We start from the raw sequence: 70,722 nt of genomic DNA, 5'->3' as shown, positions 1-70,722 counted from the left end.
TATGTCTGTTCTACTTTAACTCCTGTCTAAACCCCAACACTTACAGAGCAAGATGTCCCATCCACTGCAAGTGCTGCATTAGCACTGGGAGTAGAGTATCAATAGACAAGGAGATGATTTTATCAGGGATTGCAGCCAAATTTAAATCAGTGTGGTTGTTGATGTTTATAGGTGGAATGCCTGAACATTTTTAATGCACCTCTCAATCCATATGTCAGAAAACTGCAGCATAACAGGAGCAGGTAACTCAGATTTGTGTGCAAGCAGACAGTTGCTGAATAAGAAGAATCATCATTTTTATTCAGCTCATCCATACTAAATGTACATGAGGCTTGATGGGAAAGTTCTCACACTGTTCTTAGTGCATGTGCACAGAACACGTCATGGTCACGCATGCACAACATGTGTGAACACTAACTGTCATGATTCAGGATGCTGCGTGACACTGTGTTACCATCAACAGGATGTTTGTTACTTGCATATTTCAGACTACTGGTAGGCGCAGAGAGCAAACATCACATTCTTTGCCTGTCACCGGCTGAGATGATCCAAACTTCATGTGGAGGATCATCATGGGGACCAGATGAGTGTCTGCAGCTACCATCAAGAGAAGAAACAGCAGCTAACAGTGGAAACGGCAGTCTCCAAGACTGGAGTACAAGCGTGTGGTCAGGAGCACACTTCCTGTTTTCTTTAACATCCATGTGGTTGTGTACCAAGAATTCATCGCCAATGGTTGGAATGTCAAAGCAGTTCAATTGTAACATTCTGAGGCATCAGACAGAAAACATTTGGGGGGAACAAACACTTCAACTGTGGTACAATAACATGTGGGTGTTTTGACACAGCGCAATAATGACAACCGGGTACGTTGCCTAAAAAAACAACTGTTGCTCTCCAGCCGCCCATCCTGCCACATGTGTCTTAATGTGGTTTCTGGCTTTTCCTCCTCAAAATGAAATTCAAGTTGAAGGGTTGTCATGTTGACAGTTGAGAAGATTCAGCTCCTGTCATGATGATGTTTCAAACATGTAAAGAATTAGAAATCCAGGGAGCATTGCAAGTGCTGCAGAAGCACTGGGAGCAGAGAATAAATGCACAAGGAGGTGATTTTAACATGGATGGGAGCCAAATTTAAATCAGTGCGGTTGTTGATGTTTACAGGTGAAATACCTGAACGTTTCTAATGCACCTCTCAATCCAAACATCAGAAATGTAATGTTCTTAGTGACCCTGTTGACTGGCAAGTCACTGACAAATTTGTTCTTGAGTGTTGTGTGACCGGCTGATTAGCCATCATGCCATACAGCTTTGGGGGAACTAATGATTGGTTTGGCCATTGCAGCAGGGGGTTCAAATCAATTGACGGACGTAGCTCCAGTATACTCCTGAACACTCCTGGACAGGTATGCGCGGTGCAGCACGCGAAACACTGGTAAGCTTTAGATTTTCTATTAATATTGTTTCTTCTTTTAAGACCAGTCTTTTGTGGGTGCAGTGCCGAGTCAGCTGACAGTGTCCCGGTTTATCGGCTGCGTCATGCACGTGTAGGGTCGGACAGCCGAGGTAACCAAAATGTTTGTCTATGCTTATCGTTATGTTGCTTGATTGTGGTTAAACATTTCTTTGATTCATTACAGTTTTGCCTCTGTTGCCTTGTCTTTTTGCTTGTTTATTTTGTTGTTTCTTTCTTTTAGTTTGTAGTCGTTTTGCCTAGTTTGGTATCAGTCTGCTTGGTTCGAGTTTAGTTTCGTGGCAAATATTGTGGTATGATGAAAGACATGGACATTAACAGAATTCTCCACAGGGAGGAAAAAAACAGTATCATAGGCGCGGAGGAAGAAACAGAAGATATAAATATGTTGTATGACCAAACCACCACCACATCTCAGCAGTTTCTCCTCCCGTCAGGGATGGAGGAACCTGAACTCTGCTTTCCACAGCTCTTCAACTCCTCCTGCAGGAGGATGAAGCGTTCTCACTTTGAAGCAATGCTGGTTCACATCCTGCTGTCCTGCATCTCTCTGCTCACTGTGATTCTCAACCTCGTGGTCATCATCTCCATCTCACACTTCAGGTAGAAAAATATTTATTCTACTTATGCCAGTAACTGATGTGTAGAAATGAATAATTCATGCAAAGAAAATGTTTTTGAAGAGACAATGTTGTGCTCTGTTTGCTTCTATCTGACTGATCATTTCCTGATAAATAATGATGAATCTTTTGCTGTTCTCCCTCCACAGGAAGCTCCACACTCCCACCAACCTCCTCCTCCTCTCTCTGGCTGTTTCTGATGTCTTCGTGGGTCTCCTCATGTTCTTTCAAATTGGGCTTATAGACGGCTGCTGGTTCCTCGGTGACTTCATGTGCACTCTGTGTCAGTATCTCGATTACATCATCACCTCAGCCTCAATAGGAACCATGGTGATGATATCGATTGACCGCTACGTGGCCGTTTGTTACCCTCTGCATTACTCTATTCAAATCACACAACAAAGAGTTCAAATCTGTGTGTGTCTGTGCTGGATCAGTTCTGCAATCTTTCAAGCGCTGGCTCTGAAGGACGCCCTGAAGCAGCCAGGCAGGTACAAGTCCTGTGTTGGAGAGTGTGCCATTGTCACTGACTACATTAGTGGACTTGCAGATGTTATTTTTTCCTTCATTGTTCCTATTACAATCATCATAGTTCTGTATGTGAGAGTGTTTGTGGTGGCTGTGTCTCAGGCTCATGCCATGCATTCTCAGCTTGTACCAACCAAGCACTCAGTTACAGCAACTGTTCAGAAATCTGAACTGAAAGCAGCCAGGACTCTTGGTGTTGTTGTAGTTGTGTTTATAATATGTATGTGCCCATATTACTGTGTTGCCATCACAGGCCAAGAAACCCTTCTCAATAGTACATCTATTGTCTTTGTGATATGTCTGTTCTACTTTAACTCCTGTCTGAACCCCATCATCTACACTTTCTTGTACCCCTGGTTCAGAAAATCAGTCAAGCTCATTGTTACACTTCAGATACTGCAGCCTGCCTCCCGTGAGGCCAAGATGCTGTAGAGACACTTTACCATGAACAGAAAAATGCACTCGGTGTGGTGACAAGTGAATAAAAAACAACTGTGTATTTCTGCCACATCAGAAAAAGAAAAATGGATCTGTATCACATCATAATGTGTTCATCAAGTTAGAATTTAATGTTATATGACCTACAAACTCAACAGGAAATCTTCTTTGTTATGTCAATATGTTATTTATCTAGTTACAACCTGAAACTCATGGTTAACTGAGGAAACAGTGTGCAGAGAAGAGATGAATAGAGGAACAGGGCTCATGTGCACAGTTTGATTAAGTTATACTTCATGCTTGGGCTGAGACACGGTGATTTTCTGCTGTTTTTAAACATGATGGATAAGTATGCTGGGAAAATTGAACCACTTAGCTCATGTACACTATTTGACAAAGTTCCATGTCATATTTGTGTTGAGACACGGTGACATTCTGCTGTTAATGATCATGGTGGACGATATTGTGATAAGTGCGTGAATACAAAGAAGGATTTTAAAAAGCATAGAGCTGTAAAGAAGGAACAATGAGTCTTAGTAACATCATTTCTCACTGATCAGCTGGAGGATCATAGAAGGATGCACTGATACATGATTTAACTTAACATCATCCTCAAGATCAGGAACAGCAAAATCTCACCATGTCTCAACCCAAACATGAAAGAAAACTTCATTAAATCCTATTAATGAGCCACATTCTTCAATTCATCTGATCTACGTTTTATTACGCTATAAATTATAACAAACAGTTCAAGTTAAACCACAACAATGTATTGCAATAACAAGAAAAGTGTCTCATAATGTGACAAATCTATATATTTGACTTTTATGTTATATATTAAAAATGTAAAAGACATCCTGGCACAACAATAAACGTTTCATGTTTTGAACTAAAATGAATCTGTTTTTTCTTTTTCTGCTGCTGTAGCAATAAAGAGGAAATATGTACTTGTGGTGTAAACACTTAAATAAAACATGTGTCCTTACATTGTGTATCTTACACAATAATATTCTCTAACAATGAAGTGAAGATACTGAGGGTGTGCATCACCTCTGGGAGGCTGATCACACTGTTATGATTGCTGTTTGTGTCCAACATCTAGCTGGAATTTGAAGGTGTTTATTAGTGCTGGACGATATGGAAAAAATCATATCACGATATGGATTATTTTATATCACGATAACGATATATATGACGATATACCACAACAAAGTATGTTTTCAGTTATTCTCTGAAAAGTTTGACAAAAATTTCATTTCTTACTTTTCTCCATGAAACTTTAACCTGTTGCCAGGGCTGGATCCGAATATCGGAATATTCGGTCCCCATGGTGGTATGCGGATATTTATTTTGAGATCCGAATATTCGCCCCCTCCTACCTCCACCCCCACCCCCCGTCGGGCGTTACGAACCGAGCCGAAAATTCGGCTCTTTCCTCCGTTAGCTCACCGCCTCTGACCTCACGGACCGAACCGAATATTCAAGTCATTCCTTCGTCCATCCGTCAAATTCCTCCCCACCCGGACGTTAAGGAGCGGACCGAATATCTGGAGCCCAGAAACTGCTATTCGGGCAGGTCCTACCTGTTGCGCTTCCATCGCTCAGCAGTCATGAGTTAAGCAACGTAAAGCATGTCACAAACCCGCGTGAGAATCAAAGAACGTAAAGCAGCGTCATGTCGCAAAAACCACAAGACGGAGTTTCTTTGAAAAATCTTTTTTATTCTTCTTTATTTTCACGTATATAAACTTAGAGTATGCATAGTGACAAGAAAACACTAATACAATCGTCGCAGGCTATTTAATGATAAATTTGCTGCAATAATTGATAAAATTAGGTTAGAAACGATAGAAACGACAGAAGAGAAATGGCACGATAGACACTTTTCTATCGTTCTCACGATACGTATCGTCATGTCACCCAGCACTAGTGTTTATAATTATGTTACAAAAACATCCATCCATCCATCCATTATCTATACACCACTTAATCCTCACTAGGGTCATGGGGGGGTGGAGTCTATCCCAGCTGACTCAGGTGAAGGCAGGGGACACCCTAGACAGGTCACCAGTCTGTCACAGGGCTACATACAGAGACAAACAATCACTCTCACATTCACACCTACGGGCAATTTAGAATGATCAATTAACCTCAGCATATTTTTGGACTGTGGGAGGAAGCCGGAGTACCTGGAGAAAACCCACGCATGCACAGGGAGAACATGCAAACTCCATGCAGAAAGATCCCGGGAAAGCCGGGACGCGAACCAGGGATCTTCTAGCTGCAAGGTGAAAGTGCTAACCACTACACCACTGTGCAGCCCCCTGTTACAAAAACAGAGCAGTAAAATAGAATTCTTTCAATAAATGACTGATGCCTGTGGCCACAGGTGGAGTGTAACTAAATGTATTAAAATCAGCGATAACAACTGTAATCTAATCATGTATCAGTCACAGAAATTTCTGATAAATGAGTGCAATATTACATTTCTCTTCAAATAAACTGCACTTTCATTTAGGTTTGGGAGAAAACATTATTTCTTCAGTTTTCAATTGTCCTCAATCCTCAGACTTTCTAATTGTTTCCTAAGAGCGTCAGTAAAACGTAGCAGAGCGTCTCGCACTTTACATTTGGTTTGTTAACATGTCGTCACTCTACCCTCAGAGTTAAACCAGATACATGAATGGAAACTATGTCAGAATAATCTTTAAGTGTCATTTATCAAAATATCTGACACAACTGCAGCATAACAGATGCTGTGAACAGGTAACTCAGACTTGTACGCAAGCAGAAGGTTGCTCAATGAGAAGGAGCAACACTTCTATTCAGCCCATCCATCCTTGATTAAAAAGTTCTTGCACTGTTTTTGGTGTGTGTGCACAGAACAAGTCATGGTCACAAAAATCAGATCAAATCATATCATATTGTACTTGTCACACACACAGCTGTACATAGTACAATGCATAGAGAAATGTTTTGTGCAACTGATAGACTAAACAATACGTACAAAAAATGTCCAACAACATATACAACTGAGTATAAAGATTACAATATAAGTGACTACAGTATACGGATTTAAATATAGACTGCAGTGTTATTGCTGTTTTGATGTGTGAGTATAGAGTGAGCATATGTAGTGTATGAAATGTGCAAAGTGTGCATGTGCAAAAGGCTTGCAGTCGTGTGTGTACAGGAAGTACAGCAGGGTGCTGAGCACAAAGCATTGGGGGGCTCCAGTGTTGAGGGTGAGGGCGGATGAGGTGTGGCTGCCCACTTGGACCACCTGTGGTCTGCTGGACAGGAAGCTGAGGACTCGTCTGTACAGGAAGGGGTCCAGACCAAGGTTTCTCAACTTGGTGACCAGCCTAGAGTAGACTATAGAAGTGAATGCCCATGAGTTTTCCACAGAGTATCCTAACATAGTTTCCCTTCCTGGTGTCCAGGTGGGTGAGGGCAGTGTGGAGCAGGTAAGCAATGGCATCATTTGTGGATCTGTTGGGGTAATAAGCAAACTGCAGGGACTCCAGGCTGTCAGGTAGGGAGGAGGTGATTAAATTTTAGATCAGCTGCTCGGAACACTACGTTACGACCGATGTCAGAGCTATTGGGATGGTAGTCATTCAGGGAGGTGGGCAGGGCTGTTGTTGGGACAGGAACTGCAACAGACTGTTCAAAGCAGGTAGGAATGATGAGAGAGAGAGAGGTTCAAGAAAACAGTAAACACAGGATCTAGGTGGTCAGCAAAGGCTTTCAAGACAGATCCAGCAATCCCATCTAGTCCGACAGCCTTCCTGGTGTTCACACTCCTGAACATCCTCCTCACATGGTGCTCCGTCACAGTGAACACCTCCTCCTCTCCGCCAGGGGGTGTGTCAGCTCATATGCTGTTCGCGTTGAAACGAGCATAGAAGATGTTCAGATCGTCGGTGAGAGTGGTGTTGATGTTCACCTGCGTGGGTGTCGTGTTGCAATTGGTTATGTTTCATAGTCCCTGCCTCAGTCCTCTGGAGTTGGTTGCTCCAATTGTGACTCCTGCTTCCTCCCATAATGGCATTGGCCTCTTTGACCGCTCTGCAGATGCCATATACGGCAGCCTTGTACTCATCCATGTTCACAGTGACAAGGTCAATGTTGGAGGCAGCGGTACAGGACTTGAGAGAATCGTAGGTAGAAAAGTTGGTAGGAAGGCACACTACCAGTCAAACTTTTGACTGGTAGTGCACTTTATTGATCCTGAGGGAAATTCAAACCAGCAGCATATTAACCCTTTGATGCATAATGTGGGTCAAAAGTGACCAAAATCCAATGGAAAAAGGGTATCTTCTGATGCAGCCTACGCATCGTGTTAAACATTCAGAATATACAGAACATAAAAGATAAGCGTAGAGCACACAGGAGAAAGAAGATCTAAAAATATAAAAGCATAATTACATACATAACGTACATACTAAAGCTTAAACCTGTGTAGATAGTGTTCAAGGAGACAACAAAACATGAAAAATGCCAAGGGAGGTGAATACTTTTGCAAGGTACTGTAGGTCATCTAGAAACAGCAGCTGACTGGTCTGTGTTTTGTTGCTCAATAGTACTGGTTCTGGGTCAACAGCTGATATATTTTAGAAATCACATGAACATGTGCAGCAGCTGCTCTGTTCTGACTCTGTTCTCTTCATATCAGTAGAAAAAAACAAGGTTACAATTTTTATTGTGCTGTCAATACCAGCTGTTTATGTCAGTTGAGAATCCTTTTAGGCTAACAAAGGTAGCAGGAAGCAACTGTGTCTCATTCAGTTCATCTACAGTACAGATGCTGTTTCCTGCAACCAACTGATTGGCTGAAGAGCCGGTAGGATTCTAGTCCACCGACATGTTCTTCGGTTGACCACAGACATAAATCTTTATGTGTGTAGATGTAAATAGGTCAAAGAAACTTAAAGATGGAAAGATTTATCCTCTAGGCCTTTTAAAGTGCCATCTTTGGAAGCTATGACAGCTTGTGATGATTGTTTTCCACTTAATTAAACATTGTGAAACTAAAACGGTGAAGACCGATTCAGCAAATCATCTGTTTGAAATTGGTAAACAAAAAAAAAAGAAGGGGTTTGGGTCATTATAATCAATCATTCCTCCTTCCTAACCTCCTCACAATCAGTTGGTTCTGTATCTACAGTAACTTTATTGATGATCAGAGTTCTACTTTCAAACTGTGAATATTTTCAGAATTCCAGGTCCTTGAAGTCCATAGAGGTGGGTCCATTATATTTTTGACATGTTTGTATAATTTTTATTGTCCTAGTTTTCACGGTGTCGGCAGACTGCAGGGAATAAAAGTCGAAAGAAATCCGTATGAAGCGTGGCCTTCGTTATGTCAGACTGGAGTAGCTACATGCTGGACCAGTTCAAAGTTGGGAAAACATGAGGGTGTCCACGGGTAGTTTGTTCTTCCCGCCATCACAAAATAATGGATTAAACCTGGAAGGCTGTTGATGGAGTGTGACACCAGAAATTCTTAGACTGATGAGAATTTGAATGAGAGCATTCTGAACGATCAATCAACCAGTCCACCTGGACACTGCAGTCCTAGAGTTGACCTCCAAATCACTCAGGTTCGCAGACTGTGGAATGCTAAAAGCCTATCCTGTAACCTACAGAATCCATGGTGTGTTTATTGCATGAAGTAATCTAGTGTGCACAGAACACGTCACGCATGCACAACATGTGTGAACAGTAACTGTCTGAGTCAGGATGCTGCGTGACACTGTGTTACCATCAACAGGATGTTTGTTACTTGCATATTTCAGACTACTGGTAGGCGCAGAGAGACTCTTCCTGCTGACGTCTGACGTTACAGTGAGCGTATTGCGTCACTTCCTGTTGTAGCGCTGTGTTGTGTTCTGTGACTGTTGTAGCTCATCCACTCCATCTAATTTGATATTCATTAAATCTGTGTGTAGCGGTAATATTTGAATCGTAACATATACTCGTTTTCTTCAAGCACCTTCTCGGTACTTAATTCTAAGTTCATCTGTTATCTCTGTCCGCTAGCCTAGCACTTAGCAGTTAGCATGGCTTCTCCCTCTTCCTCTCCTTCTCTTTCCTGCTCAGTGTGTCACATGTTTAGTTACTCCTCTGCCTCCTTTAGTGATAACGATACCTGTAATAAATGCAGTCTCTTTGTAGCTTTGGAGGCGAGGCTCTCTGAATTGGAAGCGTGGCTCTGCACCATGGAAAACACCCCGCTAGCTGTTAGCCAAGCCCCCTTAGCCGGTGCGGACCGCAATAGCATAGCTGCTAGTGTAGCTTCTGCTAGCCGTCCCCTAGCAGCTCCCGAGCAGCTGGGAAGTCAGGGTAGATGGGTGACAGTTCGTAGGAAACGTAGTCCTAAGCTCAAGCCCGCTGTCCCGGCACACCACAAACCGCTTCACGTTTCTAATCGTTTTTCCCCACTCAACGACACACCCGCTGAGAAACCAACTCTGATCATTGGCAGCTCCATAGTCAGAAACGTGAAGCTAGCGACACCAGCGCCCATAGTAAAATGCCTCCCAGGGGCCAGAGCGGGCGACATAGAAGCAAATTTGAAACTGCTGGCTAAAGATAATCGTAAATACAGTAAGATTGTTATTCATGTCGGCGGTAATGACACCCGGTTACGCCAATCGGAGGTCACCAAAATTAGTGTGGTATCAGTGTGTAACTTTGCCAAAACCATGTCGGACTCCGTAGTTTTCTCTGGACCCCTGCCGGATCTGACCAGCGATGATATGTTTAGCCGCTGGGTGTCTACGTGGTGTAATGCAAACGACGTTGGCTTTATAGACAATTGGAGCTCTTTCTGGGGAAAACCTGGTCTGATTAGGAGAGACGGCATCCATCCCACTTCGGCTGGAGCAGCTCTCATTTCTAGAAATATGGCTGATTTTATTAGAACTCCTAAAGCATGACAACCCAGAGTTCAGACCAGGATGCAGAGTTGTAGTCTTCCACACCTCTCTGCAGTTTCCTCTCAGCTGTCACCCTCCAGGAATTCAGTTAGCTTTAGTGAGACTGTGTCTGTCCCCCGACTAACAAAATTCAATAAATTAAACAATTCAAAAATAAACAAAAGACATAGCAACCATAAAAATCTAATTAAAATTAATACCACTATTTCAACTGAGCGAAGAAACAGGACAATTAAATGTGGTCTGTTAAATATTAGATCTCTCTCGTCTAAATCTCTGTTAGTACATGGTTTGATACCTGATAACCAGATTGATTTGTTCTGTTTGACTGAAACCTGGTTGCAGCAGGAAGAATATGTTAGTCTAAATGAACCAACTCCTCTGAGTCATACTAACTGTCATGTTCCTCCAATCACAGGCTGAGGAGGAGGAGTGGCAGCAATCTACCTCTCTAGCTTAAAAATGAACCAGAGACCTAAACCTAGTTACAGTTCATTTGAAAATCGTACTCTCAGTCTCTCTCATCCAGATTTAAAAGCCCAGAAACCAGTTTTATTTGTTGTTGTATATCGTCCTCCTGCTCCTTACTCTGAGTTTTTATCTCAATTCTCAGACTTTTTATCTGATTTAGTGCTCAGCTCAGATAAAGTCATTATTGTGGGTGACTTCAACATTCATGTTGACGTGGACAGTGACAGCCTTACGACTGCTTTTAATTCAATATTAGACTCAATTGGGTTTTCTCAACATGTAAATAAACCAACTCATAGTTTTAATCACACCCTTGACCTTGTTCTGACTTATGGCATAGAAATCAAACAGTTAACAGTATTTCCCCGGAACCCTCTTCTTTCTGACCATTTTATGGTAACATTTCAATTTACAACAATAGATTGTATAGGAGTTAAGAATAAATATCACTACAGTAGATGTCTGTCTGACAATTCGGTGACTAAATTTAAGAAAATAATACCCTCTCTATTTAGTTCAGCACCACTTACTGATATAATGGAAGGGAAATATTATAGTTTTACCCCCACAGAAGTGGATTATATTGTTAATAATGCTGCAGCCTCACTGCGTACAACACTTGACAGTGTAGCACCTGTAAAAAAGAAAGTTCTATCTCAGAGAGGACCTGCTCCTTGGTATAATTCCCAGCTGTGGACTTTAAAGCAGGCGTCCCGAAAGCTGGAAAGGAAGTGGTATTCCACTAATTTAGAGGAAGTTTATGTAGCTTGGAAAAATAGTTTAGTAATTTATAAAAAAAAAGCTCTTGGTAATGCCAGGACAACATATTATTCATCTTTAATAGAGGAAAACAAGAACAACCCCAGGTTTCTCTTCAGCACTGTAGCCAGGCTGTCAAAGAGTCAGAGCTCTGTTGAACCTTGTATTCCTTTAGCTTTGAGCAGTAACAATTTCATGAGCTTCTTTACAAATAAAATTATTACGATTAGAGAAAAAATTAATCTGGCCCTTCCTGCAAATGTCACAGATGTATCATCGAGTACAGATACTATAGAATTGGCTGTAAGACCTGATGGATATTTAGAATTTTTCACTCCTATACATCTCTCTGAACTAATTTCAATAGTTTCTACATCCAAACCATCGACATGTCTTTTAGATCCTATCCCAACTAGACTGTTCAAGGAGGCCTTTAACCTTTAATTAATTCCTCAATGTTAGATCTGATTAATTCTCTCTCTAGTAACAGGCTATGTACCACAGGCTTTTAAGGTTGCATGGAATCAAACCTTTACTTAAAAAGCCCACTCTAGATCCAGATGTTTTAGCCAACTACAGACCAATTTCCAACCTCCCATTTCTCTCCAAAATTCTGGAAAGAACAGTTGCTAATCAATTATGTGAACATTTACAAAGGAATAGCTTGTTTGAAGAGTTTCAGTCAGGCTTTCAGAGTGCATCATAGCACAGAAACAGCTCTGGTGAAAGTTACTAATGACCTTCTCATAGCATCAGATAATGGACTGGTCTCTATACTTATTTTATTGGACCTTAGTGCAGCATTCGATACAATCGACCACAAACTTTTTATTACAGCGACTAGAACATTGTATTGGCATTAAAGGGACAGCACTGGACTGGTTTAAATCCCTACTCTCATCAGACAGTTCCCAGTTTGAGTGCATCGGTCAATCAATGACTCTTCTGAGCATACTGGGGTTATTCCACGGAGTTCCTCCTCGGGTTCTGACTTAGGACCAATACTGTTCACATATAATACATGCTCTCCCTTAGCAATATTATTAGAGAAGCAACTGTCATTTATTTCCATTGTATGCTGACGAACACTCAATTGTATCATCTATGAAAGCCCAAATGAAACTAATCAGCTAGCTAGACTGCAAGATTGTCTTAAGGACTATAAAGACCTGGATGACCTACAATTTCTTACTTCTACAAATTCAGACAAGACTGAAGTCATTGTATTTGGCCCCAAACATCTTAGAGAATTGCTTTCAAAAGCATATAGCTATCTGGATGGCATTACATTGGCCTCCAGTACTACTGTGAGGAACCTCGGTGTTATCTTTGACCAGGACATGTCCTTTAACTCACACATAAAACAAATCTGTAGGACTTCCTTTTTCCCACCTGAGAAATAATGTGAAAATCAGGAACATCCCTTTCTCTGAGTGATGCAGAAAAACTAGTCCATGCATTTGTTACTCTCTAGGCTTGACTACTGTTAATTCCTTATTATCAGGTGTGTCCCAAAAGCTTCTGAAACATCTACAGCTGATCCACAATGCTGCAGCCAGAGTACTGACAGGAGTTAGCAAGAGAGATCATATTTTCCCTATACTGCGTTTCTCTTCATTGGATTCCTGTTAAATCTAGAACTAGAAATTCAAAATCCCTTCCTTCTGAACATATAAAGCTCTTAACAACAACCAATCTCCATCATATCTCAAAGACCTGATAGTACCATATTATCCTAGCAGAACTCTTCGCTCTCAGACTGCAGGCTTACTTGTTGTTCCTAGAAGCTCTAAAAGTAGAATGGGAGGCAGAGCCTTCAGTTATCAGGCGCCTCTCCTGTGGAACCAGCTCCCAGTTTGGGTTCTGGAGGTGGACACCCTCTCTACTTTTAAGACCAGGCTTAAAACCTTCCTTTTTGACAAAGCTTATAGTTAGGACTGATTAGGGGACCCTGACGGGGTGAGCTGGTGTTTTCATTTGCACAACTGACTTCCCCTCTTGACGTCCCTTTAGTTTTTCCCTAGTTCTGCTGCTATAGGCCTAGACTGCTGGAGGACCTCTCTTGATGCACTGAGCCCTTCTCTAACTACCTATGTATTTACTATATATATACCATTATTGCATTACATTCACTCTGTTTCTCCCTGTGTCCTTTCTCCGAGTGTCCCTGGTCCCAGAGCTGGATGCTTCAGATGTGTGGTTGTTCTGTGGTTGGAATGTCAAGGCAGTTCAATTGTAACACTCTGAGGCATCTGATGGAAAACATTCACGGGAAAAAACACAACTGTGGGACGATGACACGTGGGTGTTTTGACACAGAGCAATAATGACAACCGGGTACGTTGCCTAAAACAACTGTTGCTCTCCAGCCGCCCATCCTGCCAGACGTGTCTTAAATGTGGATTCCAGCTTTTCCTCCAAATAAAATTCAAGTTGAAGGGTTGTCATGTTGACAGGTGAGAAGATTCTGCTCCTATCATGATGATGGAGCATTGCAAGTGCTGCAGGAGCACTGGGAGCAGAAAATCAACGCACAAGGAGGTGATTTTATAGGTGATTTTCTGATATTTGGCAGAAAAAAAATCTGATAACCAATTAATCAGCCGATTTATTTTAAAAATATCTAATGAATAAAATAACTTCTTTTTTGGTCCCTCAACGTTACAACAACAAAGATATGAATTACAGGAAGAACATTTTCTGTTTTACAACACTTTGTCCTGTAGTATTAGTTTAACTTTACAACAGAAAGGAATTTTCAAGTACAAAAACATGCAACAAAGCATTAAACCTCTGGGAAATTATATAACTTTCAAAAAGAGTCAATCGATTAATGAGTTATGAAATACATCTGGTCTTGTACTATTTGTTGCTGCAGATTAGAGGCAGGTTATAGTACAGGTGAAGTTACTGTAAAACATTATTTCTGCAGCCCTCTGATGCCCTTCAACATTAAATCACATTTTCTCTACTACATTACTTTCTTTGCCATGAAGTCAGGACTCATATGAACCAAAATAAAAACCATGGACACCTTTTCTCAGGTGTAAAATATGTCATCTTTGACAGAGTTACAAACCCTGTCCACGTAATGGACAAACAGCGCAAGGACATCATTTTGCACAACTCCGACACTTAACAGCATTTACTGTTTTATGAGAAATAAAGAGTATATCGGCGTTTAATCGGCAAAACACCAGATGATGATGATTATTTAGAAAAGAGCTATAATCAGCCCATTCAATCGGGCGGCCAATAAATTGGTCAGTCTGGCCCTAGTTCTTAGTGACCCTGTTGACTGGCAAGTCACTGACAAATTTGTTCTTGAGCTTTCCAAATGAAATCATTGATTTGTAAACGTAAGGAGAAGGAAAGGCAAATGTTATGGTATGATGAAAGACATGGACATTAACAGAATTCTCCACAGGGAGGAAAAAAACAGTATCATAGGCGCGGAGGAAGAAACAGAAGTTATAAATATGTTGTATGACCAAACCACCACCACATCTCAGCAGCTTCTCTTCATGTCAGGGATGGAGGAACCTGAACTCTGCTTTCCACAGCTCTTCAACTCCTCCTGCAGGAGGATGAAGCGTTCTCACTTTGAAGCAATGCTGGTTCACATCCTGCTGTCCTGCATCTCTCTGCTCACTGTGATTCTCAACCTCCTGGTCATCATCTCCATCTCACACTTCAGGTAGAAAAACATTTATTCTACTTATGCCAGTAACTGATGTGTAGAAATGAATAATTCATGCAAAGAAAATGTTTTTGAAGAGACAATGTTGTGCTCTGTTTGCTTCTATCTGACTGATCATTTCCTGATAAATAATGATGAATCTTTTGCTGTTCTCCCTCCACAGGAAGCTCCACACTCCCACCAACCTCCTCCTCCTCTCACTGGCTGTTTCTGATGTCTTCGTGGGTCTCCTCATGTTCTTTCAAATTGGGCTTATAGACGGCTGCTGGTTCCTCGGTGACTTCATGTGCACTCTGTATCAGTATCTCGATTACATCATCACCTCAGCCTCAATAGGAACCATGGTGATGATATCGATTGACCGCTACGTGGCCGTTTGTTACCCTCTGCATTACTCTATTCAAATCACACAACAAAGAGTTCAAATCTGTGTGTGTCTGTGCTGGATCAGTTCTGCAATCTTTCAAGCTCTGGCTCTGAAGGACGCCCTGAAGCAGCCAGGCAGGTACAAGTCCTGTGTTGGAGAGTGTGTCTTTGTCGGTGACTACATTACTGGACTTGCAGATGTTATTTTTTCCTTCATTGTTCCTATTACAATCATCATAGTTCTGTATGTGAGAGTGTTTGTGGTGGCTGTGTCTCAGGCTCATGCCATGCATTCTCAGCTTGTACCAACCAAGCACTCAGTTACAGCAACTGTTCAGAAATCTGAACTGAAAGCAGCCAGGACTCTTGGTGTTGTTGTAGTTGTGTTTATAATATGTATGTGCCCATATTACTGTGTTGCCATCACAGGCCAAGAAACCCTTCTCAATAGTACATCTATTGTCTTTGTGATATGTCTGTTCTACTTTAACTCCTGTCTGAACCCCATCATCTACACTTTCTTGTACCCCTGGTTCAGAAAATCAGTCAAGCTCATTGTTACACTTCAGATACTGCAGCCTGCCTCCCGTGAGGCCAAGATGCTGTAGAGACACTTTACCATGAACAGAAAAATGCACTCTGTGTGGTGACAAGTGAATAAAAAACAACTGTGTATTTCTGCCACATCAGAAAAAGAAAAATGGATCTGTATCACATCATAATGTGTTCATCAAGTTAGAATTTAATGTTATATGTCCTACAAACTCAACAGGAAATCTTCTTTGTTATGTCAATATGTTATTTATCTAGTTACAACCTGAAACTCATGGTTAACTGAGGAAACAGTGTGCAGAGAAGAGATGAATAGAGGAACAGGGCTCATGTGCACAGTTTGATTAAGTTATACTTCATGCTTGGGCTGAGACACGGTGATTTTCTGCTGTTTTTAAACATGATGGATAAGTATGCTGGGAAAATTGAACCACTTAGCTCATGTACACTATTTGACAAAGTTCCATGTCATATTTGTGTTGAGACACGGTGACATTCTGCTGTTAATGATCATGGTGGACGATATTGTGATAAGTGCGTGAATACAAAGAAGGATTTTAAAAAGCATAGAGCTGTAAAGAAGGAACAATGAGTCTTAGTAACATCATTTCTCACTGATCAGCTGGAGGATCATAGAAGGATGCACTGATACATGATTTAACTTAACATCATCCATCAAGATCAGGAACAGCAAAATCTCACCATGTCTCAACCCAAACATGAAAGAAAACTTCATTAAATCCTAGTAATGAGCCACATTCTTCAATTCATCTGATCTACGTTTTATTACGCTATAAATTATAACAAACAGTTCAAGTTAAACCACAACAATGTATTGCAATAACAAGAAAAGTGTCTCATAATGTGACAAGTCTATATATTTGACTTTTATGTTATATATTAAAAATGTAAAAGACATCCTGGCACAACAATAAACGTTTCATGTTTTGAACTAAAATGAATCTGTTTTTTCTTTTTCTGCTGCTGTAGCAATAAAGAGGAAATATGTACTTGTGGTGTAAACACTTAAATAAAACATGTGTCCTTACATTGTGTATCTTACACAATAATATTCTCTAACAATGAAGTGAAGATACTGAGGGTGTGCATCACCTCTGGGAGGCTGATCACACTGTTATGATTGCTGTTTGTGTCCAACATCTAGCTGGAATTTGAAGGTGTTTATAGTTATGTTACAAAAACAGAGCAGCCAAATACAACTCTTTCAATAAATGACTGATGCCTGTGGCCACAGGTGGAGTGTAACTAAATGTATTTAAAAATGTACAATAACAACTGTAATCTAATCATGTATCAGTCACAGAAATTTCTGATAAATGAGTGCAAAATTACATTTCTCTTCAAATAAACTGCACTTTCATTTAGGTTTGGGAGAAAACATTATTTCTTCAGTTTTCAATTGTCCTCAATCCTCAGACTTTCTAATTGTTTCCTAAGAGCGTCAGTAAAACGCAGCAGAGCGTCCCGCACTTTACATTTGGTTTGTTGACATGTCGTCACTCTACCCTCAGAGTTAAACCAGATACATGAATGGAAACTATGTCAGAATAATCTTTAAGTGTCATTTATCAAAATGTCTGACACAACTGCAGCATAACAGATGCTGTGAACAGGTAACTCAGACTTGTACGCAAGCAGAAGGTTGCTCAATGAGAAGGAGCAACACTTCTATTCAGCCCATCCATCCTTGATTAAAAAGTTCTTGCACTGTTTTTGGTGTGTGTGCACAGAACGCATCATGGTCACACAAATCTAATCCAATTGTATTTGTCACATACACAGTTGTACATAGTAAAATTCATAATGAAATGTTTTGTGCAACTGATCCGGCTTATAGACACAGTGACAGCACAGACAGGAGGGAATGGTCAAAAAAGACAAAGGCACACAAAACTAAGAGCCTGTGTAGATATAGATTAAACAATATGTACAGAAAATGTCCCACAATATTTACAACTGAATATGAAGATTAAAATATAAGTGACTACAGTATGCAGATTTAAATATAGACCGCAGTGCTGTTGCTGTTTGACAAGATGGCGGCGCGCACAGACGGACTGGCTTGGCACTCTCCGTCTTTTTACCATGGACTGTGTCCCCACCCACTCCTCTAACACTCTGATAAAGTTTGTCAATGATACCACGGTGGTAGGCCTTATCAGGGACAACAACGAGACCTGTTACATGCAGGAGGTCCAACATCTGGTAGGGTGGTGTGCAGACAACGACCTGGTCCTCAACACCACCAAAACAAAGGAGGTCATCATAGACTTCAGGAGGACCAGGAGAATTGTACAGTCCCCACTCCATATGAGAGGAGTAGAGGTGGACAGGGTGGACTCAGTCAGATTCCTCGGCATGCACATTACCAAGGATCTGACATGGACACTAAACACCTCCAAACTGGAGGAAAATGCCCAGCAGAGGATGTTCCTCCTGAGGAAGCTGAAGCAGGCTGGTCTGGCCCCACAACTGCTCAGAAACTTCTACAGAAGCACCATGGAGAGCATCCTCTGCCAGGGCTGCACAGTGTAGTACAGTTCCTGCACAGCAAAAGACAGACAGGATCTGTCCCGGGTGGTAAAGGTGGACCAGAGGATCATGGGAGCTGAGCTCCCGGACCTGGACTCTGTGTACACTAAGAGCCTGCAGAGAAGATCAGGGTCCATCTGCATGGACGTCAGCCACCCAGGACACTCCCTGTTTGTCCCACTGTCGTAAGGGAGGAGGTACCGGGCCATCAGAACACGGACTACCAGGCTGAGGAACAGTTTTTTCCCTAGAACTGTTGCCTCCATTACACCACTACATCTCCTTCCTCCTTCTCCCCCACACACAAACATGGACAACCCAGAGCTGGAACTCTTACCCCCTACAGAGACTCACTGATGGACAATGATCATTTTGATATGCAATAACCATTTCATACTGAGCATTTAACTTGAATCAGACACTTTAAAGCAGATGTTGCACCTCATTGCACTATCACACTTTTACACTTTTTAAAATACTTGTTTCTGTTTACTTGCATAAATACATATATATATAAATATATATATATATACACACACACACACATATATGTATATATATATATATGTATATATATATATATATATATATATATGTATATGTATATATATATATATATATATATATATATATATGCAAGTAAATAGAAACAAGTATTTTATATATATATATAAAAATACTTATTTCTTTATATATATATATATATATATATATATATATATATATATATATATATATATATATATATATATATAAAATGCTTGTTTTATACAGATGTTGACTGTTATACTATGTTGTTTGTTTTTTTGGGTCAACAAAGTTTCATTGCAGAAATGCAATGACAAACAATAAATATCCTTGAATCCTTGAAACAGACTGCAAGAGGGTGATGACAGGACCGGATGATGCTGATGCCCCTGCAAGTGCAGCTTGGTTGAAAATCTGAAGTTGCTTCATGCTGAAGTACAAAATCAGTTCATTTGTTTTGCTGACATTCAGCTGAAGGTTGTTCAGGTGGCACCAGTCCTCCAAATGACTAATGTCGGTCATTTAAGACCTCTCATCGTTGTTGGATATCAGCCCCACCACAGCCGTGCTGTCAGCAAACTTCAACATGATGTTGGTCTCCCATGCAGCCTTGCAATCGTGGGTGTACAGGAAGTACAGCAGGGTGCTGAGCACAAAGCCTTAGGGGGGCTCCAGTGTTGAGGGTGAGGGCGGATGAGATGTGGCTGCCTACTCGGACCACCTGTGGTCTCCTGGACAGGAAGCTGAGGACTCATCTATATAGGAAGTGGTCCAGACCAAGGTCTCTCAGCTTGGTGACCAGCCTGGTGTAGACTATGGCAGTGAATGCCGATGAGTTCTCCACAAAGAGTATGCTAACATAGTTTCCCTTCCTGGTGTCCAGGTGGGTGAGGGCAGTGTGGAGCAGGTAAGCAATGGCATCATTTGTGGATCTGTTGGGGTAATAAGCAAATTGCAGGGGCTCCAGGCTGTCAGGTAGGGAGGAGGTGATGAAGTTTTTCCGCTTGTACGCTGTTCACGTTGAAACAAGCATAGAAAATATTCAGATCTTAGCCGAGAGTGGTGTCAATGTTCACCTGCATGGGAATCACTTTGCAGTTGGTTGTTGTCGACTCATGTTCGTTCTGGGGATGCCCGTGCTGAAGACTTCTGTCCTTCGATGGAACTCCAAATTCTGATGCAACAGGTGGCTGAGTATCACGGAATACTTTTCGATTTGCCTGGTTGGCCGACACGCAGAGGATTCAGTCGAAGACTGGCATACCACTCCACTCCCATACCCCTCTGGAGGCGGCCAAATATCAAGAAGTAGCGGGGGTTGGCTCACCAAGAGTGCGGAAAAAAAAGCCACATCACTGGCCGGAACGCTGATGTGGTGTGGAGGTCAGGTGACTGGACAGAATCATACATACTTCTCCAAACATTTTCACCTGATATATTTTGGCTATCGCCACAATTTATATTTTGGTGTGAGGACAGCAGCATGGTCCGACGTACGAAACAGAGAGCGAGACTTGGCTTTATACCTCTCTCTGAATGGTGTGTAGCAGTGGTCTAAAGTCCTGTCCCCTCTGGTGGTGCATGTAATGTGCTGGTGAACGTCCGGCCGTACCTTCTTCAGGTTTGCACTGTTAAAGTCCCAGCCACAATAAGTGCTGCATCATGGTAGTTAGCCTGGTGGTTAGGAAGAGCTTCATGCTGGTTAGAGCAAGCAGCATCCGTGAACGCTTGAAGTGGAATACAAATGGCACTAAAGATGACCGAGGTGAACTCGCGGGGGAGGTAGAACGGGAGGCATTTTATTGGAAGAAGCTCCAAGTTTGGTGAATGGAAGTGAGAGAGACGGACAGTATTCCTGCTATCACACCAGCTGTTGTTCACCATCAGACACACACCTCTGCCCCTCGATTAGAGGGGCTCATGTGCTCTGTCCCTGTTAGGTCAGAAATGACACAAGGACCCCTTGATTAGATTCTGGCAGTGATGCAGCTTATAGTCTGGATCCACAGATTTGATAAAGAATTCTGTATCATTGCAAGATAGCGGCACAGCGTCACTGTAACTACGACAAGTGAATGCAACATGAGCTACCTGCTGACATTCATGATTGCGATCCTACTACAAATCGACCGCTGCGGACTTACCAGGACTTATCCATTGGAAACCGCACTCTCTGACTGCTATTCTTGTTGTTGTTGTTGTTGTTGTTGCCAGCACAACATGTGCAAACAGTAACTCTAATGAGTCGGGATGTTGTGTGACACCGTGTCAGCAGGACCTTTGTTGCTTGCATATTTCGGACTACTGGTCGGCACAGAGAGCAAACATCACATTCTTTGTCTGTCACCAGCTAAAATGATCCAAATGGGCGATCGTCATGGGGACCAGATGAGTGTCTGCAGCTACCATAAAGAGAGGAAACATCAGGCTAATAGTGGAAATGGCAGTCTCCAAGACCGGAGAACAAGCGTGTGGTCAGGAGCACACTTCCTGTTTTCTTTAACATCCATTTGGTTATATACTATCTATTCGTCCCTAATGGGTGGAATGTCAAGGCTGTTCAATTGTAGCATTCTGAGGCATCAGACAGAAAATATTTGAGGAAAAAAAACATCTTTACTGTGGTACAATGACGTGAGTGTTTTGACACAGCGCAATAATGACAACTGGCTACTATGTCTAAAACAACACAACTGTTGCTATCTAGCCGCCCATTCTGCCACGTGTCTTATTGTGGCTTATTGCTTTTCCTCAAAATGAAATTCAAGTTGAAGGGTTGTCATGTTGACAGTTGAGAGGATTCTGCTCCTATCATGATGATGTTTCAAATATTTACAGAATGAGACGTCCAGGGAGCATTGCAAGTGCCGCAGGAGCACTGGGAGCAGAAAATCAACGCACAAGGAGGTGATTTTGACAGGAATAGCGGCCAAATTTAAATCAGTGCGGTTGTTGATGTTTCCAGGTGCAATACCTGAACTTTTTTAATGCGCCTCTCAATCCAAACGTCAGAATGTAATGTTCTTAGTGACCCTGTTGACTGGCAAGTCACTGACAAATTTGTTCTTGAGCTTTGCAAATGAAATCAATGATTTTTAAGTGCAGGAAGAATGACAGGCAAATGTAATCGTATGATAAAAGACATGGACATAATTCTCTACGGGCAGGAAAAAAACAGTATCATAGGCGTGGAGGAAGAAACAGAAGAGATAAATCTGCCCTATGACCAAACAACCACCACATCTCAGCAGCTTCTCTTCATGTCAGTGATGGAGGAACCTGAACTCTGCTTTCCACAGCTCTTCAACTCCTCCTGCAGGAGGATGAAGCGTTCTCACTCTGAAGCAATGCTGGTTCACATCCTGCTGTCCTGCATCTCTCTACTCACTGTGATTCTCAACCTCCTGGTCATCATCTCCATCTCACACTTCAGGTAGAAAAATATTTATTCTACTTATGCCAGTAACTGATGTGTAGAAATGAATAATTCATGCAAAGAAAATGTTTTTGAAGAGACGATGTTGTGCTCTGTTTGCTTCTATCTGACTGATCATTTCCTGATAAATAATGATGAATCTTTTGCTGTTCTCCCTCCACAGGAAGCTCCACACTCCCACCAACCTCCTCCTCCTCTCACTGGCTGTTTCTGATGTCTTCGTGGGTCTCCTCATGTTCTTTCAAATTGTGCTTATAGATGGCTGCTGGTTCCTCGGTGACTTCATGTGCACTCTGTATCAGTATCTAGCATACATCATCACCTCAGCCTCAATAGGAACCATGGTGATGATATCGATTGACCGCTACGTGGCCGTTTGTTACCCTCTGCATTACTCTATTCAAATCACACAACAAAGAGTTCAAATCTGTGTGTGTCTGTGCTGGATCAGTTCTGCAATCTTTCAAACTCTGGTTCTGAAGGACGCCCTGAAGCAGCCAGGCAGGTACAAGTCCTGTGTTGGAGAGTGTGCCATTGTCACTGACTACATTAGTGGACTTGCAGATGTTATTTTTTCCTTCATTGTTCCTATTACAATCATCATAGTTCTGTATGTGAGAGTGTTTGTGGTGGCTGTGTCTCAGGCTCATGCCATGCATTCTCAGCTTGTACCAACCAAGCACTCAGTTACAGCAACTGTTCAGAAATCTGAACTGAAAGCAGCCAGGACTCTTGGTGTTGTTGTAGTTGTGTTTATAATATGTATGTGCCCATATTACTGTGTTGCCCTCACAGGCCAAGAAACGCTTCTCAATAGTAAATCTACTGCCTTTGTGATATGTCTGTTCTACTTTAACTCCTGTCTGAACCCCATCATCTACGCCTTCTTGTACCCCTGGTTCAGAAAATCAGTCAAGCTCATTGTTACACTTCAGATACTGCAGCCTGCCTCCCGTGAAGCCAAGATGCTGTAGAGTCACAGAAAACTGCACTTGGCAGTATTAAGTCACTGAATAACAGATTTAAAGTTCTGGTAACATTTGTATGAATGATTTGCACATACAGATGGATCCAGATTGTGCACGATACTATAATATGTGTATAAGTATAATGTTGCCAAAGCACCACCTCTCTTCAGGATGTAAAACACAAGCATTATCGGGCACAACCATCTCAGGTCTTCTGAAAACTGAATTTTTTCCTGTTCTTCACAGATCAGTCAGTCATGGCGCCACGGTTGTGTCAAGGAGTGCAGAATGCTGTTGTGTACTTGCAGAATCTTGTGAAAATGGTTTGTTTCTGGAAAATTGTTAAATGAGACTAGAATAAAAACATTTTGAACAAACATCATAATTGCATACATAGACTTTGCTATTTCTCTGAACAGAACCACACATCACATTTGATCATTTTCAGGACTGTCGGAAAGTTGAAAATGTAATTACTCCTTCTGTTTCTACAATTTCTTTCTCTGATAAATTGTGTAATTTTGGAGATTTCTTTCAACAAAACATGGCCTTCAAACCTGGGTCTGCATGGTTAACAGAACTTCACAGTCTCACAGAAATATTACAAAATGACAAAATGATTACTATTGATATATTTTTTAATCTGCAAATGTAAGATAAAAAAGAAAACAACACAACATAGATTATAAAACACAAAATGAGACCCGGAAATAAGACTCAAACAACATAAAATGGACATCAAAGACTATTAAATTTTTATAAGTAAGGTGAGCAGATGCCGACACTCATAAATTTGTCTCTGTGTCTGCAGTCTACAATGGCTGCGTCAAAATGCATCACAACATGTACAGGGTGTTTGTTATCTATCATGGTTGCTTTCATGTGTAATATAAGAGTTTATGTAAGATTATTTTTCCACATATTTGCTGTCAGATTTCCTGAAAGCACATTCAGTTCAGCAGTCTCTGTCTCATCAAAACCCTCCCAGCTGCTTCCTCAGTAACTGACAAATAAATTGGAAGCATATTAGCTATGAAACTAGAAATAAGCCTAAATTCCTCAATAACTAACAAGCTTTCTGTTTTCTTCAAATATACTGCCTGCAAAATTGATCTCAGCTGCAATAAAATGCTGCATTTCAGTTGCATATATGATCCCATCAGCAGACAACAAGGCCCGATATAAGCCTTAAAACCAAATAAGTCTAAATAAATGAACACCAGTGCAGTTATCAGAGAGCCTGAGCTGAGCATGAGACATAATGCCTTCTCGAAAAAAAACAAGAATAGAAAGAAGCTGACGCGTTTTGAATGGGATGGTATTGCCCTTGAAGGGCTTTATGTGTTGACTTCAGCTGCTGCTTGGTTAAAAAGCCTGAGGACACATTTTAAGATTCAAGACAAAAAACTTCCACTGAACCTGTCAGGGACAAACACACAATGGCTCTGGAACGGTAAAATACTTAGACGTCACTTTTTTTTTGCTGAAGTTCAAAAAATATGTATCAAAGTTTTATAATTCTACAACATAATTATGACAAAGCAAGAGGTCCTGAATAGTTTCTGAAAAGACTAAGTGCACCTAAAGATGAAGATGATAAATTTCTGCTACATTCATGGTCCAATTCACACGAGTTTAACCGATCTCTGCAAAGTCTGCGCGATCTTGCAATTTTGTCAAATGAAAGCAACTTCTCTGCAATTTTGGCTGGCCTTCCATGAGTTCCATGAATTATAGCAGTCCCCAGCGTAAACGTAATGCACGTACATCACCGAATTCAATTCCTTGTTTATGGTTTGAAAATCCAGATGCTGGATTCTAATGTCTCTCATTTACTAACAAAAATTACTGGTGCAGACCATGCAAAACAAATCTCTGATGTTCTTCACCAAAGCGGAGGGAAACTGTTTTGCAATCATGCAATATTGTGGTGGAATACAAACAAAAATCATCGACTGACGAACACTTTTCTACTGCAAAACATATCAGGAGAACGGCTGAAATGAGCGGACCATAGACCAGACAAATCACAGTGACAGAAGCTGTTGCATCCAGATCTGTTGAGAGCACTGAAAAAATAAAGGCAAGTTCGGTTTATTACTCCGCCAAGGAACACGGCAGAGTAATGTGATGATCAGCATACATGAATCATTCCTCTGTTAGCAACATTACTCAAAAATGGACAAATGGATTTGGGTAAAATTTAGAGTCAAGATCAGAAATGACACAAGGACCAAGTGATTAGATTTTGGCAGTGATGTGGCTTATAGTCTGGATCCACAGATTCGTTCAGGATTTCCTATTGAGATAGCGGCACAGCGTCTGATCGCGGCACGGTTACCATGACAACAAGTGAACACCACCTCAGTGGCACGCTAACGATCACATGATTGCGATCCTACTACAAATCCATCGCTGTGGACTTATCACAAATGATACAAGGAACAATTGATTAATTTTGGGGGTGTTTCCGAGTCCCATCAATTCCCGCCACCCGCTACGTATTTTGGATGACACGATTTTGTGTCCGTACATAACGTACACATGCATAACACACGCCTGTGGTCACCGCAAGGTCAGGGAATGAACAGTCTTGGAGTACTGTGCTCTCTGAGTGCTTTTTCTCATTAATTGACATGACAAGCCGTGAGCGTGTGAATACGTGTGTGCCAGGATGTGAAATTACCTTTTTAAGCCACTGACAGATATGTCCAAATATGATTCAGTCAATAGTAAACTAGAAAAGCACTCAGAGAGCGCAGTACTCCACCAAGGCTGCTCAGTTGATGTATCATTTTCGACGGATGAAATCTTTAATAAAAAAATGACCCTGCGCTGAGCACACGCATGTGTTATGCATATGCATGTTATGTATGGATTCCGAATTGCGTGCAAATTATCCTTTTAAAGGTCTGTTGTTCATTTCATCACTTTTGGCAAGCCTTTGTTTTGCAACTGTTAAAATAACCGTTCCCTCCATGCCTGTATTTTCAAGACGTATTTTTAATGCTGCGGCCTTTTATTTTGTCACCAGTCCAGTGGCACAGGCAGTTATCTAAGAAGAGGTTTCTTGACATGAAGAAGGCGCTGCGAAAAGTCCAAAAATTCACATAAAGATGAAAGAAAACTGTTCCATGCTGTTGCTGTCTAGCATAGGATGTGTGTAAACTTAGAAGCAGCTGCAATGGGGACAAGGTCTTACGGTGAAGAAATGAGTGAAGGACAGAAAGGTGAATTTCTGTTCAAACTAAGGCCGATAGCTGAACTTAACGTGTGTGGCTCGGGTTGCGTGACCTAAATATGTAGCGGGCGGCAGGAATTGAGTAGGATCGCAATCATGTGATCGTCAGTGGGTAACTGACATGGTGTTCACGTCATGGCTACAGCTACGACGTGCCGGCAGCTATATCTGGCAATGGGAAATCCTTAACAAAGCCGTGGATCCAGACTATAAGCCGCATCACTGCCAAAATCTAATCACTTGGTCCTTGTGTCATTTCTGACCTTCCCTGAAAATGTCATCCAAATATGTTTGTCCACTTTTGCATAATGTTTCACACAGACAGACAGATTCACAGACAAACGTACGGCAATCGTCACATAACTCCGCCCGTTCCTTGGCGGAGTAATGATCATTTAGTGCCTTAAATTTATCAACCACTTCATGTTAAACTAGCATCTGGCTGCTGCTAATTTCCCACAGTGGTGTGCGAGCTTTTGTGTAAATGGGTTGGAGCATGTTAAAGAATTAGTTTCAGAATAAATATTGTCAAACAGAATGTTGAAACATGTTCTAAAAGCTGAAAAAAAAATTGCAACTTTTTAGCAATTGTCACCGTCTCCCACAATTTCATCACAACAAATTCACTTGAAACATCGCAATTTTTTTAGAAAAGCTGACGTGAATTCAGGCATTTTAGGCCGAAACAATCTCGAAAAACGCCTGCGAAATCCTGGAGGGACTGCTAGGTGTTTTTGTGAATTAAAGTTGTCACATATGAGACAATAAAAGCTGATATAAGCCTAAAAATTGTATTAAGGGAGCAATCATTTCCACAATGACCACAAGCAGAGTTATCAGAGGACCTGAATTAAACATGTGAGACCATAAGCCTACCTGAAAAGAATTATGGAGAAAGAAGTTGAAACTTTTTGAAAAGGAAGGTATTGGACTTCAAGGTTTTTTCTGACTTCAGCTTCAAGCTGTGAGTGCTGCTGCCTAGCTAAAGCCTGAGGACACATTTTGAAGTTCAAGACAAAAACGTCCTGTTGAACCTGTATGGGTTAAGACGCGTGTGTTTGTGAAATTCTCAGACTCAGATTCATAACCTATGCTAAAAAATGCCATATTTTTACGCATTTAAAATAAATATACAAACAATAACAATAAAAAGTGCAAAAGGTGAGGGTCCTTGAATGCTAACAGAACCGCAGAAATCAACTAGACAACAGTCTCTGCTGTATCTGTTGACACTGTTGTGTTCTTACTGAAAAATTACATGCAAATGCACTGTGTATATTCTCAGTCATCAAGGTCATACCAACCCTGGGAGTTTCAGTTAAAAAAAAAAAACTGGACTTCTTTGCTATTTACTGAAATTTCTAGCATGATAACAAGAATGTTGTATTGTGTCCTGCAAGGAGGAAACACGCTAACACGGGTCCTGGCATTCATCTCTATGTTACTTTGACATGTGACACCCATCTGAACATTACTGCAGGCCAAGTATACCCCATCATGGAACAGCGCCCCCAACAGGACAATGAACTCCACCACATCACAAAAAAATACTGGAACAGTTCAAGAATCACGGCAAAGAGACCAAGATGTTGATCCGGCCTCAAAACTTCCCAGACCGCGATCCAATCGAACATCCATGGGGTATACCAGAACAAGTGTGATTCCCACAGAACCCAAAGGATCTGTTGCCAAAATCCCAGTTCCAGAAGATTCAATCAGACTACTGCACACTGTCTAACTTGCAAAAATACTTTTATTCGCGGAGCGTTGGCATTATCAGTCACCAGACGACACCGTCAGATGTCTCATGTCCTTACCTTACCTTTTTTTAACCTCTGGCAGTTCACCAATTACTTTTGTACTATTTCAAGCTATTATTGGACTTGAACTACGTGAATTTCAATAAAATGCTGGAAAAACTGGGGCATTCTAAAACTTTTGACTGGTAGTGTATGTTAATTTTGGCTTTCAGCGTGACCTTACAGTGCCTGCAACATTTAATTTACTTATCTCGTTTTTACTTCAAGTTGTTTTGATTTCCGTCTCTTCTTTTGTGGGTGACAGTGTTGGGTGACACAATTCTCAGCTCATTTTCTTCAGCATTACCAATTAAGGAGTAGGAATGTTTAACAAACCTGTTATGCTGGTTTTCTGACCTGCTAAATATAGCATCTCATTGACACCTGTCTTACCTCTAAATTAGCATGTGAACCTGAACAAACCATTATCCAGAGCCTGGAGTAAGCCAGCCTCTTGATCCTTTAATAACTGCCTGTCAGTGGTTCCTGGCATTGTTTGTGTGATGAACTTCACAGTCCTGACAGATGGACTCAGGATACCGACATCATCTGTCATGATTAAATACTGGATGTTATTTAACACTGTTGATGATAGGAAAGTCGATTTATTGCAGTATTTGTTTGGTCAAAGTTGCAATCCCACTAACAGTGAAAAAAACTGCACATTTCAACGAATGATCCAATTTTTATTTTATTTCACATTTATTACGTTGTTTTAGCCATATTTCAGCTGTTGGATCCATTATGTTTTGTTATATTTCAATGCTTTCTTCGCTATTTTGAAGCATTTATCCATCATTTCATCCATTTTTTTTGCCCCTGAACAATTATTAACTCATAAAATAAATATTAATAAATTAAAAACTAATTTGACTAACTTGATTTGACAATTTGAAAGGTTAATACATTATTTTGAGCTATGTTGGAACAATTGATCACATTTTTTTTCTCTGTCGACTTGTTCAATATGTGGATTTGTATTTTAAAATTGCAGTGTTCCCTATGATTGTAGTTGTGTACATTCAATCATGCTGACAATGTATAGGCTCTTTGCAGGTGTTTTGAGTTAATTAGATGATTGAAGCTCTTCTCAGGACTGTGTGGGAGTGCTTAGGGGTCCTTGAGTGACATCTCTGTGGGTGTCTGTGAAATATTTTTATAGGATTGGTTTGAAAAATGAAAAATATTGAACTTTTCCACCATATTCTACTGATATGAGATGAACTTGTAATATAGTCCAGAAAACAATACAAAGAACACATGGTGTTACAGAGATACCAGGAGCTGTCTAAGTGCAGAATTTGAAAATGCATGAGGAAACCCACAAGGCAATCAGAGACAGCCAGGGAGAGGAGGAGGAGGCTAGTGGGGCTCTGGAGCTACCTGGAGAGGTTAAATTTGTCAATTCAATTCAATTTTGTTTATAGTGCGGCAATTACAGGTCAGATTGTCTCAAGACGCTTTACAGAACCCATATGCCTGAATGAACATTATTCATCATTCCTACAGATAAACAACAATGAAAGACAAAGACATTATGTTGAAACACTTCCCCATTCCTTTACAAACTGATAACATACAGCACTCTATTACTTGAAATGTGAGGTGAAGATGATGACCAGCAAATTAAGAGTCACAGTGAACAGGGATTATGCAGGACACTATGATGTAAATGAGCATGGACACTGAGTGAGGACGCATGGTCTTCCTGCAGGAGGAGTTGAGGAGCTGTGGAAAGCAGAGTTCAGCCTTATCAAGGGTTTTTGTCATGACAAAAAGGAGGTGATAAGAAGCTGCTGAGTTCTGCCAGCTTTCTGTTTCAAGACCTTCGTAAATGTAACTAATTTCTTCTTCTTCTTCCTCCACAACAGTCCTCCCAGCTGGCAATGCAATATGGAGACTGGAACTGGTGGTTTGGCCCACACCCATTGGGCCTGGCCACCATAGACAAAACAACATGTACCGGCGATAGACACTGTTTCAACAAGAAAAGCACTCAGAATGCAGAACTCCGCCAAGGCTGCTCAGCTGTTGTATCGTATTTGTCAGCTGAAATCTTGAAAAAATTTGTGGCAGAAATCACAGCACTACAGAATGTGGCCATTTAATATAGATGATGTAGATGTACCCACAAACAAAATTACTTTGCACTGATTTATGCTGAACTGGAAGGCCAGTACCCACCAATTTTCAGTACAAGTATGTGTACCATTACACCACTAGTGGCCAGGCACTAGACCACATCTTTTCGAGCGTGGGAGGAGCATTGTTCAGGAAGAAAGGAATAAATCAGTGACAGTAAGAGGGTCTTGAAACAGAAAGCTGGCAGCTTCTCATCACCTCCTCTTTGTCAAGATGAAACCCGTTGACGAGGCTGAACTCTGCTTTCCACAGCTCCTCAACTCCTCCTGCAGGAAGACCATGCGTCCTCACTCAGTGTCCATGCTCATTTACATCATACTGTCCTGCATCTCTCTGTTCACTGTGACTCTTAACCTGCTGGTCATCATCTCCATCTCACATTTCAAGTAGTCAAGTTTTCTAATCCCTTTATCATAGGAAGTTTAAGTGTCATGTTTATGAATACTGTCTGTGTGTGTTTCGTTATTGTTTATCTGCAGGAATGAGGAATAATGTTGTTCTTTTACCTCTCCAGGCATCTCCACAGCCCCACCAACCTCCTCCTCCTCTCCCTGGCTGTCTCTGATTGCTTTGTGGGACTCCTCGTAGTCTTTCAAATTCTGCTCTTAGATGGCTGCTGGTATTTCGGTGACCTCATGTGTGTTCTGTATTATATTTTTGACTATGTGATTACCTCTGCCTCAATAGGGACCATGGTGCTCATCTCAGTTGACCGCTACGTGGCTATTTGTTATCCTCTGCATTATCCCAGCAAAGTCACGCTGCAAAGAGCAAAGATCTGTGTTGCACTATGTTGGATATGTGCTGCTCTCTGTCACTGTCTGATACTGAAAGATAACCTGAAACAGCTAGGGACATATAATTCCTGTGCTGGGGAGTGTGTGATTGTTCTACATTATGTAGCTGGATATGTAGACCTGTTTTTGTCCTTCATTGGCCCTGTCACTGTCATTATAGGGCTGTACGTGAGAGTATTTGTAGTTGCTGTGTCTCAGGCTCGTGCCTTGCGCTCTGATATCACAGCCTTCACGCCGCAGGGCTCACTCAATGTAGCCGTTAAGAAATCTGAGATGAAAGCAGCCAGGACTCTAGGTGTTGTTGTAGTTGTGTTTCTAATATGTCTCTCCCCATATTTTTGTGTTACACTAACGGGTCAGGATGTTTTGCTCAATAGTACATCAATGGCCTTTGTGATATGTCTGTTCTACTTCAACTCCCTCCTCAACCCTCTAATCTATGCTCTTTTCTACCCCTGGTTTAGGAAGTCTATTAAACTAATCATTACACTTCAGATACTGAGGTCTGATTCATGTGATGCTCAAATAATGTAGAGAAACATCACAAGATCCTTACCATAAACAAGTAAATACATTTGATTAAAAATTTAAAATCCGTTAGGTGCAGCATTAAGAAAACTAACTGTGCTTAAACTACTGTACTTGTATTGAAGTTGCCAGTTTTCAGCTTCACACTGTGCAACACAAATATTCTCTCAAATTAAAGAACATAGTGTCTGCTTAGAAAAGTAGCTTCTAGAACAGCGACGTTGCTGTCAGGTAACTCCCAGTGTCTCTAGATGTTCACCTTTCAGTCTGAGGAGAAGCCGTCTGTTGAAGCCTTTCAATGTCTAGCTGTGCCAGCAGTTTCTGTCTATTAATGACAGAGGTCTGGAATCATGTTGTTTTCTTGTACTTGAGGAGTAAAATAATTTTGCACAAAGATCAATAAATGAAGTGGAAATATCTCCTTTTGATCTGCAACTATTTCCAGACACTAATGATGAGAGACAGAGCTAAAGAAGTAATACTAGTTCAGGATTTACTCAGATTATTATGTCAGTAGGTACTGTGTCTCTAGCTTCCAAAGCTTTGTACATGACTGTTTGTGCCAACGATCCTTTTGATTTTAGGAAGTTTGATGTCCTCCATATCTGGATATATGACAACTCTTTCAAAAACAACAATAATAATAATAATAACATACACATGCTAATAACATAATTCCTAATATTAAATGGTTATTGTAAATTAGGGTTGCACAATCATGACCACAATGATAAACATATTTTGATCAGTGCTGACATCAATCACCCATTTATTTTAGGAGCAAATTATTTTTTGTTTCATATTTAAACGTGAATAAACAGACCACTGCATTCCCTTCTATGTTGTGCTGCATTCCTGCTAATGTACAAACTAATACAAGACTTAAAATAAGGTTGTTCTTTATCTGAAAATAGTACATCTCCTATTGAGGCAAAATCTAAATACAATTGTACCCCAAATGCCACACTGAAAATCTGTTTATTGATACTATGCACCGACGGTCCCTAAACGCCTCATGCAGGCTTCTACTGACACAAGGCAGCTGTGCACAACAAAGTCTCAACAGCAGCTCAGACAGATGTGTAACTAAAAGCTACTTTAATAAAAAATAAATAAAATAAGGTGATTGTATGCAGTTGGTCTTATGGCAATTGCATTTATAGTTTGCCTCAAGAAGAGAGAGACTAATTTCAGATGAACAACAACCTTTATTAAAGTTTAGTAAGTTGAGCTGGCAGTTCCAGCCATTCAGCTTAACCACCACTGATTGCGTGTGGCTGTGCAATTCACAACCACTTTTTGCAGGATTTTTAATCGTGACTTGAGAACTTAAAACTGGTGCTGGGCAACAATTAAAATTTTTAATTGCGATTAATCGCATTATTTTCTGTCTAAATATGCCGAATTATTAGGGCTGGGACTTTAAGGCGTTAATTTCCATTAATTAATTACAGCAAAACAAATGTGTTAAAAAAAATATAATGCATTCAATGGCACTTTTCTCAGTTCCCTCATTTCTGGCACACCGGTAACACTTATGAACACTCCAGTCCAGCAGGTGGCAGTAATGAACCTAAAGTCTGTTTGTAGCCATGAAGAAGAAGCACAGGAAGTACTGAGTGAAGTCAGGCTCTGGTGAACAGTGAAGGAAGACCAGATTGAGTTTGTTGGACAGAAGGTTTCCTTTTAAAAATCTTCCTGATGGCAGCTTGGATAAAAGCCTGGTTGTGTGCAAATTGTACAACAAAGAGTTTTCTGATCACTGCAGCACTTCAAGCCGACGGTATCACCTCAATGTAAAACATGTTGCTGTTAGCACCAGAGCTAACGTTAGCAACGACAGTCCTGCTACTGGCAAACAATGTAGCCATCCCATAATAGACCACTTCAGAAGACATGAATGAAAGTGCTTGAGTTTATAAAAAGTCTATAAATGTTGAATATAATTGCTATAATTGCACTTTCACTTTGCAGTAATCTGAATGTAGCAGACAGATGAAAAATGCAGATAAATAGAAATGAAACAAACAATTTTGTTGTTTGAGTTTTTACTCCGTCGAGGCTCTGCCTCCTTGGAGGAGGAATAACCTAAACAACAAAAATATCTGTCTTTTAATAACTTAATTATAAACTTTTCGCTAACAAAAAAATTATATAGATAAAAATTTATATTCCTAAAAAAAACAACCATCAAAATGACACCATTAATCAGACCCAGAAACTATGAAAACAGAATGAATCTCTGGATTTGTAACTTTTGGAAGGTCCTTGAAATACTTATGCTGATTTTATGTGCCACACAGTGGAAAAAACAACTAAATCCAGGCTTTAAGTCATCAAAATCACTTTTTTCTATATGTCCCATTTTAAAATTTTTAGAAATTTTAAATTATAAACACGTATATGTCTATTCATTGATTCATCTGTCAACCACAATTTTATCTGAATTGAAAAACTTCATTTATTGTGTCAAATATTGCTATTTGACACAAGTGGGATTACTCACAATGAATTAATTACAAAGCCTGTAATTAATTAGATTAATTTTTTTAATTACGTCCCACCAAATCTAATTATATAAAGCGCCTTGGGTCATCAAAGCAAGCACCTTGTCCTCCGTAGGTTCTCACTAAAACTAAAAAGACCATGCCTTAATGCTGACATCAGTGTGTTGTTGGCCCATATTGACCTCTTATCAAAAAGGACACTTAGCTGGTCTTTTTTTTTTAAACCAGTTATTACCGGACATGTGTGCCTGCCATTTGATGTTACATGACAGCATGCTTCATGTTCAGGGTCTGTGAGGACCACGTAGCCTGGTTCTCGGCACTGGACATGAAAACTTTACAGGAGGAAACCGTTTCGATGTTTAGGGTCCATCCTTTTTCCTAAAGAATCCCATACATTGGATTACTCTCGCAGCATGCAATGCAGGGACCAGCAGACAAATGTCTGTCTGTGACTGAGTCAGTGAGTGCGCTGACAAAATGTTCACTGCTCTGTTTGTATCGTTTGTCCGTTCTCCATCTGCTATCCTGCTTTTCACACCCCAACTCCTCCTGCTATCCTCCAGCCCCTTCATGCCCACTCTCACCCCAATCGATGGAGGCAGATGGCCACCAAGAGTTATGTCTGCTGCTGAAGATAAGTTCATTAGAGTTACCAGCCTCAGAAACCGCAAATTAACAGCATCTCAGATTAGACCCCATATAAATTCTTCACAGAGTTCTAGTAGCAGACACAACTCTACATCAACTGTTCAGAGGAAACTGCATGAATCAGACCTCCGTGGTTGAAAAGAAGCCACTACTGAGGATGAACAACAAGAAGAAGTGAATTGTTTGAGCCAGGAAACACAAGGAATGGACATTAGACCAGGAGAAATCTGTACTTTGGTCAGAAGAGTCCAAATTTGAGATTTTTGCTTCCAAATACAAAGTCTTCGTGAGACCAGAAAAGGTGAATGGATGGTCTCTACATGCATGGTTCACACCGTGAAGCATGGAGGAGGAGGTGTGATGGTGTGGGGGTGCTTTGCTGGTGACACTGTTGGGGATTTATTCAAAATTCAAGATGCAATTAATAAGCATGGCTATCAAAGCATTCTGCAGCACCACGATATCCAATCTGGTTTGCACTTACTGGGACCATCATTTGTCTTTCAACAGGACAATGACCCCAAACACACCTCCACCTGACCTAAACCCAACTGAGACGGTTTGAGGTCAGATGGATCACAGAGTGAAGGACAAGCCGCCAACAACTGCTCAGCATCACTGGGAAGTTCCTCAACACTGTTGGAAAAACCTTTTTTTTTTTTTTTTTTTTTAAAAAAAAAAAAAAAATGAAATTCAATTAGGTTTAGGTTCAATAATGTCAGGGTCACTGGGTCATTGTTACTCTCAGTAACAGTAAAAAGTAAAAATGTCCATCGCTGCTGCAGTTTTTGAGAAACACTATTCTGGGACAGACAGCTTGGTGCCGTACCAGCAGCAATGTGGGGGTTTATACTGGGCTGTCTGGGTGACAGCGGACCTGAGCCAACAAAAAGCTCTGGATTTTCCAGTCGATATACATCCCAACCCTCATTTATGGTCATAAGCTCAGAGGAAGGGATCAAAAGAACGAGACGGCAGATATACTGGGCCAAAGTAAATTTCCTCCATGTGGCTGAGCTCAGCCTTAAAGATGAGATGAGAAGCTTACATAATTTCTCTGTTGCATTGAAACAAGTCCACTAAGGTGATTTTGGCATCTGATGAGGAGGCTTCTAGGACGCCTCATTTTAGAGGTTTTTACAGGGACCCCCAATTGGAAAAGCTCCTGGGACAGGTTCAGAGATTGCTGGAGGGATTACATTTCTCATCTAAATGCTAAGAAAAAGAAAACCCAATTGGTCACTACTGGATCCAGGTCAATGTTTGGGTCCTTCATATAAAGAATGTACTCTTCCACTATGTCTATTAGGAATTATAGGGTTTTCTCTGCTGTGCATTAATTTGGGGTGTTTTTAATCTCTGTGTGTAATTTTTTGTAAATGTACTTGTTTACTTGCTATCTTTCTTCCTGCTGGGGCCTCTTGCCAGGTCATCATTGTAAATGAGAAATTGTTCTCAATTGATCTTACCTGGTAAAATAAAAAAATTTAAAAAAAAAAAATTTATTTGACTCACTGTGACTATTAGGTGACTCTGGAAATCACATCAAGGTTCATTGAAAGAAGATGGTGCAAGCTGAAAATGAATGAGGAGGAGGGACTAAAAAAGTTGTTGCAGAACAAGAGGACGTATAGAGGAGGTGGAGAAAAAACGAAAAACAGCTGAATGACAGAGATATTTGGTCACAACATTGCCAAAGCTGAGCAGCATCTCTTTTTCTAATGATGGATGAAACTGAAGTCTGCTTTCCACACCTCAACTCCTCCTGTATGAAGCAAAAGCGTCCACACACTGAGGCTGTGCTAATCTACATCCTGCTGTCCTTCATCGCTCTGCTGACTGCAACTCTCAACCTGCTCATCATCATCTCCATCTCCCACTTCAAGTAGCAGCACATTTATTCAGCTTAAGCAAGCAATCAATGTGTAGAAATGAATAGTTCATGCAAAAGAACATTTTTAGAAGTGATGATGGATTGATCTGTCATTTTAAACACTGCTATCATCTTTTTATTATGAAACTTATTTGCTAATTGTTATAGTGGATACATGTGATAATGCTTTATGCTCCTCTTTTGATGCAGGAAGCTTCACACTCCCACCAACCTCCTCCTCCTCTCTCTGGCTGTCTCAGATTTCTTTGTGGGCCTCCTCATGTCCTTTCAGATTATCCTGACAGACGGCTGCTGGTTCCTCGGTGATGTCCTGTGTACTCTGTATTGTGCTTTAGATTACATTATCACCTCGGCCTCAGTAGGAACAATGGTGCTGATATCAGTCGACCGCTATGTGGCTATTTGTGACCCGCTGCATTATCACACCAAAGTCACAATGAGAAGAGCTACTGTGTGTACTTGTCTCTGTTGGGCCTGTTCAATTCTATACAACGGTGTCTTAATGAAGGATAGCCTCAAACAGCCTGGCAGGTATAACTCCTGCTCTGGAGAGTGTGTAGTTGCCATTAGCTACGTGATGGCAGTTGCTGACTTAATTTTCACCTTCGTCGGCCCCGTCAGTGTCATCATAGTTCTGTATGGCAGAGTATTTGTGGTGGCTTTGTCTCAGGCTCGTGCCATACGCTCTCATACTGCAGTTATCACACTCCAGGGTTCAGATACTGTTCACACCAAGAGATCAGAGCTTAAAGCAGCCAGGACTCTCAGTATAGTCGTCATTGCCTTTCTGACATGTCTTTGCCCATTCTACTGTTCCTCTCTTGTAGACCAGAACAGCTTGTTTGGGGTTACATCAGTGCCCTTAGAGATCTGGTTGTTCTATTGTAACTCTTGTCTGAACCCAGTGATCTATGCATTTTGTTACCCCTGGTTTCTGAAATCTGTTAAGCTCATTGTTACATTTAAGATCTTTGAGGCTGACTCCTGTGAGGCCAGCATATTATAAAGACACACTGTGCAGTCACTATTAGGAAGGAATAAGAAGAAAATTGATGTCACTGAACATTCAAACCCAAAGCTCTGGATAAATATATCTCTACATTGTTGAAAGTTTCAATAAAGCTTTTATCTCCTCACGTTTAATGGTTCCGTTTTCTTTTTACGTGTTAGATAGTGATCAGTTTGAGGTGTCTTCCTCATTCTCTTGGCTGATCTTCTGGCTCAAAAACTCACTGCCTCAATCAACGAATGTTTGTCGGTCCTACCTGCCACATTGTTTGTACGTAAAAGTGATTATTGACACTAGAATCAACTGTCAAACTCTTTCCTGTCCTGGTACATTCCAGAACAGATCTGTCTTGATTTGACTTGAACACTTTTGCTCAAGGATGATTGTCTTTTGCCTTTTTAACACACCACATGCCAACCAGGTATAGATCTCCCACGCATACACAGAATGCCTTTTGAAATCTAACAACAGAGGAATTAGTGATCGCCTATTGTGAACCAGAACCCAGACTGTAACTAACAATTATAAATCAATATAAGTACATTTTCACATGAATGTTGCATCAGTACTGTTGCACATTTTGAGATTTTCATCAAGCTTCATTTCTTCATGATCAATTAAAATGTAGTTAGTATTAAAGATTCCATTACATGTTAAATAATTAAGGTAAATAAGATGCTGTGCTCCTTCTAAATGGAACTCATTTTGACAATAATACACTACCCAAAAAAATCGATACCTGACATGTATCACTGCATTCATCAGTAATAGGCACTTAATTATAGAGTATTTGGAAACTGGAATGTTCTGTGACAGAAGCAAATATGAGAAGACAAAAGACCACAACGATCTGTGAGAATATCCTCACTCTCCTGAGAGTAAACACGGCTGTAGATGTCTATAGATATTCACCACTGTTTCCAACACAGTGACACAATTCACACCAATCACCTGAGACCTGAAGCTTCCAGTGAAACCTCTCCTTAGATTCACAGCTGTTCGACTTCACTCTTCTTCCACAATTCCTCCATACGGTAAGAAACCTGGAGACTTTTGGCTCACTTTATGTCTGAACCCGTTTTTCACTATTCTAAATCTTCTAAAAGCTTTAAGGACAGTCGTATGTAAAATTTAAGTAAAATAAAATACAACATATACTACAAATCTAGGGTACCGCTAATTAACTGATGAATGAATGCATTTCTTTATGTCCATTTTTGAAGAACTTTTTAGCCGAGGCCATGGATTCTGTAGGGAGCTACACATTTCATCTCTGTTACCTTTAACCCTCAGAGCCCCATGGATGCAATTTGCCTCCAAATTCACATCCCTTCTTCTCGGTTGTGCTGCTCTCTAAGTGTTTATTGCAGCGATGTGTAGCATTAAGTACGTTAAATTGCAGAACCTGTCCTTTCCAACAAAGCCAGTTGCTTGTTTGCAACAAACTGTTAACCTAAAAAAAACATGTTTCATTTACGTGATTTTTAACCGTAGTTACAGCTCTGCACCTATCTTCACTCCCATGTCTTTGGTTTGAATTATTCATGTACAGTTATGTTGATATCTAGATGTGTTGACATCTCTACAGCAATATCTATGATAAGTCACACAGCCCGTATTGTTCAGAACAGATAACCTAACGTACATCAAAATAAACAGCAGAAATGACCCTTTATGATGAGACTAGTTGGCTCATTCTGTACCAAACAATAATATGGATTTAAAATTCTGTCTGCATTGTCTCCAGCATGAGACTGAAACAACATGGAATAAAATTTTATACAAATTTGCTTTTCAGTGCAAATTTTTTCAAAATTGTGATCGAAAGATGAGCACAAGTCACATGTGTGCAAGCAGGGAGTGGCAAGAGTTTGCCGTGTTTACAGGTAGAGTACAGTAAGTGAACACTTTGGTGGATATAATAATTACCATGATTTCACTAAGCACATATTTGTCCCCAATATCTAAGCCATAAAGTTTGCCTCACTGGTGGTTCTGATATTTCCAGTTCCTAGACAATCACAAGTACTGCTGGCATTTTATGGTGACAAACATGTAAAAACATAATTTTATAATTTAAAATGGTTTTTCGCTTGATACATAATATTACAAAAAAGTCAGGAAGTATTGTCATATTAGATGATGAAAGATCTGCACAGCTGAGACTGTTTTAAAATATTAAGCTCTTAGCAAGATAAGAGTTCAAAAGTAAAGGTGGTGAAATTACCCTGACAGTAGCTTAAGGCTATGCTGTCAAGGTGGAAGTAAATGGTTCACAGGCAGTTATTAACTGATGTAAGATGCAAGTTTTGCTTCAAGTACAGGGTATTACGACATGCCAAATGTTGTGTACAAAGGGATGTGTGACATGTATGTAAGGGGGGTATGTGTGTATATTTTTTCCATTATTTATTACATGTCATGTATCTTGTGTTTTTAGTAGTATGTGTTCTGTTCTATGTGTGCTGTGCAGCTTACTTTTGCCTTTCTCTGAAACAAATTTCTCCCACGGGAGACAAAGCAAACCTTGACCTTGAATTATTCACAATGGAGAAGCAAACAAAATATTTAGAAGTTTTTGTAAAAAATGTATTCATCTGTGCAGTCTGTAAGGATTTCTTTACTGGGCCTGATTTTAAAAAGTTTTAATGTGACGATAGTTCACTCTGACTGCATTTCAGGTCAGCAAAATGTTCTGCTTCCTGCTTCACCTGGCTGTATTCAGCATGCTGGCAGGTAAGAATGCTTTCAGCTCAAACACTTCCACACTGACTTTTATAGGTTTGTAGCCTTTTTGGAAAGTTGCAGCCAGAGAGTTATTACACTCAGTTAAAAGTACTTCAGCAAATAACCTCCTTTAAAAGACCATTTTTTTGTTATTACACTTCACTTATCTACAGATTTTAGGTACAATGTGTTAAATTTGTCAGTTTAAAGGGGTGTACACACAGGAAGACACTAGTACGGATGCAATAACTGAAGCTATGTGTCCACTGGATCCGTTTTTCCCACATGTAAACGCGCCACATCTTAAAATCTCCTGCTTGGTGGGCGGTCACTAGGTGGTCACATGACCGCGCTTTTAGCTTGAGTCTGACAGATGTGTCGGACCAACATCGCAGCTCAACCGCAAACTTCCTCTTTTATTTCAAAAACACTTCAGAGAAAAAGTATTTCTGAAAGCATTTGAGCATTTGAGCACTCCGCATTGCAAATGAGCTGCAGCCTGCTCCAGGGAGACGCATCGGATCGCAGCTCAAAACGCAACGCGATGCATTTCACACAGACAATGAATGGGATGCAGGAAATGGCTGGATCTAGTGGACAGATACCGTAAGAAATTCCACATGTTGAAATAGCAGGTACTGAGCACACTGATCTTTATCCTTTTGCAGCATTTTTTGGAAGTGGCAAAGCAGCCAGAGACTTTTTGTTCCCAGATAAAAAAATACTCAAGCAAGTAAGCTCCTGTAAAAGAGCAATTTGTTGTTTTTACACTTTGCTTCATCTACAGATTTAAGGTGCAATGTGCTAAATATGTCATTTTAAAGGGGTGTACACAAAGGAAGAGGCTAGTAAAGGTGTGACAATTATAGACAGCAAAATTGTCAATGAAATTCTACATAATATAAATATAAATAGTTATAAGTAACTGTTGGTGACTGTAAAGTGAGCAGTTAGTGAGTACACTGACTTTTGTGGATGTTGCAAAGCAGCCAAGGAGTTCTTGTGCTCTGCTAAAAAAAATACTCAGGCAAATAACCTCCAGTAAAAGAGCAATTTGCTGCTTTTACACTTCGCTTTACCTACGGGTTCAAGGTACAACATGTTTAATTTGTCAAAGATATTTGTCAACTTGTTCAAATTACTATTCTCAACTACCAGGTGGGCAGGTATTGAGTCAACACTGAGTTCTTCAAACATTTACTGCAAAGAGACAGCATGAAATGTCCAGTCACGACCTACTGTCAGCTACATAGTAGAAATTCACAAATTCGGAGAGGCTTGTAAGCAGATTCTGTCGCAGCGTAATTGCACAGCGATTAATGGCTGTAACTGAAAGCAAACCCACTCAAAAATGTCAGTGTCGTTGTGTAAAGTACCTTGTCTCGGGGTGGTTGGTGAGTTACTGCAAAAGAAGCCTGTGTCTCCATATCTTCAGGTGCTGCTGCAACAAACCAGGCTTTCCCCAGTTCTGGGATGATGAACATCACCTCGTGTCCAATCACCTATTACGGACAGAAATATGACAAAGTTTACGTGAGTGATACAGATTGTCATGTTTTTACAAAATACATGTATGTCCTTTTGTCTCCAGCTTCTGTGGAGAAAATCTCTACAGCTTAGAGGAGTACCAACACCAGAATAAGAAGATCCAGAAATCCATTCCAGCTGTTTGTGATATAGATCATGGTGGTTAGGTTGATTGGTGAACACATGGATGGATGATTTTTTCTATACTATTAGGACATGACAAATACAGAAAGGCTATAATTAATACAGTTACAGCTCAAATAAAAATGTCAGCATGTGCAACAACTGTTTAATGACTAAAGTAAAACTGGCTGCTAGTACTCAAGCTTACTTAATACATCTACATAAAGTTTTTGCATTTTCTTTTTCATGACAATCTAATGCAATAACAGACACTCAAAACAACCACAAGACATTCACTGAGAAGTAAAGCAATAATTAGGTCAGATGGTCATTGTTGTAATTGGTGATGTTTCTTTCTTTGTGGAATAATAATAACTTCCTGGGTGCATTTAAAACAATCAGGCTAGGAGTCACTAGTGGTGATCTCAGGTGAGGCGAGGCACTTAAACCTGTGAATTTAACGTGTACACTTCACAGTTATTATCATGAGGTTTATCATGAAAACCAGTTAATATGTTACAATATCTGATGTATCATATGAAAACACACACAAAAAAAATCACGTAATAAATTCAAACATAAATAAGAATTTTACTTTACAGTTTTTAAGTGCATAAATATAAAATAAGCTTTTTGAAAGCTTCTTGTTACTGATGTTCATTATTTGTGTCTCCTCCCTGTGAACAGGTGGCCTTCAGTGCAGGCAGATTTGCAGTTTGCTTCAATGGCTTATACACACCTGGAATCAAAAACGACTGTATTTTGATGTCTGGAGGCACAGCTGACAGGTGACCTGGCAGTGCTTACCAGAGAAATACCAACTGGGTCTGGGGTTCATCAACTTCTGCCAAACCTAAAACATGCTGGGAAATGTGTCAACATAATACCACTGAAAGACAGCCAACAATCTGAGGTGAGTTTCAGTTTCATTCTTGTGAATTCTCTTGACGTGTGTTATCACCTTTCAGAGTATATACTAACCTTTAATGTTAATGTTTTCAGAGTATATACTAACCTGCCTTTTTGTTATTTTATGTTGTTGTATGTAAGCTGCTGAACACTTGAATTTCCCTCGGGATTAATAAAGCATCCATCCATCCATCCATCCATCCATCCATCCATCCATCCATCCATCCATCCATCCATCTATCTATGTATTTCCTGCTTGACTGCAGCACAGTAGTAAATGTAATTCTCTGTTGTCAGATTGGACAAGTTGAACTTGGCAACTTTGGAACTCAAGCAGTTCTGGGAATCAAGACGTATTCTGGGTACACAAATGTTGATGTGGTAGGTGTTTCCTACAAATTTGCATTCAGGTGGTCATAAAAGTGTCCATGAATCTCTTTTAGTGTAAATATGTATCTCACAGGTGAATATATCAGATTAACTAAATCCAAACATTGAACATGGACCCAATGGAGTTCTATTTGTGTTTAAACTTGACATTTTCTGCTACTTTCCAGGAGGCAGATGCACTGGTAAATGGCCTCACAGTTTCTACTCTAAAATTCCAGACTGCTCAAACGAATAAAGGTGTCATCACAGATATGAGTGGCTGCAGACTCTCAGGTGCAATTTAAGGCCTTAAAAGCAAAATTGTCATTTATTAAAATGCTTTAGTTATTTAACTAACATACTTTTCCTAACTTCTAGGTGTTGTTTATAAGACAAATACAACAGTAAAGGACCCAAACATCTGCTCTACTGTAACCTGTGATGTGAGTGGAGTTGCTACTGCTGTCAGTGACTGTGGTCCTATGGAGCGTTGCCAAGGCAATGGCAGGTAAATAGTTAAAGGATTAATCCAAAGAAAAACTCTGTAAAACTTAACAAAATAAAAAAATTGACGAGGGCTTCATTATCAATCTCCATAAAGGAGAATTTCAGTGTATTTCAACCTGATGTATACCCCATGAATGTGGCTGTCAGTGTTATCCTAACTTTGCCCCTTTCACAGAACAGTTTATCACATGCAGCTGAAACATAATCAGCTTGATGGGAAAGAAAATCTAAAACATACTGTGATCATTGACCTCTACATTGTCACATTTGCCAGCTTAGGAATTTGCATTTTATACAGATGTCTTGATCAAGTATTTTTTTTCTTTTCCCTCGATTCGATCAAAGTCACTGAATATTTTCTGTCTGCCGATGCCCAATACCATTTTCCCAGTTAATACGCACCCAGTTAGGTGTTGGCAAGCAGAGAGCATTGTGGAGGTTTAGCGTGTAAAGCGGCACCATGACAAAGTCTTCTGTAAATGACCTCCAGTAAATAAATGATTTAAATTTACAACATATGGGTGGCAGCACGTGTGTGTGGCAGACGTGGCAAACTCTTGCTGGCCAGTACCAACCAACTGAAAAATGTTGAGTGTTTTCAGTGTGTCAGATTTACCTAATGCCAACGTTGTTTTTTTTCTGTCCGTGCCTGTTTCAGTTGCATCTTAAACACTGTGTGCACTGTGGCCGGCTCCATCGTCATCGATTTCATTGGTAGAGTTCACTCTGTTTCTGATCGCTGTGGATACACTCTCCTGAAACCTTCGCTCATCCCAGGGTTCCAGGTGTTTGGGGTTTTCCAGGAAAGACGCCGTAGAGATGTTAGCTTTGTGGACCGCGTGATACTGCAGCTGGATGGAAAAGGCCTTCAGATTTCTCTGGAACAAGGCAGGAGAGTTCAGGTAAGTATTGCGATAATCCTACCATTATGTTAAGGAGCATACATTTACATTCAGAAATCACCACATCTTTCAGATCTCATCAATTAATGTGCTGCTCCAGGCAGCTGCTGATGAAGGAGGTCATAGGCCCTAATGAAGGCTGTACATGTGTCCCCCTATCACTAAACATTAGTCAAGACAAAAACAGAAAGAATTCAGAAACTGACATTGCATGATCAGCCTGTTGATGTGGGTTTTTATAGTTTCGCATTGCATGCCGCACGTACAAACATTAAAATTGTACAAGTACTTGTCCCCTCTTTTGGGACACTGTATGGAACTGCAGGATTTCTACTTGTTTAGGCTTAGAAATACAGTCAGTACCACAGCTTGTCAACTAGCGGAAACTCATTTATGTGTTAATTAGGAAAGCATATTTTTAACTACTTTCTCAGTCCTGACTACAGTCTGAGTGATGTCTCTTCTGGTCTCTACGGTATTCAACACAAACTGCAGTCATCCATCTCATTATGCAGTAAAAGGCTTCATCTAGTGGTGGTACAAGGTACCGCAGCAGATCTTCTGAAATGCATGACTGCTTTATCAATTAAATTATTAACCGGTTCAATACTTAACACCAATTAACAGTTATTAACATTCCTTATGTTAGTGTACGGACCCTTGAAAGCTTAATGCAGTGCAACTTGATTGAACACAAGAAAATGCACAAAACACAAGCAATTAAAAAATATATATCTTCACTAATCTGTACTTGATTTACCACAAGTGAAGCATCCAACAAAAAAATCAGCAAGTACACAACAAAAAACAGAAACGTGCTGGACATAAAGAAAACACAAACAAAAATAAAAAACTAAGTTTATGTCATGACAGGAATTTATATCCTATCTAAATATAACTACACATCTATGTGCATTTCCACACAATATATATGGCTTATAAAACTCATAGCAGAGTATTGAAAGGAAAGAAATCCAGAGTATTGCTTCCTTTTAGCCCTTGGAGGGGAGACCACAGCCCTCTGTGACAGGAAGCTCTATATATAAAAAAATATGGTGGCATTCGTTGGCACTTCCGCACTCTGAATCCTCTGTAGATCCAATAACATTTGATGTGTAAGTCCTCAGTTCTCCTAAACATGTCCTCTGCTGTGATGAAGCTGAACAACACAGTACTGACACTCACTGCCACAGCTCAGGTGGTCCATGGTGTGGAGCTCTCCAAGGACCGGACAGGGGTGACTGCTAAGATATCGGCCTCCAACTACACAGTTTCTGTCCACTTTGATAGCGACACCGCACTAATCCACATGACAAGTACGCACTAATTAAACCCTGAAGCCTGAAGGTGGTCCAACAGTCGTGATAAATTATAGTTCATACCATATTCTTCTACTCTCCCTCATTCATCAAATACAACTCCATGTGTGGAAAACAGAAGCTTTCACAAAGGCAGCTTTCTCTTTGCAGGTGAGACAGGAATGACTTTAATGAGCATGCACACCCACACAGGTGTTCTGGTTCACTGAACATCTGCTCAGGTGTAGGGTTGGCTGAGCCACGGTGTCAAATTCATCCCAACTCAACAGATGCTGGGGACAAAGATGTCATTGAGGTGCAGACTCTGCATGCCCCACAGTAAAAAAGGCCTAATCAGGCACAAATAATTAAAATAGCATATGGGACACAATCATAGATGTGGGTGGTTCAGATTAAGTGAATGTTCTACCATACACTGAATGAATATCTCCAGCCTTTTTGCCTCAATTAATTCTAAATCAACACAGAAAGCTTGTATTTGCAGCAGATTAAATCACAGTTAATCACGGCAAGTCAGCTGCTGTTTATAGATGATAAATGTAGAAACGCCGATGACTTCCTTCACATCAGTTTGGAGTCGACTCGCAGTAAATGTACATTAATCACTAAATAAGTTGTGACATAGGTGGGAGTCTGTCATAATTAGGTATACATGTTTGATGTGCTTTTTCTGGTTGCATTTTTAATATTACTGAATGAACTGCCAAACATTACATGTGTTTTTACTACTCTATCTTAATTACTAAATTCCACGAGTGCCAAAAAACAAACCTTTGCATCATAAATAATATATGTCTGTACTATTCTTTAGTTAGATCACTAACAATGTGGTCTAATGCAAGAGTGATGTGTGCATTTTGTACACTAACACGGATACTCAAAACAGGATCTGTAACATAAATACTATACATCATCTCCTGAAACTCTCCAGGACCAAGTGGCGCACCTGTGCACGGTTTATGTGGTAATTCAGGCAGAACTCTGAGCAAAGACAGGGTCTCTGACCACAGTTCCACTGAGTAAGACCTCAAACACATCTCATGGACTACTGTTGCTTTTTACTGTGAAGCTATTGGCCAGATTTTGATCTTATGTTATTTGTTGCCCCACAGCTGTCAGACAAAATATGACGATGCTGATGACAATACAATCAACTGCAATGCGATTTGTAGTACGATCGCCATCATGTGATCGTCACCAGGCAGCTGACACAGTGTTAACTTGTTGTCATGGTTACAGTGATGCTAAATATATGTGGGGTTCTAATGGCTTTGAGTTTTAGTTGAATACCCCTGTACTATACTATATATGTACAGTACCCCTGTACTATACTACATATGTACAATGCCCTTGTACTAAACTATACATGAGTCCAGGACAGTTATTTCTGTTGCACAGTGCGCTCACTTCCGCTTTTGATTCTGTAACATGCATGCCGAGTGCGGAATCCGATTACTCAATTAATCGATAGAATAATCAATAAAATACTCGATTACTGAAATAATCGACAGCTGCAGCCCTACTTGAATGTGCAGTAACAATGTCTGTGTCCATGTGGGCCTGTAGGCAAACAACAGCCAAATCATCTACAAGAACACCATCATGACACAGAACATCTCCATGCTTGGCCCAATCACCCGTCATGGCCCAGTGCATATAGACTTCTCCTGTTATTACAGCCATCCGGATGTCAAGAGTTTGGGCATCAAACTCAAACACAGGTGGGTGTAGAGCACGTAGCTCCCGATGTCACCGTTATGTTATCAAGTGAAGTTCTGAGAGCTTCACGTCTGTGTACAGACTCAAGCTGCAGTTAGAAACTATTTCTTTTCCTTTCAGCTCTGTGAACAGGGAGATTGCTTCTGGAGAATATATTTATAATCTGACCATGAAGGCCTACACCAGCGCTGACCGCCTCAAAGCCATCAAGTCCAGCACCGACATCAAACTGAATGAACAGCTCTGGGTGGAACTGAAGACGGACGGGCTGGATGAAAAAATGGTCGCCGTGGTGACAGCCCCCTGCTGGGCAACCAATCAACCTTCGCCAACTGGAAGTCTGAGATATGATCTGATCATAAACGGGTGAGACACATATAGATGCTCATACAGATCAAACAGTTGTTGTTGTTGCTGGTTAAACCCTGCTAATTCCTGTTTCTGAGCAGCTGCCCGAACCCGACTGATGAGACGGTGAAGATGGAGGAAAACGGACTGGGAACGTCCAAATACTTCTCTTTCAACATGTTCCAGTTCACTGGCAAGACTGGTGACGTCTACTTGCACTGCAAAGTAGTGCTGTGTTTCCGGCAAGGAAATACCTGCACCCCAGTAGGCCAAGTTCCTTCATATATTCACATACGGTTTTAAATTCAACAATACTGACACAAAACGTGCAGTTTGTTAATTTAAAGGGTGATTTTGTTTGGACTGCTGTGGTGTCTGTGCTGAAATAGCCCTAAAACTGAATTTCTGTCTTTTAACTGCCTCCCAGAGCTGCAGCCAGGGTGAGAGAAGGCGCAGATCTACCATGCCAAACTATGAGGATAAATACCCGGCATTCATCACTATGGCCTGGACTTCTTAGGTCTGTGCAAAACCTCTGATCATCCCATGAACACCATGCATCACAGTCTTTCACGAGCTTGCTAAAACAACCCTGTTGTGCAGCTCTCACGCGCTCCACGAATTACATGCACTCACAGGGAAATACCGTCATTACATTCCATAATATCCCAAGATTTTGCCCTCATCACGATTTACTGTAGACGTTTAGAAATTTATATCTGAAAAATGCCAAAAAGACAATGGGCAAACTCCAAAAATAGAGTACTTTCATGGGTTATTCTACCTCAAATCATCAGGGACCTTCTATGACCAACTACGGTTTCATTTAAACTTTATCATGAACTTTTAGATTTATTTGAAATGGTATCGATGAAATTATAGATTGATTTCTCAAGCACTTTCCAGGAAACACTTTTAAATTGCCCAATCATGACGTTTATGCCTTTTTTTGTTTCATTTTTGTGACCAAGTATGTCAAACAAAAACTATTCTGCATGTTTTGTTCTTTATTATTGCGAAATGCAGCCACATACGGTTCAGAAAATATCACATGGCGACTCCTGCATCGTCAGTTTTTTTTCTAAATGTGAGTGCAAAGATAGGACTTTTCAGGACAGCTAAAACTTTTTTCTTTATATTTCCACTCACCTAAAATCTGAGATGATTTGACCTAACTCTGAACCAAAGATGAAATAATAGGTGACTATTTAAGAGTTTTATCTTTAATAAGTCCTGAGATACTGTTGTTCAAACAGCCTCAAATTTCAAAAAAATGTTGACTTAGAAAGTATTAGACATCTTAGGCTAAGGCATTACAAATGTCTGAACAAATATCCACATTTAATTCTATAATATTTTCAAGAAAACCAGAGCTGGTCAAGCAGAAATTGTTTAAACATTTTATGATTTGAGATGAATGACCCCAGTTTAAGTTTAGGTAACAGAACAAATCTGCATAACACAGGGAATAACAACAATGACCTTCTTCCTTCTTAGGTTTCAACAGAGATTCGATTTGATAAAGAAGATCAACCTGTTTCCTGCTCTGGTTTTGTCCTAATGAAGAGTAACTCATTGGTGGTGTGAATCTATGCACCATAACAATCTTTCTCTCATTATGTAAAATGTTTTGTCTAGTTTTGGGGTTCTGAAATAATTTCTCATGGCAGCATGAAACAGCCTAAAAGAAATCACCAGCTGATACTTGTCCACTTGCATGGGATAAGTTTCAGCAGAATGTGTGGCAGTTTCTTCCTTTGTCATTTACAGGTTTACAAAACTGAAACACTGATTATTTCATAAGATACGGCACATATCGATTTTGGAGGAGGGTAAAAGCACCTTTATAGTTTTGTATTTAATGTTAGAATCCGAAAAGGGTTCCTGTAGAGGTTTACTGCTAATTGGGGACATTCTACTGATCATGTTTGAACAAAGCTGGACAAAAATCTTTGGGATTGTTTGACGTGAAAACCTGCATCTAGTTTAGTCTGTGGCTTACATGTACTTATGCTTTATCTACCTTTATCATGTATATGTATGACCAATAAAAAGGCCAAATGTAGCAGAATATCACAAGACCTTTGCATTTCTTTGTATGTGCAAAACTACACTTTGGCATGTTAGGTTATAATTTTACTCTTTACCTCGAATAAGGTACCTGTAGACAGTCACGTGGGCCGACAGCGTTCCGCTATGTTGGATGGTCAACCTGTTCATTCAAGGTGAACCGAGGATTGCTTGAAAGCGGATGATAGCGTATGGCAGCAGCAGCAGCAGGCCGAGTTAAAAGCTAGCAGCAAAGACAGTTTCCAGCAGTCTTCAGTCTGTGCAGGAAGTTAAAGAAACATAATAATTTATTAAAATGTTATCAGACACATTTATTAGCTCGTACGCAGTCTCCAATAGTGTTGGTTATAACAGAAAAGCCTGTTAAAATGTTATTCAGGATCTAAGTTCATGGCTCTGCCTCCAATGTACATGAATTCTTATCAGTACAATTTTGCCACTGTGTATAAATCAGCTGATCAGACCTGTCACTCTAAACTACATAAATACATAAAATCATTCTTAAACAGTAAAATACAGAGGAAATAAATAAAAGACAACCATTTTCATTAGAGGTAAGTCAGATATTCAGACTGTCAGGGCTGAAACATCTGCACAGATGTTATGGCAAGAATCCTGATATCCCTTACCAGATGTTTGGTGTTGTTCACTTCAAGAATGAAATTTGTGCAGTATTAATAAACAGAATGAATCTACAATAAGCTGGAACTGCAGTTTGTTTGGAGTTTATCATATGTATTCAGGGCAAGGCATTCAGCCTCTCAGACTGATGAATGTCACCATCAATCACACAAAGTGTTTCTGGTCACAAAATGTAACTTCAAAATCGCATGATGACATTAAAATCACTAAAATGAAAACATCGTATTGCTTTGTTGCGGTCTTGTGCTTGCGGAATTGAACTCCACAGAACATGTCCATTTACAACAATTATTAAGCTTACATCAAGTCAATAACACTTTTAGCAAAGCTGAATAGGATGTAAAATTCCACTAATTGGCATTGCAGCTAGCAGACATTAGTCAACAGAATAACATAGCACGAATTATTAGACTGCCTATTTTACCTGGCAGTAATCAGAACTGCAGGAACTAGCGTCACGATCATTTTACATGACACGAATTAGAACTGAAGCTAGCGGACCAATAAAGGCGCTGAATTAGCATCCTAGTTGTTTTGCATGGCACAAATTAGCATTGCAGCTGGTGGACAACAGTCTATTGAGCCTAATAATAGCACAGAATAGCATCACAGCTATTTTACATGACGCTACTTAGCATTGCAGCTAGCAGACATTGGTCTATGGAGCCTACAATAGTGGGAATTAGCATTACAATCATTTCCCATGAAACGAATTTGCATTGCAGCAAGGAGTAAAAAAAAAGCGCGAATTAGCATCATGGTAGTTGTACATGCCGCTAATTAGCATTGTAGCTAGCAGGCGTTTGTTTACAGAGTCTAAAAACAGCGAGAATTAGCACGCAATCATTTTACATGACATGAATTAGCATTGCAGCTAGCAGAAAATAGGAGCCTAATGGTAGCGCGAATTAGCAATGGGGCTATTTTACATGACGCTAATTAGCAATGCAGCTAACAGACATTGATCTACAAAGTCTAATAACAACGCGAATTAGCATGGTGGCCATTTTACATAGCGCTAATTAGCATTGAAGCTAGGGTGTACTCTACGGTGAGTGAGTAGCAAGTGAGCCTATTAGCGCGAATTCGCATGTGTCGCTAATTAACAATATGTCTCGCAGACACTGGTCTCTGGCATGTGTTAATAGTGGGAATTAGCATAACTGTTATTTACAGTTACATGGCAGTGATTAGCATTGCAGCTAGCGGATATAATCAACTGAGTCTAACAATAGCGCGAATTAGCATCACGGCTAGCGGACATTTTAAGCTAGTTAGCTACACTTTCAAAGTTTCCACTTACCAATGCAGATACACAGCGTCGGGAAAGGAGCTTAGTTTACAACCAGACTGTGGTTTTAGCTTGGTAACATGACAGAGAAACACACTAAAGGACACAACATGAACTTAAAATTAGTGATGTTACGCTCGAGCCAGTTTGCTCGACACAGTGCCGAGCGTTTGAAGAGGAAGTGTTCCGAGACAGTGTCTGGACCCCTGTCTCGGCATGCCCAACAATCACGTGACTACCGAGAGCGAGGCCTCGTTACGTCACAGCGTGCGTTGCGGTGCTCATAGACTGTACATGGCGGTGCTTTGGGAATTATGAAGGAGTTGGACATTTCAATCTGTCCAGGTCTTAAAAGGGTCCGATTCACTCCTCAAACGGTGGGTTTTTGAGAGGAGATTAAGCTAGTACATTTGCCATTTGGAAAGAAGTCAGAGAGTGAACACATTTAGGTAGAATTAAGTTTAGATAGATTTAGTTACATTTCATACACTAAATAACACTCATAGATACATACACATAGATTCACACATTCACAACACATTCATTCATTCGTAGAAACACACTACACATATAGTAGAATAGGTTATAGATAGGTACATAGAGAGAGTAGTTTGAGTGGTTGAAAGAGTGTGTTGTGAGTTGTGAGAGTGCAAGGTGTCTATCTGAGCCCTACCTGTCCAGAGGAGAAGACCCGTTCACCTACTGGGCATCACGTCAAACTGTATCCAAACCTCTTCAGGATGGCCAGAAAATATCTCCTCATGCCAGCAACATCTGTACCATGTGAGTGGATCTTCTCCAAAGCTGGAGAGGTAGTCAGCCACAAAAGAAACAGACAGAAACCATGCACTCCCTGGTTTACACCCCATTTATACTGACACAATGGCAAAGTTGCAGAAGCACTACCATTCACTTCCACATCCCATAATACTTGTGTCCCACACAAAGTAGCACAATCACTGTCCTGTCCCCCAGTACCTCTATACACACCATATGCATGTATATCTATACACACACACGCACGTGCACACACATTTAAATATATCTATATTTACATACAAAAACACATATACATGCATGCAAACAAACATATATACCGTTTTAAAACATTTATTGTAAGTACAAAGCAGTGTGAGACAAGCAGTCCTGAGGCTTTTTCAGTTTTCTCCACTTAGATGCAGTTCTGACACAGAGCCAGCAGATGTCACTCTTCTGGTTGTGTCAAATGCTTCGAAGCAGTGTGTTGTTCTTGATGCAGTTGTGTCAAAGTGGTTCATTGCTTCATGAAGCTTCGATTTCACCATCACTACTTAAAATGGCCTTTTTGAATTTTCAGTTGATTTATTTTCAATGTACATGGATTGCTTTTAATGGGAACGTTTCCCCCTCCAAGACGGCCGCCACGTGGGCACGTAGCTTAGCCGGCTGCTACTGCGCTAGCGTATCTAGTCTTCTATATATATCTATGGTTACGACCTTTGACCTGACCAATCAGCGTGCAGTTAGAAAGTGGGCCGAACTATCTGATTGGCTAGTATGAATTTATTGATTATTAATTTAGAGATTTATTGTTATTGGTCATCTTTATCTTTAATTCATTTATATGAAAAGTGGTTTCTGGACTAGCTTCAATGTTTAAGTGCCATAATAACATTTTTGAGGAGTTTCAGTCTGGATTTAGAGCTTTACATGACACACAAACTGCCCTCCTCAAAGCAACCTACAACCTCAGGACGAGATTATCTCTTGGTGGCCTCTGCTGGAGGTCTCTGCCTGTTACAAGTAAGCCACTCTTCTCCAATGTCACTAATGTAAATAAAAAAATAATATAATGTATTAATACTTCAAATAAAGCACAAAATAGTACACATAAACTAAGCACCGAATGTTTGGATTTCTTAGTTTTTAATGCATATTTTTGAAAGTAATAAATTAGTAATTATTTATATTGTAGGATCTTACGAGGTTATTGTATTGATGAAAAGTTGTATTTTGTGTCATTTCATTTGTCATAAATTTCACCTTAGATTTCACCACAAATTTTTGTCTTAGGATGTCTTTTAAATGGTCTGGCTCTGTGCTACATCTCTCATTAGGACTCTTGACTTCTAATTCTGCACCAGGACCCCTCAGATCAGATAATCAATTGCCGTTAAAGACTGAAAATAAAGAGGGACCAAGCTTTTATCATTTTAGCTCCAACAATGTTAAACAAGCTCTGGCTTACTGTTAGAACTGCTCAGTCTCCATTTAAAAATCTTATAAAAACTCAATCATAAAGACAGGTATTTGTATAAAATTTTACAGTAACTTTTCTAATGTTTAAATGTTGTTATTTTATTGTCTTTTTTATTGTTTTACTGTTGTGAAAGCACCTTTTTAAGTCCACTTATGTACTGCAGATCTGAAATCCATGACATGATGAGAAATAACAGTGAAAATTTCAAGGTTTTTGTCTTCGACAGCTCCTGACCTATTGTCATCCAAACACAGCCACAAATTTCAATGTGCAAAAAAATGTGATGAAAGTACATCAATGGAAATATTTTTCAGAAATATTGTCTAGGAAACTACTTGATATATGATTATAAGATTTCACTGATATCATTTTAAATATCCACAGTTTAAGATTTAAAAAATTTAAAGCCAATCTGAGATTATAGAACCATAGGCCTCTGATCATTTCAGATGGAAAAACCTAAAGTAACTACACTCATCAGACAGGTCCATTACAACTCATCGTATTATGTGTTGCCTATGTATTCAAACTTTTTAAAAAATAAATTCAGTGTTCATGGGCTTTTTGTTCTGACATGCACTCACTTTCACAATCATGCCAACTTTAGAAGTAATCCCACATTTGAGGAGCAAGAAGGGAAAAGCAGAAGAACAATAGCACACATTCAGAAACACTGTGTTTGTCTGTAAGGGAGTTTTAAAACTCTGGTTAAATTATGTTAAATTAGGTAAGCTCAAAGTTTTAGCATCAAATGATAAACTAGGAAGCAGCCAAAACTGTCTCATATGAAACATTTTTGTGTGCATGGCAACATTCACATTTTGATTTAAACAATTTATTTGGTCTAAGGTCACAGTTCTATCAGCCCAGTTCAGACCAACAGAGGACAATGTCACTTTAAAGTATGTTGGCATCACAGGAACCAGGCTTCAGTATCTTAAGTGTAAGAATGAGTTTAAAAGATTTTCTACACCAGGGATAGAAAAATGCATAGATGATGGGGTTTAGACAGGAGTTGAAGTAGAACAGACATATTACAATGGCAGCAGATGAAGTATTGAACACAGTGTCATCTGCTGTAAGTGTAACGCAGAAATATGGGCACAGGCAGAACAGAAATGCAACAACAACAACACCAAGATGCTATAGACATTATTTGCGTATAATTCATAATTGAGGTTAAATATTAATATCTAAAGTAAATTTACCTGTAGCAGTGGTAGGATGGCTGTAATATTTTTTACTTGTGCATGTGGTAAAATACATATTACAAAATACTGCTATAAATAAAACATGTGCCCATCAAAAATGTATTTTTGAAATCAGTAGTCACAGTAAAAGCCACAAAATATTTAATGAAGCAAAACTTTATATTCTCAGTAAATGTTACCCTCAAGCTTACAAGTAAATATAAGCATCTCTTCTCAAGTCAAATACACATTATTTTGACATTAGATTTATCAATAAATGCATAAAATACACAAGAATATCACAATAATGCATCAATAAGAGCAGCACATAGCAGAGTTAATATAAACACAGAAGCAGGTTTAGTTCTCTGCAGCAAGTCAAAAATGATGTAAATGAGGGAAAGTCTTTGCAGAAGTATAGGTCATGTTTCAGTTATCAGAAACAATCTGTTGTTATATTTCCATGCAGATTAAACAAGAAAATGTTTGCTTAACTGAGAGAAATAAAATATCACAACACAAAGAAGCTGTTTGAGGAACTATTAAAGAGTAAAGCCCAAAGTTTTCACTGTTGTTTCACATTCAGAACTTTTCTTTATGTTTCCTTACATATCATTGTGACACACAATCACACAGAAAACTTCATGAATTGACTTCTGCATCAGCTCACCTGTATTCACTATTAGCTCTATATGTCCAATACTGCAGATCTGAAATCCATGACATGATGAGAAATAACAGTGAAAATTTCAAGGTTTTTGTCTTCGACAGCTCCTGACCTATTGTCATCCAAACACAGCCACAAATTTCAATGTGCAAAAAAATGTGATGAAAGTACATCAATGGAAATATTTTTCAGAAATATTGTCTTGGAAACTACTTGATATATGATTATAAGATTTCACTGATATCATTTTAAATATCCACAGTTTAAGATTTAAAAAATTTAAAGCCAATCTGAGATTATAGAACCATAGGCCTCTGATCATTTCAGATGGAAAAACCTAAAGTAACTACACTCATCAGACAGGTCCATTACAACTCATCGTATTATGTGTTGCCTATGTATTCAAACTTTTTAAAAAATAAATTCAGTGTTCATGGGCTTTTTGTTCTGACATGCACTCACTTTCACAATCATGCCAACTTTAGAAGTAATCCCACATTTGAGGAGCAAGAAGGGAAAAGCAGAAGAACAATAGCACACATTCAGAAACACTGTGTTTGTCTGTAAGGGAGTTTTAAAACTCTGGTTAAATTATGTTAAATTAGGTAAGCTCAAAGTTTTAGCATCAAATGATAAACTAGGAAGCAGCCAAAACTGTCTCATATGAAACATTTTTGTGTGCATGGCAACATTCACATTTTGATTTAAACAATTTATTTGGTCTAAGGTCACAGTTCTATCAGCCCAGTTCAGACCAACAGAGGACAATGTCACTTTAAAGTATGTTGGCATCACAGGAACCAGGCTTCAGTATCTTAAGTGTAAGAATGAGTTTAAAAGATTTTCTACACCAGGGATAGAAAAATGCATAGATGATGGGGTTTAGACAGGAGTTGAAGTAGAACAGACATATTACAATGGCAGCAGATGAAGTATTGAACACAGTGTCATCTGCTGTAAGTGTAACGCAGAAATATGGGCACAGGCAGAACAGAAATGCAACAACAACAACACCAAGAGTTGTGGCTGCTTTCATCTCAGATTTCTTAACAGTTGCATTCAATGAGCCCCGTGGATTAAATGCTGTAATTTGAGAACGCATGGTACGAGCATGAGACACGGCAACCACAAACACTCTCACATACAAAATTACAATGACAGTAATCGGAATAATGAAGGTCAAAATAAGATCTGCAACTTGTTCGATAAAGTTAGCGGCAACCACACACTCTCCAGTGCAGGAATTAAACCTCCCTGGTTCTTTGAGGTTGTCTCTCAGCAGCATACCGACGAATAAGAGAGAACAGATCCAACACAGAGACACACAGATTTTTGTTCTTTTCGGAGTTATTTTGGTGGAGTAACGTAGAGGGTAGCAAACAGCCACATAGCGGTCAATTGATATGAGCACCATGGTTCCTATCGCAGCAGAGGAAGCGATGACGTTGGAAACGTAATAGAGGACACACATGAGGTCACTGAGATACCAGCAGCCCTCGATGAGCATAATCTGAGAGAACAGGAGGAGACCCACGAAGAAATCAGAGACCGCAAGAGAGAGGAGGAGGATGTTACTGGGAGTGTGGAGCTTCCTGGAGAGGTAAGAGAAAAGTACATACATCAATGTAATTTATTATTCCAGCAGATTCAAAATTCTAAATTTCCTGCCACCAAGTGAGTGGATTTAAATATTACCTGAAGTGTGAGATGGAGATGATGACCAGCAGGTTGAGAGTCGCAGTCAGCAGAGAGATGCAGGACAGTATGATGTAAATGAGCACGGTGTCTGAGTGAGGACGCTTCAGCTTCCTGCAGGAGGTGTTAAGATGCGGAAAGCAGAGTTCAGTTTCCTCCATCATCAGAGATAGAGAGCAGCTAAGCCCTGCCAGCTTTCTGACCAAACCTCAGAGCCAGATAGTTTATCTACCACTTCTCGTTGTCTCTTTCATAGTAACCAAAGTCCCTCCTCTATATGGTGCAACGTAGATGTGGTCCATAAGGAGTTGCCAAACAAATTTTTTATGCATTTGTGGCAAACATGGCAGTAAATAGAAAACAGTTGACAAATACAAAATCCAAATCCCTTTTTTGTAAATTTCTGTTTGTGGACATGTGAAACTTACTTGTGAGGAGTCCAAATAGTTTTAGTAAAAAGCTACTGGACTTCTATTTTTGGTCCTGGATGATGTTTCTCCTCTTATTGGAGGCCAAGTCAACACCTGAAACTTATTGTTATGCTCCTCAAACCATTCCTGAACCATTTTTTGCTTGGTGGCATGGCACATTGTCCTGCTGAAAGAGTCCACAGCCATCAGAGAAAATAATTTCCATCAAAGGGTGTACATGATCTGTCACAATGCTTAGGTAGGTGGTACATGTCAAAGTAACATCCACCTGGATGGCAGGACCCAAGGTTTCCAAGTAGAACATTGCCCAAAGCATCACACTGCCTTTGCCTGCTTGCCTTCTTTCCAAAGTGCATCCTGGTGCCATGTGTTCCCCAGGTAAGCAAACGCACACGCACCTGGCCATCCATGTGATGTAAAAGAAAACGTGATTCATCAGACCAGGCCACCTTCTTCCATTGCTCAGTGGTCCAGTTCTGATGCTCACATATCCATTGTTGGTGCTTTCGGTGGTGCACAGGGGTCAGCATGGACATCCTGACTGGTCTGCAGCTATGCAGTCCTATACGCAGCAAACTGCAATGCACTGTGTATTCTGACACCTTTCTATCAGAACCAGCATTAACTTCTTCAGTAATCTGAGCAACAGTAGCTCATCTGTTGGTTCAGACCACATGGGTCAGCCTTTGATGTGCATCAATGAGCCTTGGCTGCCCATGACCCCATTGCCAGGTCACCACTGTTCCTTCCTTGGACCACTTTAGATCCTGACCACTGCAGAGCAGGAACACCCCACATGAGCTGCAGCTTTGGAGATGCTCTGACCCAGTCGTCTAGCCATCACAATTTGGCCCTTGCCAAACTGGTTTAAATCCTTACACTTGCGCATTTTTCCTGCTTCTAACACACCAATTTTGAGAACAAAATATTCACTTGTTGCCTAATATATCCAACCCTCTAACAGGTAATATGATGAAGAGATATGTGTTGTTCACCTCACCTGTCAGTGGTCATAATGGTATGGCTGATCGGTGTATATTTACAGTATATCACACAGGATCTTAGCCCTGTTGCTCTCAGCCACTTCGGTGGTGTGTCCCACCAGAACCTAGGGACTTCTAGTCCATGCTCAGTACAGATGTTCCTGTACACTATCCCTGCCACTTGATTGTGTCTCTTGGTTTATACTGTCTTAGCTTCCATCTTGCAACCTGCTGAAAGTGCTGGACTGTCTCAGGGCCTCTTTGCACCGCCTGCATCTGGGGTCCTGTCTGCTGTGGTAGACCCCTTCCTCCATGGATCTATTGCTCAGGGCCTGTTCTGGTGCTGCCAGTATCAGAGTCTCTGTAGTGTCCTTACGGCCAGCCTTTTCGGGTCACTGATAGGATTTTTTTAATGGTACAATTGTGTGGATACCTCCATTGCATTGTGAGGAGTTTTCATGTCTTGGGGCATCCAGAGGCATCCATTTCCTCCAGTAGCCAGCTTGCTATCCAGCTGGGTATGTGATGACTGGGAGAGCATACACATAGATGGCATAGACCTTGTATCACCCATTTAGCTGGTTTCTCATCACGTCTTTCCCTGTGGAGATATTTAGGATGGACTGACCTCCTTGCATCCATATCATGGCTTCCATTGGCCTGTGGGATACCCAGGTACTTGTAGCTGTCCTGCATGTCTACTGTCCTGCCTTCTGGTCACTGCATCTCTTCAGTTTTGATCAACTTTATTCTATTCGCCAGTATTTCAGCCACGCTTATCCTATTTGAATGACATCATAATATCCTCACTGTAGATCCTGGTAAGATGGAACAGTAAATTGATGTCTCTTTTACTGCTAGCATACAGCTTGATGTCATCCACGTACAGGAGGTGGCCGGATGGACTTCTAAATCTATATCCGTAACTATCTGTTCAATCTGCAGAGTCCCTCTCAGTCTTTAAGACTAAAAACCAGCTCTTCACTGAACACCTTTGCACTTAAGAGACTGCAAAAAACAAATATATAAATCCTATTATGTCTGCACTGCCTGTAGACACCACAATCCCATTATCACATTTGAACTTGTTTTCTGGCCCTTATCCAGGCTATTTTCTCCTGACTAGATTTTTGCTTGTGTTGGATCTACGCTCAGATGTATGTCGCTGTGGATAAAAGCGTCTTCTAAATTAAATTGTAGAACTGTAGAATTGCGGGTAGATGTTATGACTAGTGTTCCTATCAAGTACCAGCTGCTTCTTGGCCAGTGTGGAGGTGGGTCTACTACCCTTTCATCGGATCCACATGTATTCCATTTAGCCTTTCTTATTGGGCATGCTGCTGCAGTATCATCCCAAAAAAAATCCATATTCTCATCACTAGGTCATGTGTCTTGGTCCAGTAGACCACTTCTCATCAGCATGTCCTGGTCCCCAACAGCTGACACAAACCTAGTTCATCTGGACAAAGTCTGAGGGACTGGGAATCTAAGCTTGTCGACCCTTAGTGGCTGGAACTGAATCTGGGCCACTGCAGGAAGAACGGAGTCTTGGTACATGGTGTTCATGCTCTACCAGGTGACCTACTGGTGCTTTGGCTTTGGAAGACTTTATACTCGGAAGTTGAATTTACCAAGTCCAAACTCCCAAGTGTTCATGTCTGAACTTGTAGTCACGGTATTGAAAAGTGACTCCTTACTTGTGGAGCAGATGTTGATCAAACAGGTCAAGGTTGATCAACAAGGTCCACAAAAAGCTCCTGTGAGGACCTTGTGGTGAAGTTTGTGTGACTCTGTAGAGGGATAATACTGTAGGTAGCAGTTAAAGGAGTAAATTTTGAGGGATCAGTCAGTCCTGTTCAAGGTTCTTATATGTGTTTCATGGTGCTTTATTATGAAACCTGATCATTGTAGACATTTTCTCAGTGAAGGTTGGAATTTTGTCACCTTTTCATAAAAACTGAAGTTCTCCAACTGTTAGTACAGTCAGAGAATAAAAGTTATGTAAATGTTATACTTGTGTGTAGATACTACATCAGGGTGTGTTATATGCAAAGAAAAAGAACAAATTAAAACATTTTTATTAAATTACTGGTGATAAGTGATTTTTTTGTTTGTGTGATCAGATACAAAGACTGCATCACGTGTTGATGTTCAGGTTGCATCAGATGTGTCTAAAGGTCATGACAGAATGATCTCAGCTAAAGAAGAGAAAAACAACAGCTGTTAATTGTTCACTTTGTTGGTCTACTTAGCAACGATTGCATCATGTTTGGATGTTGCCGCTGGTTTTGTCATACAGTAACACCTCTGATTGCAGCAATGCCACTATCTGACACTAATGAGAGCAGGTGTGAAACTTCCTGAGTCAGAGAGGCACACCTGTCATTAGTAGCAGGTAACAGGCTACACACTGAGGGCTGTTCAGAGCCCAGTGAGGATCTCAGTAACACAATGTGTGTGTTTGTGTGTGTGATGCAAGAATTAGAAGTTATATGCAATGACTAAACAATTTCCAAACTCAAACAAACATTGATGAGACAAGTCTTCATCCTATTGCAACCAGTGTGTAGGTCTTGGTCAGGTCACATAACGAGCACGTTTGTGGTTTCAGTTTTAATGAAAAATCTCATATTTTTTGGTCCATATAAACATAAAAAGAGATTCTGTCATTTACATAGTAGGTCATATGTACGTTTTCTGTGTATACACAGTCATGCCAAGCACATGCACTACTGCCATTGTACCGTAGTCGCCATGCAGAAACACATTTTGTGTTGCTCTTTGTACGTTTAGACCTTTGAGAATGATGAAGAGGAAATTTACTTTCATAACTAATTTACTGTCAGTTACTTTCATGAGAGGCCTAAACTCCCCCTCTGCATGGGGATAATCCTTATAATAAAACATCACTGTGGGACTTTCCAACAATAATACATCATATTTTAGTTGTTGATTATATTTTACATTATTAACCTAAAGTAATTAAAACTATCATTATTTACCAAAAGTAAAAGTATTGATCACACAGAAAGGTATATTTCAGAATAGTCTATGGTAAAAATATTGAAAAAAATACTGATTGTCGACGTATTCACTTTTAAAAAATCAATTTATCAATTTAATGTTGCGGCTGGTAAAGTGGGTTTAACTACTTTATATCTGCTGCTTGCAAATTTCCCCAAAGTCAAGTCATTGCTGATTATATTTTGTATTGTGAAAATAAACCTGGGATGTAAACTGAATTACAAAATATATTTGGTGAAGTAAAAAGTCAACTATTTACTTCTGTGTTGTCATGAAGTAGAGAATTAAGTGATTCGTGGGTGGAGAGACCACAGAGGGATATGTTTTACTTTGCAGTACGGTGAAAACATTGATGAAAGCCCTGCACCAAAACGCTAGACTTTTTAACATTAAATGTCAATTAGTGTTCCTTTCTTTCAGATGAATAGCTAAAGATCATTAATGTTGGAGCAGAGTTACCATGAAACAGTGTGAAACTTTGTTTAGCTTTGAGCATTGATTTGAAACTAGGACAAATACAGACTAAATCTCCCGGTGTTCTGTAGGCAGAGATTTCAGTGGGGAAGTCGGGGATAGACTCCTCTCAGTGTTTACAATAAATGCATTTATGTCCAAAAACACAACAAATTTGCAAAAGACTCTTTGAACAAACATTATGATGTCTAGAATAGATACAAAAATACCTCACGCAGGTGATTTTTCTTTCACCTATAAAACACAGATATGCATGATATGATCTGAATGTGCAGAAAGTTTTAATAGGAGAAAAAACATTTGATGAACACATCTGATCTGTAACAGTGCAGAGGTTTAAAAATGAATGAATCTATCATTGAAATTTAAGGTGCCACATTCACATTTAAAAAGCTCAGTGCCACAAAAAGACAGAAAAGAAAACAGCAGAGAAATTCTGCTTGTTGGTTCAGCAGGAATAATATTAGATTGGAAAAGTTGATCGACAGCACAATAAATATTTGACAGTTAGACAGAATGCCTGAGAGCCTGAATGCATGTCACTATGATATGATGCAGAAAAGAAACAAACTGATGCATAAAAATTCACCAGAATGTAGGACATTTAGTGTTTGGCATATCAAATTTCCTGCAAACACCCTGATTTAAAGTGTTCACCCCAAGGTTCAAATCAAGCATCTGCTCTGACAATGACTTTTCTGTAGAAATATATTTGTTCTTTCAGAGACTCATTTTAGTAACTTCACAGCACGTTGGCCTCACAGGAGCCAGACTGCAATATATGAAGTGTAACGATGAGTCTGAGACATTTCCTGAACCAGGGGTAGAAAAAAGCGTAGATGATCGGGTTCAGACAGGAGTTCAAATATATGAGAAAAATCATCAAGACCTCAACTGAGGTGCCAACCAGTATTGTGCTGCCTGTTAGAGAGACGCAGTAGTACGGGCAGTAACACATCAAGAACACAAAAACAACAATACTGAGAGTCCTGGCTGCTTTCCTCTCAGATTTAGCACTTTTCACAGTCCTTGAATGTTGCCATGTGACAACCAGAACCTGGGATCGCATGGCACGAGCCATAGACACGGCCACCAAAAATATTCTCATATACAGAACAACAATTACTGTAATGGGAATAACAAAGCCGAAAGCGAGATCAACATCACCTGCAATGTCAACTACACATTCCCCATAGCAAGAATTATACCTGCCTGGTTGCTTCAGTTCATTGTATAAAATGACAGTGCTTATGACCAGAGAGTAGAACCAACACACACAAACAGAGATTCTCATTCTTTTCTTAGTGATTCTGGTGGGGTAGTGCAGAGGGTCACAAATGGCCACATAGCGGTCCGCAGATATGAGCACAATGTTTCCTACAGAGGCAGTGGTGATGATGAGGGGCAGTAGGTAATACAGAGCACACATTAGGTCACCCAGCATCCAGCAGGTCTGCATGAGGAGGATTTCAACCGGCATCACCAGAAACCCCACGAAAAAGTCTGAGACGGCCAGCGAGAGCAGGAGGAAGTTGGTGGGAGTGTGGAGCTGCCTGCAGTGAGAGAATCTACACTGTGAACAGCAGCAGCAACAGTCAAAAAAGCAGCAACTGTAAGCACAATTCACATTTAAAGTCAAACAGGCAGGATGCAATAATCAGAGAGCAAAGTCACAGTGAATCAGAAAATGTTGAGATGCTTGTGTCTGCCTGAAGTGTGAGATGGAGATGATGACCAGCAGGTTGAGAGCTGCAGTGAGCACAGAGATGATGTACAGCAGGACGTAAACAACCACAATCCCAGAGCCAGGAGGATCTGGTGTCCTGCAGGAGGAGTTGAGGAGTTGTGGGAAGCAGAGTTCCTCCATCACCTCAGAGAGCAGGAGGAGAGAGGCTGCTGAGCTCTGGCAGCTTTCTGACCAAACCTCTGGATCACACAACTTTTATCTTTTTTAATCACTCTCCACCCTCCCCTTCTGTTCCATCTTCCATGGATAACTCCCTGTTCCCTCCCTCTGTACTTCCTACTCTTCTTCAGCATCTTCATCACATTTTTTGGATTTTTTTACAATACCTGTAAAAGGCATTTGCACCCCTTGGAAGTTTTCCCCAACACTGCCTTTTCAATGTTTTATTTTGTTCAACAGAATTTGCTTTTTTGACAAGAAATCAAAGAAATAGGCTCAGATTTCCTTGGCCAATGGGACTCAGTCGGGCACAGCCCAGAAAGGCCATTTGTTCTGTCACATAGTAGGACAACCTCAGTAGAAATAGATATAGGGGTCAGGTGCAATGCCAGTTTGGTAGCAGGCAGAGGGGGACACCTTGGTAAGCTAACCCTTGGTGGTGACGAATAAAAGAAATAGAGCTAGTTGCAGGAGGTGAATTGGTAATTACTGTAGTTGGGCTCACCTCTATGCACAGCAAAGGTTCTGGAATCAAACTTCTGAAGAAAGGATGAACTGTCCGGTTGTGGAGTTGCCCAGGATGAGAGGTGCCGGACAGATGCTTTACAGGTCTTGTTCACTCCTGACATACAGCTTGATGTCATCCATGTACAGGAGATGGCTGGATGAACTTCTAAATCTATGTCCAAAGCTACTCTATGAGATTATCTGGCTGAGGGGATTCAGGCAATTGAGATCAACAACGTAGACAGAGCATCACCTTAGCACCTGCTAGACTTGATGGTGACTTGTGTGATGGCTTTGGAATTCACTTCCAGTGATGTTTTTCACATCTGCCTTGAGATCTTGGTGAATGCTTTTCATGACTTCTTAGTTGTGCGTAGTGCCAGAAACTCTAGTATCCACGTGTGGGGCTTTGAGTTGAATTTAGTTGCAGTTTGAGTTCTTGTAGTCAGTCCAGCCAGTGCTCAGGTTTGTCTGCCTAGTCTTGGAGTCCTTCATGATCTGAACTCATGTGCCCTGTATTAGCCAGTCTGGGCGAGGGCCAACTGCAAGAACTCACTTATTTATACTGCCAGGCAATCATGGAGAGGAGTTAGCTTCTTCAGTCAACAGGAGTATGTCATGTCAAGTTCTGATGGCGTCCAGCTATTCATACCTGAATCTGATTGTTGAATGTCTGCCTTGGTGATGGAGACTGGTTGTTGTTTTGGGAGGTTGCTGTGGTCTACCCTGAAGTCGACCAGCCACCTGGCATTGGTGTTGTGGGATGCCTCGCTTTCCCTGATTACCTTTGAGTATTGCTCGGTCTCAACTCTGGGTTGATCTGCCCTTAGGTTGTAGTCTCCTTGCGGCCTGAAGTGCACTCTTTATGGATCTTTGGAGAACAGCCTATTTACTCTCTTGGTCTCCACCTCTCTCGTGTCCTTCTTCAACCTAGCAGACACAACCTTGAATTTTTGGCAGTCTCTTGAGCCGACTTATGGACATGTTGTTGTACGTATCCATCCTGTGTCTGTCATCGCCCCAATGTGCACCTCTGTTAGCCAACTAACAATCCTCCAGACTTCCTAGATCTTGGCTTCCAAGTTACTCCTCCATGGGGGGACGTGCTCTGCATGCTGTTCTTGAGTTCCTGCCCTAGTATTTCCAGGATACTTGGGCCAGGTTGTTGACTGCCTGCTGGTAATGGGTCAGCACAGTGCTGTCCGGCAGGTGAGCCATGTAGTCTGCATATTTAAAAAGAGTCACAGAAAAGAGTAACATCTGCAAACTTCTCTTTTAAGGAGACTTTGTCACCGAGCAGGGGGTAGTCTCATCTGGGGGTTGACTGTGTTTCGTCAGGCCATAATCTTCATCCTCAGCATGGTAGATGTTTCAAGACTAGTGTTCTTGTCAGCTAGGGAGAAAGGGGCCATCCGCCAGAGCCAGGCCTTGGGGGGGGGAGCTCATCAGAGTGTGTCTGGTGGCACGCCTTGGGCCTTGGGGTCCCATGGGGCTCGGTCGGGCACAGCCCAAAGAAGAAACACGGGGCCATCGCCCAATAGGCCCACCACCTGCAGGGCAGGAAATCGGGGTTGGGTGCTATGCCCACCGGGCAGTAGGCAGGAGTGGGCGCCTGCGTGCACTGCCCACTGGTGGTGTAGACTAGCTCTGGGGACGTGGAACATCATCCCACTGGTGGGGAAGGAACCTGTGCTGGTGTGGGAGGTGGAGCGATATTGGCTAGATATAGTTGGGCTCACCTTCACGCACAGCAAGGGTTCTGGAACCAGAATCCTGGAGAGGGGTTGGACTCTCTCCTTTTAGGAGTTGTCCAGGGTGAGAGGCGCCGGGCGGGTGTGGGGATACTCACGAGTCCCCGGCTGAACATCGCTTTGTTGGACTTCTCGTCGGAGAATGAGAGGGTTGCCTCTCTGCGGCTTCATGTTGCAGAGGGGAAAACTCTGACTGTTGTCTGTGTGTACGTGCCAAACAGCAGTTTAGAGTATTTGGCCTTCTTGGAGTCTCTGGGTGGTGTCCTGGAAGGGGTACCACCTAGGGACTCCATAGTTCTCCTGGTGGACATCAACGCTCACATGGGCAACGATGAAGATACCTGGAGGGGGTGATTGGGAGGAACAGCCTGCCCGATCTGAACCCGAGTGGTGTTTTGTTGTTGGACTTCTGTGCTAGTCATAGATTGTCCATAATGAACACCATGTTCGAGCATAAGGTGGCTCATAAGTGTACCTGGTACAAGAGCACCTTAGGCCAAAGGTCGATGATGGACTTTATAGTCGTATCATCAGACCTGCGGCCGTAATGTCTCAAACACTCAGGTAAAGAGAGGAGCAAAGCTGTTAACTGATCACCACCTAGTGGTGAGTTGGATTCAATGGCGGGGACGGCTGCCAGACAGACCTGGTAAACTCAAACGTGTAGTAAGGGTGAACTGGGAACATCTGACAGAGGCCCCTAAATGTGGCGTTTTCAACTCCCACCTCCAGAAGAGTTTCTCCTGCATCCCAGGGGAGGTTGGGGACATGGAATCTGAGTGGTCCATGTTCAAAGCCTCCATTGCAGAAGCAGCTGTTCGGAGCTGTGGCCTGAAGGTCACTGGTGCCTGTCATGGTGGCAACCCAAAAACCCACTGGTGGACCCAGCCGTGAGGGAAGGTGTCAGGCTGAAGAAAGAGGCCTTTCGGGCTTGGCTTGTTCAGGGGTCTCCTGAAGCAGCTGATGGGTCCCGGTTGGCCAAAAGGGGGGCAGCTGCGGCAGTCACGGAAGCAAAAACTCGGGTGGGGGAGGAGTTCAGAGAGGCTATGGAGAAGGACTTTCAGGTGACCTCAAGGAAGTTCTGGCAAACCGTTCGACACCACGGGAAGGTAAGGTAAGGCTTTCCCCAGGCTGTGTACAGTCGGGGTGGAGAACCGTTGACCCATACTGGGGATATTGTAGGGTGTTGGAAAGAGCACTTTGAGGAGCTCCTGAACCTGGTAAACACGTCGTCTGCAGAGGAGGCAGAGCCTGAAGAGTCGGGGGAATCTTTGTCCGTATCTGTGGCAGAGGTCGCCGAGATAGTTAAGAAACTCCTCGGTGGTGCCAGGGGTGGACGAGTTTCGCCCTGAGATGCTGAAGGCTCTGGACATTGTTGGACTGTCTTAAATGACACATCTCTACGATGTCGCATGGGCATCGGGACCAGAGAGTGTGTTCCAACTACAGGGATATCACATTTCTCAGCCTCCCCGTGAAAGTTTACTCTATGGTGCTGGATGGGAGGCTCCGATTGTTGAAACCCAGATTCAAGAGAAGCAATGTGGATACCGTCCTGGTCGTGGAATGGTGGATTAGCTCTTTACTTTTGCATAGCTGCTGAGGGGGTCATGGGAGTTCGACCTGCCAGTCCACATGTGTTTTGTGGATCTGGAGAAGGCCTATGACCATGTCCCCCTAAGGGCTCTATGGGGGGTATTGCAGGAGTATGGGGTATCAGGATCGCAGATACAAGCCATTCGGTCCCTGTATAACCAAAGTGAGAGTTGTGTCCGCATACTCGGCACAAAGTCAGACACGTGTCCAGTGGGTATCGGACTCCGCCAAGGCTGCCCCTTGTCTCAGATCCTGTTTTTGGTGTTCGTGGACAGGGTCTCAAGGTGCAGCTGGGGTGAGGAGGGTGTCTGGTTTGAGGACCTCAGGATTGCGTCTCTGCTTTTTGCAGATGATGTGGTTCTGTTGGCTTCCTCAGATCAGACCTTCAGCACGCATGGTTCTCTGCTGGAAACTGGTGGACTGTTCCCTCCGCGTTGGGGGGGAGTTACTTCCCCAAGTGAAGGAGTTTAAGTATCTCGGGCTCTTGTTCACAAGTGAAGTGAAAATGGAGCATGAGATGGACAGGAGGGTTGGTGCAGCATCAGCATTAATGCGGGCATTGTATCGAACTGTCGTGGTGAAGAGGGAGCTGAGCCACAAGGCAAAGTTCTCAATTTACCAGTCCATCTATGTTCCAACCCTCAACTATGGTCATGAGTTCTGGGTAGTGACCAAAAGAACAAGATCGCGGATACAAGCGGCTAAACTGAGCTTCCTCTGCAGGTGGCTGGGCTCATCCTTAGAGATACGGGGAGAAGCTCAGACATCCGAAGGGAGCTCGGAGTAGAGCTGCTGATCCTTCACCTCTAAAGAAACCAGCTGAGGTGGTTTGGACATTGATTTGGATGCCTTCGGGGACACTTCATTTGGAGGTTTTCTGAACACGTCTGCCTGGGAGGAGACCCCAGGGCAGACCCAGAACTCGCTGAAGGGATTATATATCTCATCTGGCCTGGGAATCCCTCGGGATCCCCCAGGAAGAGCTGGAAAGTGTTGCTAGGGGGAGGGACTTCTGGAATGACCTGGCACCGGATAAGCGGAAGAAAATGGCTGAATGGATGGATATTCATCAGTTACACTGATGCCACTGAACCAGATCTGAAGCGGCAGAAATGAAGAAAAACAAAAGCTGCTCCAGTTTTTATGAGTGACTTCCAAGGTTTCAGTGGACTCATACACTGATCAGCCACAACATTATGACTGCTGACAGGTGACGTGAATAACACTGATCATCATGTTATAACACAACGTTCTGCTGGGAAACTTTGAGTCCTGACATTTATGTGGATGTTTGACATGTACCACCCACCTAAACACTGCAGGTCAAACACCCTCCAACCCCCAAAGGCAACAGCAATCCTTGATGCCAGTTGCCACCCTTGGCAGGACAATCCACTTGACACACCGCAAAAACTGCTCAGGAGTGACCCGGGGAACACGACAGAGCTAAGCTGTTCACCCGGGTTCCACACTCCCCAGATCCAAAGCTATTGAGCATCTGTGGGATGTGCCAGGATAAGCCTGCTTTAGGTAGGTCCGACCCTGCAATCCACAGGACTTCAGAATTCACTGCCACCATCACGGTGCCACCGGACATCCCCAAAGGTCCTGTGTCCATGCCTCACTGGGTCAGAGGAGTTTCAGTAACAAAAATGAGACCAATAAAATATTAGGCAGGTGGCCATAATGTTATGCCTTATTGGTGTAGATGTTTTTCGGATTGGGTCAGTGATGGACCATAATTCATCAGGAAAATGTGATGAAGATGCTGAAGAAGCGTAGGAAGTACAGAGGGAGGGAACAGGGAGTTATCCATGGAAGATGGAACAGAAGGGGAGGGTGGAGAGTGATTAAAAAAGATAAAAGTTGTGTGATCCAGAGGTTTGGTCAGAAAGCTGCCA

General features: G+C 41.1%; 8 protein-coding genes across 8 annotated transcripts; 6 read left to right on the top strand and 2 right to left on the bottom strand.

Moving 5' to 3' along the window:
- The first annotated feature begins 1,913 nt into the window (after positions 1–1,913).
- Positions 1,914–3,652, top strand: LOC111582830 (trace amine-associated receptor 13c-like). The gene is made up of 2 exons (XM_023291682.3): positions 1,914–2,077; positions 2,244–3,652. The coding sequence occupies exons 1-2, from the start codon at positions 1,914–1,916 to the stop codon at positions 3,052–3,054; spliced, it is 975 nt and encodes a 324-aa protein (XP_023147450.2). The 3' UTR covers positions 3,055–3,652.
- An 11,100-nt stretch (positions 3,653–14,752) lies between these two features.
- LOC111582826 (trace amine-associated receptor 13c-like) lies at positions 14,753–16,758 on the top strand. The gene is made up of 2 exons (XM_023291679.3): positions 14,753–14,931; positions 15,098–16,758. Exons 1-2 carry the CDS (start codon positions 14,759–14,761, stop codon positions 15,906–15,908), a joined length of 984 nt encoding a protein of 327 aa, XP_023147447.2. The 5' UTR covers positions 14,753–14,758; the 3' UTR covers positions 15,909–16,758.
- A 5,356-nt stretch (positions 16,759–22,114) lies between these two features.
- Positions 22,115–23,664, top strand: LOC129347272 (trace amine-associated receptor 13c-like). The gene is made up of 2 exons (XM_055015470.1): positions 22,115–22,366; positions 22,533–23,664. The coding sequence occupies exons 1-2, from the start codon at positions 22,194–22,196 to the stop codon at positions 23,341–23,343; spliced, it is 984 nt and encodes a 327-aa protein (XP_054871445.1). The 5' UTR covers positions 22,115–22,193; the 3' UTR covers positions 23,344–23,664.
- A 6,949-nt stretch (positions 23,665–30,613) lies between these two features.
- LOC111582817 (trace amine-associated receptor 13c-like) lies at positions 30,614–32,556 on the top strand. Its single transcript, XM_023291671.3, has 2 exons — positions 30,614–30,905; positions 31,034–32,556. The coding sequence occupies exons 1-2, from the start codon at positions 30,733–30,735 to the stop codon at positions 31,848–31,850; spliced, it is 990 nt and encodes a 329-aa protein (XP_023147439.2). The 5' UTR covers positions 30,614–30,732; the 3' UTR covers positions 31,851–32,556.
- A 3,896-nt stretch (positions 32,557–36,452) lies between these two features.
- Positions 36,453–37,902, top strand: LOC111582824 (trace amine-associated receptor 13c-like). The gene is made up of 2 exons (XM_023291677.2): positions 36,453–36,887; positions 37,086–37,902. Exons 1-2 carry the CDS (start codon positions 36,724–36,726, stop codon positions 37,900–37,902), a joined length of 981 nt encoding a protein of 326 aa, XP_023147445.2. The 5' UTR covers positions 36,453–36,723.
- A 5,930-nt stretch (positions 37,903–43,832) lies between these two features.
- LOC111582818 (CUB and zona pellucida-like domain-containing protein 1) lies at positions 43,833–48,875 on the top strand. Its single transcript, XM_055014935.1, has 9 exons — positions 43,833–43,854; positions 43,939–44,068; positions 44,726–44,969; positions 46,129–46,285; positions 46,510–46,583; positions 47,855–48,009; positions 48,128–48,373; positions 48,457–48,619; positions 48,783–48,875. The coding sequence occupies exons 1-9, from the start codon at positions 43,833–43,835 to the stop codon at positions 48,873–48,875; spliced, it is 1,284 nt and encodes a 427-aa protein (XP_054870910.1).
- Positions 48,876–55,994: 7,119 nt separating this feature from the next.
- Positions 55,995–58,348, bottom strand: LOC111582829 (trace amine-associated receptor 13c-like). The gene is made up of 2 exons (XM_023291681.3): positions 58,150–58,348; positions 55,995–58,046 (listed from the first exon to the last, which is right to left on the bottom strand). Exons 1-2 carry the CDS (start codon positions 58,311–58,313, stop codon positions 57,230–57,232), a joined length of 981 nt encoding a protein of 326 aa, XP_023147449.2. The 5' UTR covers positions 58,314–58,348; the 3' UTR covers positions 55,995–57,229.
- A 5,010-nt stretch (positions 58,349–63,358) lies between these two features.
- LOC111582822 (trace amine-associated receptor 4-like) lies at positions 63,359–64,954 on the bottom strand. Its single transcript, XM_023291675.3, has 2 exons — positions 64,771–64,954; positions 63,359–64,614 (listed from the first exon to the last, which is right to left on the bottom strand). The coding sequence occupies exons 1-2, from the start codon at positions 64,926–64,928 to the stop codon at positions 63,804–63,806; spliced, it is 969 nt and encodes a 322-aa protein (XP_023147443.1). The 5' UTR covers positions 64,929–64,954; the 3' UTR covers positions 63,359–63,803.
- Positions 64,955–70,722: the final 5,768 nt, after the last annotated feature.

The sequence above is a fragment of the Amphiprion ocellaris genome, chromosome 11, assembly GCF_022539595.1.
Source record: "Amphiprion ocellaris isolate individual 3 ecotype Okinawa chromosome 11, ASM2253959v1, whole genome shotgun sequence".
Lineage (NCBI taxonomy): Eukaryota > Metazoa > Chordata > Actinopteri > Pomacentridae > Amphiprion > Amphiprion ocellaris.
The sequence above is the reverse complement of the archived record's forward strand: the minus strand, read 5'-3'. Positions and strand labels throughout refer to the sequence as shown.

Excerpts from the sequence above, each read along its gene's own strand:
- LOC111582830 (XM_023291682.3), top strand. The coding sequence starts at position 1,914 with ATGGAGGAACCTGAACTCTGCTTTCCACAGCTCTTCAACTCCTCCTGC. Across the intron at positions 2,078-2,243 it reads ATCTCCATCTCACACTTCAG|GAAGCTCCACACTCCCACCA; the intron begins GTAGAAAAATAT and ends CTCCCTCCACAG.
- LOC111582826 (XM_023291679.3), top strand. The coding sequence starts at position 14,759 with ATGTCAGGGATGGAGGAACCTGAACTCTGCTTTCCACAGCTCTTCAAC. Across the intron at positions 14,932-15,097 it reads ATCTCCATCTCACACTTCAG|GAAGCTCCACACTCCCACCA; the intron begins GTAGAAAAACAT and ends CTCCCTCCACAG.
- LOC129347272 (XM_055015470.1), top strand. The coding sequence starts at position 22,194 with ATGTCAGTGATGGAGGAACCTGAACTCTGCTTTCCACAGCTCTTCAAC. Across the intron at positions 22,367-22,532 it reads ATCTCCATCTCACACTTCAG|GAAGCTCCACACTCCCACCA; the intron begins GTAGAAAAATAT and ends CTCCCTCCACAG.
- LOC111582817 (XM_023291671.3), top strand. The coding sequence starts at position 30,733 with ATGAAACCCGTTGACGAGGCTGAACTCTGCTTTCCACAGCTCCTCAAC. Across the intron at positions 30,906-31,033 it reads ATCTCCATCTCACATTTCAA|GCATCTCCACAGCCCCACCA; the intron begins GTAGTCAAGTTT and ends TTACCTCTCCAG.
- LOC111582824 (XM_023291677.2), top strand. The coding sequence starts at position 36,724 with ATGATGGATGAAACTGAAGTCTGCTTTCCACACCTCAACTCCTCCTGT. Across the intron at positions 36,888-37,085 it reads ATCTCCATCTCCCACTTCAA|GAAGCTTCACACTCCCACCA; the intron begins GTAGCAGCACAT and ends CTTTTGATGCAG.
- LOC111582818 (XM_055014935.1), top strand. The coding sequence starts at position 43,833 with ATGAGTGGCTGCAGACTCTCAG. Across the intron at positions 44,970-46,128 it reads AACAAGGCAGGAGAGTTCAG|CTGAACAACACAGTACTGAC; the intron begins GTAAGTATTGCG and ends GCTGTGATGAAG. Across the intron at positions 46,286-46,509 it reads CGCACTAATCCACATGACAA|GTGTAGGGTTGGCTGAGCCA; the intron begins GTACGCACTAAT and ends ACATCTGCTCAG.
- LOC111582829 (XM_023291681.3), bottom strand. The coding sequence starts at position 58,313 with ATGATGGAGGAAACTGAACTCTGCTTTCCGCATCTTAACACCTCCTGC. Across the intron at positions 58,047-58,149 it reads ATCTCCATCTCACACTTCAG|GAAGCTCCACACTCCCAGTA; the intron begins GTAATATTTAAA and ends TTACCTCTCCAG.
- LOC111582822 (XM_023291675.3), bottom strand. The coding sequence starts at position 64,928 with ATGGAGGAACTCTGCTTCCCACAACTCCTCAACTCCTCCTGCAGGACA. Across the intron at positions 64,615-64,770 it reads ATCTCCATCTCACACTTCAG|GCAGCTCCACACTCCCACCA; the intron begins GCAGACACAAGC and ends CTCTCACTGCAG.